General features: G+C 35.2%; 3 protein-coding genes across 4 annotated transcripts; 1 reads left to right on the top strand and 2 right to left on the bottom strand.

Annotated features, from left to right (window-relative positions):
• The first annotated feature begins 35,454 nt into the window (after nt 1-35,454).
• LOC107760972 (tRNA (guanine(26)-N(2))-dimethyltransferase 1) lies at nt 35,455-43,254 on the top strand. Of its 2 annotated transcripts, XM_075234736.1 has the most exons (13): nt 35,455-35,768; nt 38,030-38,317; nt 38,414-38,501; nt 38,933-39,054; nt 39,293-39,432; nt 39,518-39,590; nt 39,886-39,974; nt 40,063-40,168; nt 41,134-41,346; nt 41,552-41,746; nt 41,913-41,990; nt 42,666-42,891; nt 42,995-43,254. In XM_075234736.1, exons 1-13 carry the CDS (start codon nt 35,625-35,627, stop codon nt 42,997-42,999), a joined length of 1,767 nt encoding a protein of 588 aa, XP_075090837.1. In that variant the 5' UTR covers nt 35,455-35,624; the 3' UTR covers nt 43,000-43,254. The 2 variants fall into 2 exon arrangements, with proteins under 2 accessions (XP_075090837.1, XP_016434608.1); XM_016579122.2 differs by having other exon boundaries at nt 42,666-43,254.
• Nucleotides 43,255-43,702: 448 nt separating this feature from the next.
• On the bottom strand, nt 43,703-45,953 carry LOC107760974 (putative UDP-arabinopyranose mutase 1). The gene is made up of 4 exons (XM_016579125.2): nt 45,536-45,953; nt 44,778-45,028; nt 44,408-44,576; nt 43,703-44,279 (listed from the first exon to the last, which is right to left on the bottom strand). Exons 1-4 carry the CDS (start codon nt 45,845-45,847, stop codon nt 43,938-43,940), a joined length of 1,074 nt encoding a protein of 357 aa, XP_016434611.1. The 5' UTR covers nt 45,848-45,953; the 3' UTR covers nt 43,703-43,937.
• Nucleotides 45,954-50,562: 4,609 nt separating this feature from the next.
• Nucleotides 50,563-53,396, bottom strand: LOC107760973 (cytochrome P450 85A1). The gene is made up of 8 exons (XM_016579123.2): nt 53,097-53,396; nt 52,624-52,945; nt 52,375-52,524; nt 52,004-52,249; nt 51,822-51,908; nt 51,517-51,595; nt 51,028-51,134; nt 50,563-50,932 (listed from the first exon to the last, which is right to left on the bottom strand). The coding sequence occupies exons 1-8, from the start codon at nt 53,285-53,287 to the stop codon at nt 50,720-50,722; spliced, it is 1,395 nt and encodes a 464-aa protein (XP_016434609.1). The 5' UTR covers nt 53,288-53,396; the 3' UTR covers nt 50,563-50,719.
• Nucleotides 53,397-72,089: the final 18,693 nt, after the last annotated feature.

Raw genomic sequence — 72,089 nt, 5'->3', positions numbered from 1 at the left:
TGAATACATGGAATGATCACGAGGACCGAACATACAATACTGTTTGATTAAAAATTAACAGTACAATGAAATGAAAAGACTCCAAGGGACTGCGACGACCAAGCAGCTCTACCTTGAATCCTTACGATCCCGCTTTAACTCTGCTCAAGTCCGATATCTCCAATACCTGACTCTGTACAAAAATATGCAGAAGTATAGTATGAGTACACCACGATCGTTACTCAGTAAGTATCAAGACTAACATTAATGGAGTAGAGGCGGGGTACAATCAAGACACTCACTAGTCTAATAGCTTGTGCAATATAATATACAAAATAATAGGAAGCAGATAACGATAAGGGCAAGATGAAACAACCAGTGATATGCACAGCAAGACAAAAAGAATATCATAAATATCGCTCAACAATTAATAAATACATGTACAGCCAATTAATTCAAGTTTTTCAAATAAATATCTTTCATATATAATTCTTCCAAATAACTCTCTTTCAAATATAGTTATCTCAAATAATTATCTTTCAAATATAATTCTTTCAATAAATCTCTTCAAATATAATTTCCTCAAATAAATATCTTTCAAATACAATTCTTTTATATAATACTTTCTAAATAAAAATTCTTCCAAATAAATATTTTGAATATAATTCCTTCAAATTAAAAAGTCACCATGTGACACCTCATTTCATAATCATAAAATATACGGGTCTCAGCCTAATTTCATATTTTTCGTAAACACGGGTCTTAGCCCATTTTCATATTTTCACGGCACTTCGTGCCCATAATTAAATCATCATATTTCTCCGGCACCTCGTGCCCACTTTTCATATCACAGCTGCACGGACAGTTCACATGCCAATACTATTATCATTTAATCATAGCACCTCGTGCCCACATTTCATATCACAACTGCACGGACAATTCACGTGCCAATATCTTCATTATTTACTCACGGCACCACGTGCCCATATTTCATTTTATAATCCATCTGGCAATAGCCACATGCTCCCAATTTCAACATAAATCAAATTATTATCAATTTACCAACAACAAGACAAATTGCGCAAGGTATAAAAATAAACACAAGAAAATCACAACATCACATGAAAATCACCAACACCACAACTCCACATCATCACATATTGTCCCTGACAATAGCCAACCTTATCTCTCCTATAGCCACCCTTATATCTCCTATAGCCACCCTTATCGTTTACGCCCAGACAATATCAATAGCCACCCTTATCGCTCCTATTGCCACCCTTATCGCTCCGATAACCACCATTATTGCTCCGCCCAAACAATATTCCAACAAACATAACAATAATAAAATGCCACCCTTATACCCACATAATATCAACGGTGAAATGCCATCCTTATCTACCCAAAAATAATAACTCATACAACACAATAATTTACACGGAAAATTATCACGGCAACATAACAAAAATCAATTCATATCACAATTTGCCCAATGGCCACAACCAAAATTTTAAAGATACAACCAAATCAATTAATTTCACAACAAATAGCCGAAGGACCCACACAATGTGTATAACACCCCAAAAATAATCAACGGAGATATAAATTACACAGCATAAAGCAAAGCCTTCATAAATCTAAATTCTCAATAATTATATAAACACCTCTTCTTAAGTTCATTTAATTAATTATTTGCAAAGGAAAAATCCATAATGAAATTAAATTCCAATAATTATCAAACCAACAAATTTATGGAATAACATAAATAATCAAGTAACAATCACATCAAATTATCATATAACAACAGATTCAACAACAAGGATTTAGGCACGACAAATAGATGATTAAATATATGCCAATAAATATCCAATTTAATACACAATATGCCTAAGACTTTAACTCAATATATTTTACACATATAAGCCCGAGTACGTACTCGTCACCTCACGTACGCGGCTTTTTATATTTCACAAATGGCACATAAGACTCGATGCCTAAGGGGTAATTCCCCCACTCGAGGTTAAGCAAGACACTTACCTCGACAAAACTAAATCAATGCTTTAAATGATCTTCGTGAGTGAAGCCACCTTCGGACGGCTCAAATCTGAAATTCTTCCCTTAATAGTACTACGATGGTCCACCACACAAAATAAATTTCAATCTACAACAATGCAAAATAATTGCACCAATATTAGTAAATAAGTTTCCAGATTTTTAGTCATTTAGACATTTTATCAAACACCTAGTAGGCAAGAATCTCTACATATCTTAACCATAGAATTAGTTCATCCAACTACTATCATTTACCAATAATTTATCCCACCATCATTCTTAAACAATTCATAACTTCCAACATCACATACATGACCATCCATCCACACCCAACCAACAAAATTCCATCAAATAATCACCTTTCAATCTCTACAATGGTTATGTATTTAAATTGGGAACATATGGCTTCCAATCACCATACCATAAGTTCTAATACTTAAATTCATACTCATATTCCCATAATATATCCATACATGTAAGTCTAAGGGTGTAGGATTACCTTTTTGGAAGAAATCTTGCAAAACCCTCCTTTGAGTTCTTGAAGAAATTTCTTGAAGATCTAAGTATTTTATGTGTAGATTTCATCAATACTAGTGTAGAAATAATGGAATTTCACATCAAGATAATGGGGATTGCTTACCTTGAAGAAGAGAGGAGTTGGTGGTCTTGAGAGAGTGGAGAAGAGCTCCAAAATTCGCCCAAATGAAGTGGGAAAAATGAGCCCCGAAATTGTATCTATAGACCCAGATTTCTGGGTTTCGGATGCTGCCCCGGATACTATTGCAGCACTTCACTACCAGCCCTTCTTTCGGATGCGGCCTCGGATGTTGCGCATCCGCAGTCTCCTCTGCCAGCCTTTGGTAATTTGGTCATAACTTCTTATAGAAATGTCCAAATAACGAACGATTCAAAGTGTTAAAAACTAGACTCGAAGATATTACATTTGATAGGTTGTACATCACATAACTCCTTATATATATGTAGATACTCTCATCTTAAGTTAGGTCTTGTACCGAAACCTAACAAATCGATCCGGAATGACCTCAAATTTTGTACACAAGTCGTAAATGACATAACGAAGCTATTCAAATTTTCGAAATCGAAGTCCAAGTCCGATACATCAAGGTCAACTCCCGGTCGACATTTTTCTTAAAATCTTCCATTTTCCAACTTTCGCCAAAATGCGTCGAATTGTCCTACAGACTTTCAAATCCAAATCCGGACATACGCCTAAGTCCGAAATCACCATACGAAGCTATTGACATTATAAAAATCCCATTCGAGAGTCGTTTGCTCACAAGTCAAACTCCGGTCAACTCTTTTCAACTTAAGGCTTCCAACATAGAATTTATTCTTGCGAACTAATCCCGAAATACCTGAAAATTAAAATCGGCGATTCACACACGTCATATGAAGCTATTCAAGACTTCAAATAGTTGGAAGGAATGTAAATGTTTAAAATAACAAGTCGGGTCATTACAGTAAGAAAAATGGAGTTTTTAATAAATCAATTTTATTGACTAGTTTAGAATATTTTAAATCATGTTCAATAGTCGGAGAATAAATTTCATTTTTTAAAAAATCAATTTGTTTGACTTTTGCAGAAATATTATTATACATCATTTCATTTAAAAATCTTTGGACTAGTTGAGTTATAAACTCAAAAATAATTTTCTTATATTAAAAGTATCTGAAAAACTTCTAGAATCCTAGTTAGTAAAAGGAATTAACTTATGAAAGAAAGGTACTACTAATATTACATCTTGGGAGATATCTTTTACCAAAACAAAACTTTCAGGAATACAAACATCGTTTTGGCAAATATAAGCTTTAGGTAATTTGTAAAAAAATACCCATTTGACCACCACTAGCATTTTTTAATTTATGAGTGGTTTTATAAAAATATCGTGAAGGTATTACTCCTTTTATACAACTCAAATCTGCTCTACTATCAAATAAAACAGTGAATTCTCTTTTAAAATTATAATCGATTAAAAGAGTTATTTTGATTAAAAACTTTTGAGTAGTAAAGTATTGGAGTTTTTGCAAAAATTCATTTTCTTCAAAATCAATGGCTCCTAGGAATTCATCCTTATCAACATATGCTAATGTATTAACATCGTCACCTTTTTCAGTAATATCAATACTGAATCCTTTCTCAGTGTCAGAATTTTCTAATTTGAAAATTCTTTTGTCTAAGGCTACATTGGAAGCCTTTAACTCTGAGATTTCTTTTTTGAGATTATTAATCTCTATTCCTAAATTTTGGACAGTAGCCAGTCTATCAGGCAATGATTTTTCTCTAATCATTTTCTTGATATCCGACATAATATAAGGTCCCTTTCGAGATGGAATCTCTGTAGAAGAAATTTCTTCTATCTTTGTACCTACTTCTGAAGTTGTAGGTATCTTATCTAAGATCTACGATCTTAATTCAGGATCCTTAATAACCCTTAGCAATTCTATAATATTGTCATTAGTTAAGACATTGATATTCATGTCTTTAAATTGGGAATAGATATTATAAAGGTCATCATCAGACAATAATGTTTTGAGCATTGTCCCTCGTTACAGGGTCCTTGCTCATCTTCAGAAGAGGAGATATAATTCTCTTCTTGAAGGACTCGTAAATCTTCATCAGTAGATGATTCTCTATCACTATTCTCAGGACTATTATCCGGAGAGGAATTTAATAAAATCTTATGCAAAGAATCTTTAATGCTATCATCTAAATCAAGACTCATGATTTTATCTTTGACTTTGCAGTCTTTGGCATAATGTCCTACCCTACCACACTTATAACATGCCTGAGGGTTTTTTGCTTTTATAAAATTCTTTTTTGCTTTATGAAAATCTTTTCTTCTTTTAGTTTTTTCAAACCTTTTTTCAGAAGATCCTTTTCTCTTATTATGAAATTCTTTTCTCTTATGAGAATGTTTTTTCTTTGCAGGAATATCAATAGCAAATTGTTCACAAACTTTCCCTAATTGTTGTCTCTCATTGAGACGGTGTCTCTTAATCTCTTGATTTAACTTAATCTCATTACATAAAGCTAAATCTTCTTGAGTGCATACACTAAATAATTTATCGTATGAATACTGATTATAATCAATACTCATTGTTGTTCTTCTAAGGATTTTTCTAACCCTTTCAGCAAAAAGTGAAGGGAGTCCATCGATAAATTTGGACTTCTAATGAGTGCTATTACATTCTGGTAATTCAATGAATCTAGAAAGGAAAACATCTTTATACCATCTAAAAGATGTTAAGGTTTTACACCTAAGATTTTGGAGCATGGTTCTAATGGTTTCACTATTATCTGACCATCTTCCAGAAAAATATTCTATAATATTCATGATTAAAGAATAAACAGTATTCTGGACATCTTGTCCATCTTCCTGTTTAACAGAATTCATAATAATATGTCTCTGGTTAGTAGTAAGATAATTATCCCACCAACCTTTAAGTTGACCAGTGAAATCGGCTACTATCATTTCTGCTATAGCCTTTTCAATATTCTTATTAACTTTACAGATTGTGTTGTACATAAGCATTCTATGTACTATTGTATAAATCTGTCTATCTGTAAGGTCATCTATGTTCCATTCATAGATGTTTGTGCCACTATAACCTTGATGATAGTGGTCACTATCAAGTTCTTCTAGGAGAACATCCTGTGGAGTTGGTCTAGAATAGTAGAACATCCTTTGGACTGGTTTTTCAGCATATTTTTCAGAGATTTTATTAATCTCGTCTGAGACTCTCAGTCTCTTATCTTCATCAGATAAATGCTCTAAATTTAGAGGACTAACTCTAAATTCTTCAAACTTCTTCTCTAATAATTATTCCAGGACTTCAAGATTATTAATCTTAAAGTCTTTGACCTCAGGAGGAGGTTGGATACTAGCAGTAGCAATTTGCTCTTTACCCTTAGTATCCTTTTTAGATATTTTTTGGACTTCAGCTATAAGCTTGTCCAATCTTTCATGTATAGAAGCAATTTGTTCACCTAGAATACTAATATAAATATTAGTATAATTATTCTGTGTGAGCATAGTATTCAAATTTTTAGCAGTTATAACAGCGGTATCATTTTCAAATAATTTCGAAAAAGCAGTGAAATAAACTACTTTATCTTTTTCTCCTATTTGAAAAGACTGTTGTGGTGGAAAAACTAATTTGGTAATTTCTCCACTAGTGAGCTTATAATCTCTTTCTAACATAGAAATATAGTTATGAACATACTTCGACATAAACCATGGGACAAAAGCAAATATTTTATTATGTTTGCTAATATCATTATAAAAATCATCTTGAAAGAAAGTTCTCATATCTTTATTAAAGTTATCAAAGAACCAATTCCTGAAAAGTTCTCATCTGAATTTTTTAAATTCTTCACAAATTAATTTTCTTACCGGTAAACCCGGAATAAAATCTATTTGGTTTTTATCCATTAAAACCATTTGAAAAATCCATTTCGGATGCAGTTGGGTCAGGATCCGAATTAACCTTAACAATATTATCCTGACTGATTTTAATATGATCAATCCTATTATTATCTTTAATTTGTGAAGTAGAGGCTCTAGATGGAAAATCTACCATATAATCAATTGGAGAAATATAAGATGAGTTGGATCTAGTTAGTCTAGATGATGAAATCATATTATCAATTTGAACGGGTTCATTGAACCTGATCTTAACAGTTCTATCTGAGGTTTGTTCGATTTCTGTAACCTCAGAATTACCGGTGTTTTGAGAAGCTATTGCTTCCTCTATGACCCATTCTGTGGGAAAATTAATTTCGTCTCATTTAATAAGTCTTATGGTAGTAACTTTAGATCTACCAAAATTAGTTTCTATTAAAATAGTTTCATTTTTAAAATTCATAATTTTGCACGTAGGATTTAAAGTATATAAAGGTTTATAATAAATCCTATAACATATGCATATAACTTCTGTGCCAGACAGATAATTATAACCATGTAATTTGATACTTAAAATTAAAGCATTTAACGAATTTTCATCATTCAAAAAAATTTGTAGATTCAGATAAGCATTAAAATAAACCGGGCCATAAGCTAAACTGGTCTGTACAGTCCCTATAAGGGATTTCTTCCGGTTCTTGTTTTTGCCATCTCTGAGAGCTGCTATAAAGCTTTCAAGTAAGCCTCTTAAAGTAAGTGGCTTGAAGGCAACTTGTATTAAACTTATATGCATGAATCTATGTGTGTCCCTGTAAGGGGCTAAGTCACTTTCAAATAATAATCTAAAGATAGCATGGTCACTATCTGCGGTGATCGTCTCTTCAGTAGTTTTAACTACTTGTTTTAAACCTAGTTTCTCAAAGGTTCCTAATTGGTATATAACCTTAGGTTGGATTCTAGGAATTGTCCATTTATTAAATAAGTCTAATTGTTGGGGCAATTCATATTCTACTTTCCTACTGTTTTTAACAGTAGTCTTTTTCCTATTGATATTCATTAAGAAAAATAGTGTTAAACTTAGCACCTATTTCTTTGTGTTAACTGGCTCTGATACCAAGGGAGATACAGGATCGCTTCCAATGGGGCTTTAGGAATAAATTACAAGAACACCAACCCTTGCTAGTTACAATCCCAACAGAAAACTCTAAACCACGATCCTCCTTACAACCCTTTCACGCCTCACCCTCGGCTTAACGGGTCAACTGAGGACCACCGGTTATGTTCCCATAACCAGGGTTTACTGTCAAAATTAATAACTGCATGGACTATATAGTTCTTGACCTAGAGCACCATCGGGGTGATACAGTAAAACTCCTAAGAACAAAACATGCCAACAAAGTAGATTAGTATGACTAAGTTTAACAATTAATTATTTAGCCTATCATTTAGGCTAAATGAGTATCTATATTATATTAACTATAAGAACAAATGAAATACATGAGACCGCCGGATTGTGGCCAAGTGACCTTTTTGATTTTTATTTCCAAAATAAAAATATTACAGAAAGAGAGATTTACAAGAGGATTCTTAGAGAGATGGAAGGTTTATGCTAGAGAGAGGGCAGAGTGTTTGGCTAAAACCTGCTTCCCTTAATGAATTCTAACTCCTTATATAATGGAGTTCCTAACTTAAAACAAAATTAAAAAGTTAGATGGCCGACAAAGAAAAAGGAAAAGTAATAAAAACAATTAACTTTTCTAAAGTTGATTCCTTCGGTCCCGCTTCTTTATTAAAGTATTAGGTCCCGCTTGCTTTATTAAAGTCTTTTATTTTATTACCCCAATAATTTTGTTGGTGGGGCCTTTAGTCTTCTTCAAGCTTTTGCTTTCCCTTTATCATTTTTTGTTGTAGAAGATTCTTCTGCTCCTTCCTTCGTCTTCTTCAGGTATTCTTCAATTTCTTCTAAATTGACCGGTTCTTGCTGGCTTGATTGAGCTTCTCCTGCCATGCATGTTTCTTCTTCCGAGGTATTACCCAGAGAGGTTATGGACATATCATCACTTACTTCAATTTCGAAGTTTCTTGCCAAGTCCTTCTTTATTTCTTCAAAGTATGACGCTAGGATCTCTTTCTTGGAAAGGGCTCCTTTCTTCATTTGAAGTTTTCTAGTAACCTTCTGGAATGGACTTAATTCCTCCATTACCACCTCGGTTACCTCTGAATTGACATATTCTTCAATTTTGGCATGGATCTGCTCTATTAAGTCTTGACCATATGCTTTTCTATCTTTTTCGGATAAGAGTAATTTACTCCAGAATTTTGTATAAAAAATTTTGTTTAGGCTGGGAATTTCCTCTGTGGTATAACCAATTTCTACATCTCATTTCATTATCCAAGGGATTAAAAATTCTATAAAAAAATACATGGCTGCTATTCCATCATAAAAGATATTATCTTTTTGTAAAGAAATAATTTTGGGGGATATATCTACCCACTGAGTGTATAAACTCTTAAATAATGGAGGGAGTATTTCTAATGATGGCCCATATAATTTTCACCATTTACAGAACCAATTTGGGATCTGTTGTCCAAACATATTAGGGCATAATTTAATAAACCAAGAATGTTTCCTCTAAGGATTCTCATATAAAAAAGTTTTATTAAAACTTTCGATATAATCCAGTAATTGAATTTTACAACTACTTTCTGTTCAAGATGAGTATATTCTAACCATATAGATCGCTTTAAATATTGCTCTTTTGTACGTTAGTTATAAAGTTATACTTGTGCATATAATTTCGTGTACTATATGCTTGTGGACAAGTCTTAGCTATGTTTCAAAAAAATCAAAATTAGATCGTACTTTCATCTTCCCTTCTTTCTTTCATTTCTCAATTATAGTTTTAGGCTCTATAGTTTGCTTGTGTTTTGCTCTTAATATAGTTGGGCTAAGTTAAGATGGTTAATTATTAGGAATATTCAACAAAAATGAAAATCTAGTAATATGAACATATTTTAATTTAATTAATAAATTGATATTATAACATAAGGATTAAGTTTCATACATTACGAAATATTTGTAGCTCGGCTCCAAAGAAAAATCGATAAAACTTTAATTTTTTGTACACCTCGAAATTTGTTCACCAACCTGGAAACCTTTTTAGGTCCCTTGAAATATAGAGACGCCAGTTTTCACATATTTGGAAGGCTCCCTTTACATGGGCTTTGCATATGTCGTGATTAACATGGAGAAATTCAAAAATAATCGGATTTACAAGCGGTAATTGAAAAATAGTCACAGATTCAAAAGTAATCGAAATTTAGCCATTTTTCATGTAAAGATAAATCTGAACGAAAATACTGGTCAAAATCTGAAAAATATTCCAGCATAATATGCTGGAGTTCCAGTATAATATACCGGTTCAGCATAATATGCTGGAAGTTCATACACAGGTGCTCCAATCTCCAATATATTATGCTGGAACTTTTCGCATGTTGGAGTTCCAGCATAATATGCTGGAAGTTCATACACAAGTGCACAAATCTCCAGTATATTATGTTGGACCGGTCCGTATTGCAGTAAAATAGTGACTATTTTTCAATAACTTTGCAAACGCTTGCTATTTTTTAATTATCAGTCCGAAAACTGGTTAGCCCGTGCTATTTTTACTGATTAACCGGACCTTGATCCAAGTCCTGTCCATCGAGCCCAAAGTTCATATCATAGACTTGCGTACTACTACGAACCCAAAGTCATAGGTTCTTTCCTAGAAACCTTGCAGGTTCAGCATTAGGCACTTTTAAGGCTGTCATTACAAGCATAGCCAGCAGTTTTAATGTATTTAAAATTTAATCACAATTTTTAAAAAGTCATTGTCCTTAAGTTTACTTTTTGCAGTGCAAACGTCAGGGCATTGTGGGTGTGTTTGGTACGAAGAAAAATATTTTTCGTAAAAAATGAATGGTTTTATCACTTATTTTCTATTGTTTGGTTGGTGAGTGAAAAACTTTTTTCGAAAAATATTTTCTAGTGTTTGGTTAGATAGTAAATATTTTTAGGAAAATATTTTTTTATGCTATTCTCCTCTACCCACCTTCCCCAAAATCATCATGTTTCTTATACCTTCTCCCCCCTCCCCAAAATATCATGTTTCAAAGGAACTAAAGTGTTACTTTACTTTTTCACAAAAGAACAGCGTTAAAATTTGAGCTCGATAACTAAAAAGAAAATACTATTTTTTTGTTGTAAAAGAAATTATTCTTTCTACAACAAAAAAAAATACTCATTTTGTTGAAATGAAAGAAAATATTTTTTCTACATCATGAAAGAAAGTACTCATTTTGTTGAAATAAAAGAAATTACTTTTTCTATATTGTGAAAAGAAAGTACTCGTTTTGTTGAAAAAAATACTTTTTCTATTTCAAGAAAAGAAAATACTTTGTTTGTTGAAATGAAAGAAAATATTTCTTCTACGTCATGAAAAGAAAATACGCGTTTTGTTAAAATGAAAGAAAATATTTTTTTTACATCATGACAAAAAGATACTCGTTTTGTTGAAATGAAAGAAAATATATTTTCTACATTTTGAAAAGAATATACTCATTTTGTTGAAATAAAAAAAATACTCTATTTACAACATGAAAAGAAAGTACTCTTAATAATAATTCTATTAGGGTGAGTGATGGGTGAGGTTGGGGTGGGTGGGGTGTGGTGGGGTGTGGTGGGGTAGGGGTTGGGGTGGGTTGGGTAGGGGTGGTTTGGGGGCGGGATAGATGGGGTGGGTGGTTGGGTGGTGGGGATGGGGAATAGGGTGGAGAAGGTTGAAAAAGAGTTTTGAAAAATGTTTTCCCTTTCTTTGGATAGGGAAAATATTTTCCTCCAATTGGAAAGAAATGAGTTCACGAGTAAAATATTTAAGTCAACCAAACATGAAATAATTAAAAATATTTTTTTAAAAATATTTTATTTCGTACCAAACACACCATGTGTTATTACAATTTGAACTTAAGCTATCTTGGAGTTCAGTTCTTGCAGTTCAAACTTCAAGCCATTGTCATGGAGTTCAAACTATGAATTCGTTACTCAATTTCCGCTTGTGATAAAATTTAAATTTTTTTCTGTACCGTTAAAATTTATAGACTAGAGAAGAATAATTTGTTAGTAAGTAAAATAGTAGTTAGCTTGTCAATATTTTAGATTTGTAGCATGTTAAGAAATTAATCAAAGCTATGACATAATCTTTTTAGAAATTGATGACGAGACAATCTAAAAAGATACGCGGAAGAATTAAAGTGGAGAAGAATAAAATTTATAATAGGCTTTAATTTCATTAATGCTATTTAACATAAACGACCATCAACTAATGTCATAAATCACAATTTATATTATTCTCATTCTATTATTATTGTGGTTTGACCTATGCATTTTTTTGTACGCCTCGACTAAACCTCAATTTAATAAAAAGGAAAAAGGGAAAATGATCATTATACAATTTTTTATTTTAACGCCGGTCCAGGCCCAGGTCCGGCCTGGGACCGCGGGCCAAACGGGTCAGGACCGTTTGGCCCGATTTTAGTGGGCTTGGGCCGGTCTCGCGGGCCGATCCTATGATTTTGGCCCGTCAGGCCCGGGACCGTTTAGCCCGCCAGAGCCCGGGACCGGCCCGGTCCCTTAACGGGCCAAACGGTCCCAACGGCTATTTTTTTTTATAAAAAAAAATATAGCCGTTGGGGGTCAAAAATAGCCCGTTGGCTATTTATAAAATAGCCATTTAACCCCCCAACTTTGTTTTAATCCCAAACTTTTTATAATTACACTTTTTCCCTATTTTCAACTATAAATACCCCATCATTCTTTCATTTTTTCTTACAAAATCATCAATCTATCACAATCTCTCTCTAATTTTCTTCTATAATTGCTACTATTGCTTACTTTATTGTTACAATTTGTGAAACAATTGTGAAGTTGGTGAATTGAAGTCTTCAACGATAATCAATTTCCAACAAGTTGTTCGTCAATTCGGTAAACTCGTTCCAACTCTTAAGTTTTAATATTATAATTTTATTTATTTTATTTACTTAGCTTGATTAATTAAGATGGCTTATTCCTTAAAAAATATGTTTAGTAAAAATAATATATATATATATATATATATATATATATATATATATATATATATATATATATATATATATATATATATATATATATATATATATATATATATATATATATATATATATATATATATATATATATATATATATATATATATATATATATATATATATATATATATATATATATATATATATATATATATATACTATATATACATCTTATATCGATATACTATATATACATCTTATATACTATATATATTCGATATTAAATATTGAATATTAAAATTTAGGTCACAATTCTATAATAAAATTTACAAAGCATTGTCTTAGATATTTTTTTTAACATCCTTTTGTCTCTAATATCTATTTAATTTATTTTTTAAAAAAATATATATATGTTGGGCCCACTTAGCCCGTTTAGCCCGCGGGCCGGGACCGTTTAGCCCAGGACCAAATGGTCCCGGGCCGGTCCCTACAAAAAGCCCGTTTAGGCCCGGGACCGTTTGATCCGTTTAATTTGGGACCGATCCGGGACCGTTTGGACCGGCCCACTTGGCCCGTTTAGGTCCGGGACCGGCCCACTTGCCAGCCCTAGTCACACCTCCTTTTTCTGGGTGATTGTGGAAAGGAAGGATTTTTTTCAATATAAGTGGAATTATTGAAAATGGATTGATTTTATTTATTTTTTAAGAGTCGCCACTTGGAATAATTTATTTATGGTGTTCCAAGTCGTGGGTTTATTTTAGAATCCCAATTCAAGAAAAAGTTTGAAAGTCAGCAAAATACATAAAACCGGATAAGGAATTCTGTTAACCCGAGAAAAGGTGCGAGACACTCTCGAATTTTGTGATTTTGACACGGTCGCTTTATTAATTATACTCAGCTTATTACCTTATTATTACGCATTTTAAAACCTATGTGTATTTTTATCCTTTACCGCTTTTAATTGTATGTTTTAAGTAATTATGGAATTTGTTTTAAACAAGTTACTATTCGTACACTTGTCGTTTTGTATACATTGTAAATCGCGCCACGCGAAACGCACCCGCGATTTACAACATGTTTATTGTTAATTTATTTGAAGTTGTAGGGTCAAGCCGCGCGAACGCGCACTTGAGTTTGGGATTACGTGTCATAATTATGCCACGAAAATCATACCCATAACTGCGACAATTCATTTAATAGCGTGCCTAAAGCAACTACGAATGTTCAAGAATTGATTAATTACTAAGTTTAAGATTAATTGTAAAGTCCCTGAGTTATAGGATTTATTATGGTAAAGTATGTCACATATACTTTGCAGGCCATAATCAGGCAATAATTTAACTGAAACAACACTAAAGGAATTCCAAGTTAAGTGACACCATTTCAGTTCTCAAGTTACACTTAAAGCACGGCTAATTAACAATCGACTAAACACATGATCAACAAATGAAATTTTCTCAAAGGAAAAGAGGATTCCAATCTAGATTTTGGCTTAAGCACACAACTTTATCAGCAAGGATAGATGGATATAATAGTTATAACACAATGAACACACATGCTTAGACATAATCATGAAGTCAACATTTCATTCATCAATTTCATATCCAACAGATTGTCACAAGGAAGAAGTCATACAAATCTAGTAGCAGAACCAATGAACTTGACAAAGCAAAAGTGAAAGATGAAAACCCAACCAGCATTGAACAGCAACAGACTTTAAGTTAAACAAAAAGTTTTCATAAATTTGAATACTGCTCGAAATCTCCAAGCTGAACTTCCAGCTTTGTTTTAGGAAAAATCAATGTAGAAAATTAGTGTCAAAGTGAGAAAGAATTCTAGATTTTTGAGGGTTTTTTCCGTGTGTTCTTTTCTGTAGAGAACCCTTCTATTATATAGAGTATATGAGTGCATTCAAATAGAGATGTGGGAGGTTCTAGAAAGGAATATGTCGGCCCTTCCTAAAATACAGGAAAATAGCATCTTTTTGAAACTGAAATGGACAGATGTCTCTTTTAGATATTTTTCTTATTTTTTTTTAAACCTTTAGCTTCTGAAAATCAACTCTTTTACCTCAAACTTGACCTAATTTTTTTGTTTTATTGCATTTTACTCCCTCACCCTATCCCTAGAACCTTCTCAAGCAGCTACATATAATATTCCTTCAGATTTAATTCCTAAAGTGCCCTCTAAATGTCATGTTAATTGTCAATCATCAATACTCTAAGCCTATATCGAATGGCTTTTATTATTAAGCATTAATCTAATCCTAAAGAGAACAGAATCAAAAGACAACAATTAACAAGATCAAGAAAGAAAAAAAACTCAGCCTAAAAGACTGAATTATCGAACACACATTCTGTGACCTAACAAACATACATATTCATTACTGACACAATTAAACTTTATAAGAAGTACTACAGTATTGAGATTAGGAAGCTAATTAATAATAAAACGGATTAATTACTAACAATTATTTTTATTTTTGATAGAGATAAGGTAAAAGGAGGTGAATATGAGGAAACAAACTGAAACTAAAGAGAAACATGATGAGAGTTATACGTGCGGGCACTACATGACTGAAAATAATTTGGAAGAAAAACGGGCCGACCAACAAAACTCGAACGGATTCTGTGGCTTTGAAATGAATCGAAGCTAATGTAGTTCGATTGCTCTCATTAAGAGCAATCGATTCACGTGAGTTTCAAGCCAAAACGCATGGCAAATCATGAAGAATTAGAGAGTAACAAAACTTAATTTTTCTGGAATTTTAGATCTGTAATTTGTTGATTTTGGTGAAGATTTCAGAGAAAATAGTAAGGGGTTTGGATTGAGGAGGAGTTGGAGATTGTGGGATAAAAATTTGGGGTTGTTTGTAGTGGTCGCCACCGGTCAGAGGGGTTTGGGGATTTAGGGCGGCTAGGTTTTGGAATGGGAGATGATAGAGGTGAGAATGAAAGGGTTTTGGGGGTTGGGGGGTGTTCAGTCACTTTTAAAGGGTGTGGGGGTTAGTTCCCAGCCATTGGATCATACTTGATCCAAAGGCTGAAATTAGTAGGCTCAGAAACGACGTTGTTTAGGCGTCTGAAGGGGAATGGGCTAGGTATGGATTGGGCTCAACACGGATCTAAGGTAAAAATTAAATTTGGGCCCCGACCCAAGATGGCACGAACAAAATTAGAAGACCAAATAGCCTACTTCTTTGCTTTTCTTTTTTTTTTTCTTTTGGTTTTAAATTCTAAACAAAAATAATTAAAATCCTAACTTAAATCTAATTTACAAAATTAATCTGCTTACTATTTCTAATATTTAAATAATTAACTAACTTAAAACTAATGAAAGGAAATTACTAATTTAAAACTAAAAGCTAAAAATGTAAAATGACTATGGTATTTTTGTGATTTTTCATTTAATAATGCAACTAATAAACATAATTAAATCCTAAAACTGCAAATAAAACCTAAAATGCTATGCAATGAAGATTTCAGATATTTTTTGGTATTTTCTTATGATTTTAAGACATTAAATATGCAACTAAATGCAAACAACAATTAACAGAAAATTCCTAGAAATTCTATGAAAAATTAAAACAATTAGGAAAAAAAATCTATTTTTGTGGATTTTATAGGAGTATTTTTCGTAGGGAAAATATTACGTGCTCACAGCTGCCCCTCTTTGCTCGAAAACATGAAGAGTTTTCGGGCAAAGATAAAGTGAGCAATTACGAGCAATTTTTGCCCGTTGGATACTCCATGGGAAGCGTTTTTGAAAGAGCTTGACTGAACCTTGCTTCAAAGGTTGCCTACATATCCTTGGCTATAAAGGAATCAGGTTAGTGTAGTTCTGAAAACTTTGGTAGCTGGGACTACCGAAAAGTTATGGCTTCACTGCTGTTACTGCTTGTTGAACCCCTTATTACACCAAAAATAAAAAATAAAAAGAAACTAAACAAGTCTATCAGCTATAAATTACAAGATTCCTATCTATAAGTCTTCTGAAACTTGATCTTGAATCTTCTACAGTCCTATTGTGCCTCTCGAACTATCGACTCGCATTCTTGAGGCGAGCTTCTGCTACTTCTAACTCGAATTCACCCTATTCTTCAGGCGGGCTCCTGCTACTGACTTGAAACTTGAAGTGAATTCTGAAATGACTTCCCTCGTTCTCCGGGTGGGCACCTGCTACTGACATGAAACTTGAAGTGAATTCTGAAATGACTGCCATCGTTCTCCAGGTGGGCGCCTGCCACTGACTTGAACTTGAAATGAATTCCCTCATTCTCCAGGTGGGCGCCTGCTACTGACTTGAACTTGCAATGAATTCTGAAATGAATACCCTCGTTCTCCAAGTGGGCGCCTGCAACTGACTTGAACTTGAAATGAATTCCCTCATTCTCCAGGTGGGCGCCTGCTACTGACTTGAAATTTGAAATAACTCTGAAAGGAATTCCATCGTTCTCCATGTGGGCGCCTGCTATTGATTTGAAATTTGAAATAACTCTGAAAAGAATTCTCTCGTTCTCCAGGCGGGCGCCTGCTATTAACTTGAAAATTGAAATAACTCTGAAATGAATTCCCTCGTTCTCCAGGTGGGCGCCTTCTACTGACTTGAACTTGAAATAGATTTCCTCGTTCTCCAAGTGGGCACATGCTAATGATTTGAACTTTAAATAAATTTCCTGGTTCTCCAGGTAGGTGCCTGCAATCACAACAAAATAGACAAAACAAAATAAATTTTCTGAACTATGCTTTCCTCATGGGGAATCCTCGCGAATGACCAAATCTTCCTGCCCTTGTTTCAATCAAAGGAAATTTTGTGAGTTTGAAAATATGGTGGTTAGTTTGTGGCATCGTTGCTGGAGGTGTCCGCTTTTGCCGCTGCCATGCTTCATTCTGATTAGCTGCTTCGGGCTAACAAGGAATTATTTGACCTTCTGATTGAACCTTGACCACAAAAAACCTCTGGATGACCCGAATCCCTTACAATCACTTGTTGCATTGTGTTTTCATGCTGACAATTGTTGAGCCTTTGTATTTTCTCAAAATTCAAGATTCACTTGATCACTTGAACTTCAGTTATCACCATATTGCTCCTTCTGAATCATCTTATTTATGATGTGCTCAACCAAACTTTGCCTTATACAATCAAGAAGCCGGTAGTAGGCTTTGAAGTCCTTTCTTGCTTGCTTTAACAAAACTTACTTGAAAGAAACACAAAGAAATAGAACCAAAAGAACAAAGTGAAGTGATTTTTGGCAAAAGAAACAAAAAAAGGTATGAATGAAGATGTCTATTCGGATGAGAGAGGAAAAGAGACTTATCTGAGTGAAGCAACTGGCTCCAATAATCATGACATGCATTTCGGATTGATCAGCCTAAATCCGTCCAACCAATCACACTTTCAGTTCATGTCATGTCTCCATAATTCAAAAATCGAGCTTTCAATGATCTAATTTCTCTGTAAACTCACGAACCTCATTCGACTTGTAGTGCCCCGAAGGGTTTTCACTAACAAATCTCTCTCATTTATTCATCTCTCAACTCACTGTCGCCTTACGGTGCCTGCGAGAATTTTCACCAATAAGACTCTCTCGTTTTAAATTTTCTCTCAGCTCACCATCGCCTTACGGTGCCCGCGAGGGTTTTCACCAATAAGACTCTCTCATTTTGTTCATTTTTCCTTGTGCCCATGATCAAAGTGTTACCCATGATGTAAATCATACCACTATCTCGCTTGACTTGGTATCCTCAAAGATTGATCGGAAGGTCTTTCTATGGACCGTATTGTAGGCTTTTGGATAGGGTCAGAAAGAAAGGGTGGCATGAAGGCTCAAGATAATTTAAGATGAAAGGGTTCAAAATTACAACTTTTGGAATCACATCTTTTGCAAAACTAAAACTTCTGCCCCATTTTCTTTGAGTCTTGGGAATTTTGGATTTTTATTTTGATGGGACCGAACCTCATAGTAAGGTTGCCTTCGTATCCTTAAAAGGAATCAGGTCGAACGTAGTTCAAACTAAAAGTTATTTTGTTTTTGTTGCTTTTTTCTCTTTTTTTCTTTTTCTTCTTTTTTCCTTCTTCTTTTTCTTTCTTTTCCTTTTTCTTCTTTCCTTTTTTTTTCTTTTTTTTTCTTTCTTTCTATTTTCTAACTCTACTTCTGATTTCAAAAGAGGGGTATGAAAGAAAATAAATAAGTCTCAAAAGGGATAACAAAGGGTAAAAGTGTTTGGGGTAGCAGAATAAAATGCCTTCGTCATTCCAAATTTGAGCATGCCAAGTACAAAATGCAATTGAAGATAAGCAAAAAAATCAAACATAATATCTCTTGACTGCATCAAAATTGATAGTCATATACACACATTTGCCTTCTATATCTGTTAAATATAAAGCACCACTGGGTAACACTTTTGCCACAACGAACGACCCTTGCTAGTTTGGGGTGAACTTGCCTTTAGCTTCAGCCTGATGTGGAAGGATATGTTTCAATACTAGCTGGCCCACTACAAATTTTCGGGGATGCACCTTCTTGTTGTATGCTCTCGCCATTCTTTTCTAATATAATTGATCATGACATACTGCTGCCAATCTTTTCTCATCAATCAAACTCAACTGCTCTAGCCGGGTTTTGACCCACTCACCATCATCAATTTCAGCTTCCACAACGATCCGAAGGGATGGAATCTCAACTTTCGCAGATATAACTGCCTCAGTTCCATATACTAGCAAATAAGGAGTTGCACCTACTGAAGTGCGAACAATAGTGCGATAACCCAGTAAATCAAAAGGTAACTTTTTATGACATTGCCTGGAACCTTGCACCATCTTACGAAGTATCTTCTTTATGTTCTTGTTAGCAGCCTCAACAACTCTGTTTGCCTTAGGACGATACGGAGTGGAGTTTCGATGCATGATCTTGAACTGTTGGCATACCTATTTCATCAAATGATTGTTGAGATTAACAGCATTGTCTGTGATGATTACCTTGGAAATTCCGAACCGGCAAATGATATTTGAATGAACAAAATCTACCACTGCCTTCTTGGTCACGAACTTGAAAGTTACAGCTTCAACCCACTTGGTAAAGTAATCAATGGCCACCAGAATAAACCTATGCATGTTTGACGCTGCCGGCTCAATTGGTCCAATGACATCCATGCCCCAAGCAACAAAGGGCCAAGGTGAAGACATTGTGTGCAACTCAGATGGCGGGGAATGAATCAAATCGCCGTGCACCTGGCATTGATGGCATTTGCGAACAAAGCTGATGCAATCTTGTTCCATGGTGAGCCAATAATAACCTGCTCGAAGTATCTTCTTTGCCAAGACATACCCATTCATATGCAGCCCGCAGACTCCGGAATGCACTTCGGCCATGATGGTAGAAGCTTGTTTAGCATCTATGCACCTTAGTAGTCCTAGATCTGGAGTCCTCTTGTACAAGATTCCCCCACTTAAGAAATATCCACTAGCCAGACGTCGAATGGTTCTCTTTTAATCACCTGTGGCATGTACCGGATATACCTCCGACTTGATTTATTCCTTGATATCATGGAACCAAGGTTCACCATCAAGTTCCTATTCAACCACATTACAATAAGTGTGCTGATCACGGACTTGGATATGCAGAGGGTCGACGTAAGTCTTATACGGATGGTGTAACATTGACGCCAGAGTAGCCAAGGCATCGGTAATCTCATTATGAATCATGGGAATATGCCTGAATTCTACTGACCTGAATCGTTGACAAAGATCATGCAGACACTGTCGATACGGTATGAGCTTCAAATCCCGAGTCTCCCATTATCTCGGAATCTGGTGAACCAGCAAATTCGAATCTCCCAGAACCAGTATCTCCTGGACTCCCATATCTACAGCTAACCTCAAACCCAGAATGCATGCTTCGTACTCGGACATGTTAATGGTGCAATAAAAACAAAGTTGGGTCGTCACGGGGGTAGTGACGCCCTGTTTGAGAAATGAGTACAGCTCTTATTCCGACACCTTTCATGTTAGCAGCTCCATCAAAGAAGAGTTTCCAACCTGGCTTTTCATTATGATCAACCTCGTCAACATACATCACTTCTTCATCAGGAAAATAAGTCTTCAGTGGCTCATATTCTTCATCCATCGGATTCTCGGCCAAGTGATCGGCCAAGGCTTGGGCTTTCATCGCGGTCCGAGTCACATAGATGATGTCAAACTCCGTGAGTAAAATCTGCCACTTTGCAAGTCTTCCTATGGGCATAGGCTTCTGAAAGATATACTTTAGAGGATCCATGCGAGAAATGAGGTAAATAGTGTAGGACGATAAATAATATTTCAACTTTTGTTCCACCCAAGTCAGGGCGCAACATGTCCTCTCAAGAAGAGTATACTTAACCTCATAAGGAGTGAACTTCTTGCTTAGATAATAAATAGCTTGCTCCTTCTTTCCCGTGATGTCGTGTTGACCCAACACACAACTAAAAGAATTATCCGGGACTGTCAAATATAGAATTAAATGTCTCCCAGGCTCCGGCGGGACCAGCACAGGTGGGTTTGACAGGTACCTCTTGATCTTATCAAATGCTTCCTGACACCCGTCAGTCCACTTAACTGCAGCATTCTTCTTCAGCAACTTAAAGATGGGCTCACAAGTTGTCGTGAGTTGAGAAATAAACCTGCTGATGTAGTTTAACCTTCCGAGCAGGCTCATCACCTCGGTTTTATTCTTTGGCGGTGGTAATTCTTGGATGGATTTGATCTTTGACGGATCCAACTCAATACCGCGTCGACTGACTATGAATCCCAATAGTTTCCCGGACGGGACACCAAATGCATATTTTGCCGGATTGAGCTTGAGGTTGTACCTGCGGAGCCTTTGGAAAAACTTTCTCAAGTCCTTGACATGGTCGGACTGCTTCTTTGACTTTATGATCACATCATCTACATAAACCTCAATCTCTGTGTGTATCATGTCATGAAATATGGTAGTCATCACCCTCATGTAAGTTGCCCCAGCATTCTTCAAACCAAATGGCATTACCCGGTAGCAATATGTTCCCCATGGCATGATGAACGCTGTTTTTTCCGCATCCTCCTCGTTCATCAGGATCTAATGATATCCCGCGTAGCAATCCATAAAAGACGCGATCTCATGCTTGGCACAATTATCAATCAGAATGTGGATGTTCGGCAATGGAAAGTCATCCTTTGGGCTTGCCTTGTTAAGATCACAATAATCAACATATACCCTGGTCTTACCATCCTTCTTTGGTACTGGCACAACATTAGCTAACCAAGTGGGATATTGAGTGACCTAAATGACCTTTGCCTCAAGTTGCTTTATGATTTCTTTTTTAATCTTCACACTCATGTCAGTCTTGAACTTTCTTAGCTTCTGCTTGACAAGAGGGAATGCAGGATCAGTTAGCAGTTTATGAACTACCAGATCAGTACTTAAGCCTGGCATATCGTCATACGACCATGCAAAGACATCTTTGTACTCAAACAGGGTTTTGATTATTTCTTCCTTGACTTGTGATTCCAAATGCACACTTATCCTAGTCTCCCTAACATTATGTTGATCTCCTAAATTGATTGCTTCAGTTTCATTCAAATTAGGTTTTGGTTTTTCTTCAAAATGTTTTAATTCTTTACTTATTTCCTCAAATGCTGCTTCTTCATCATATTCTGCTTCTTCATCATACTCTACCTCTTGGATTATTATTTCAGAATTAGATTGGCTTTTAAGACTTGGCTGAAAATTCCTCATGCATGTCATGTCATTGAAACCAACATAAAAAGCATTGTACAAAAGAAAAACAAAAATGAAACGCTATCAGGAATAATGGAAAACGGGAAATTGTATTTCATTGAAAATAAAAGGATAGAAGGGTTTGAACATCAAAATAAGCAAAAAATAAAAATCTGGATTACAACCTTGAAATAATTCAGATAACAGAAAGGAAAACAAAGAAAACTACCAAAACTCCTTCCGGATGGGGAGAGGAGTAGCTTCCCAATTGCTAAGCTTCACATTTGGCCCAACGAGCTGCACATCTACGTTACTGGAGCCTTCCCCAATTTCTACCATATTAACCTCATCAAACAGACTCTGGAACCTCTTGATCAGCTCTTCATCAACGTCGACCACAAGTTTCGGGACTGATAATATTGGATGTTTTGCGGCCCCTGTCTTAACAAAAGACTTGGAGATGTGCGGAACAGGCTTAGGGAGTGACCATACTTTCTGTTTCATATTTTTAGCCTTTTTCACGTCCTTCTCTGTGGGCGTGAATCCCAAACCAGATGTACCAAGATTTTCACGTGGACACACTGGATGTACAATACCCTGTAAAGATAAACCCAGACTTTTACCTGGCACAAAACCATTTTTCAACATTTCATTTGCCACTATTACAGATGCGGAGGATAGCTTCGGACCTGGAATGCGCTCTCCCTCAGGAAACTTCTCAGCAGACACCGTTTCGAAAGTTTGGTAGACCAAAGGCCCTTTATCATATTCCGCTTCAATAAATGGAACAGTTGTGTCATTGTAAGCAGATAAGTTCTCATCACCGTGCACAACTATTTCCTGCCTGTCCCATTCGAACTTTACCATTTGATGCAGAGCAGATGGGACCGCCTTAGCAGTATGTATCCAGGGCTTGCCCAACAACAAGTAGTAGGAGATAGCCACATCTAGCACTTGGAACTCCATAGTAAACTCAACTAGCCCTATCGACAATTCGAGCATTATATCACCAACAGAATCTTTCCCTCCTCCATCAAAGCCTCGAACACATACACTGTTCATGTGGATTCTTTCAGTGCTGATCTTCAATTTTTACAAAGTGGACATGGGGCAAATATTTACACTAGAGCCGTTATCAACCAGTACCCTTGAGACAACGGAATCCTCACACTTCACCGTGAGATAAAGAGCTCGGTTGTGTTCTGTACCTTCCATGGGGAGTTCATTATCTGAAAAAGTGATCATGCTTGCTTCGAAGATCTTGTTAGCAATCTTTTCCAAGTGATTCACCATGATCTTATCAGGAACATGTGCCTCATTCAAAATCTTCATCAGGGCTCTGCGGTGTTCATCTGAATGTAACAGCAAAGACAAAAGAGAGATCTGAGCCGGTGTTTTCCTTAACTGCTCCATAATGGAATAGTCTTGCAATTTCATCTTTTTCAGGAACTCTTCAGCCTCTTTTTCGGTGACCGGCTTCTTTACTGGGATTTGGCTATCCATGAATGGCTTGGCTTTCCTCAATTCCTTTGGAGTAAAATATCTCCCAGAACGAGGCAGTCCTCCGGTTTCATTGACTTCTTCCTCTACTTATTTCCCTTTATATGTCACTATCACATGTTTGTAATTCCACGGGACAACCTTTGTATCAACCATTGGCAACTGGGTCACTGGCTTAATAACAACATGGGTAATACGAGCCTCTTCCATGACTACGACATGCTTGTTCGGGATCCCTTGCACGACCACTTTCGGCTTTTCATGACTTGCTCCAACATCATCCGGAGGCCCTTTCACAACCAACACAGGTGGCTTCATGTTGAGCATGCTTAGCTTCTCCGTCATCCCTTCAACTGTCAAGGGCATTGCTTTTGTAGAATCTGGAGCCTTAACCGAATTACTTTCACTAGCACGAATCATCATGACGGACTTGGAAGAATTCTTGCGCTCCCCATCCTTACGAACTATTTCAATCATGTGTATCTATGCATGGGCTGGCAAAGGATTTTGGTTGATGTTTGGCGCACCCGGGCTCTGGACTACAATTTTATTTGTATCAATGAGCTCTTGGATTGCCCTCTTCAAATGCCAACACTTCTCTGTGTCGTGCCTTAGGGAATCAGAACAATATGCGCACCTTAGAGAATAATCAAGGTTCTTTGGGGGTGGATTTGGTATCTTTGCCTCAATCAGCCTCAACATGTCCAATTGACTCAACCTTTGAAACAAACTGGCATAGGACTCTCCAAGAGGGGTGAAGGTTTCTTTCCGCTGCTGCCTTTCTCTCCTATAATCCGACCTTGGTCGAAAGTTTGGACCAATAAGGTTTCAGTAGGTTTGTGGGGGTGGATAAGGATTTTGTGGAGTTGGAGCATGCCATTGCGGGTAATAAGGGGGATTGAGCATATGACTGTGCATGGTGAACATGGTATTGGGGTGGTCTGACTGAGTATTGAGGGTCTTGTGATGGGAAATAATGTCGGGATGGATTATATGGAGCTTGGGAGTAGGCTTGGGGTTGGGGTCAAGGCTGGGTGTACTAGTGAGGTGAACCCCTCGGGTCACGCCCTGATCCAGAGACAACCATAGTGACATCATCCTTCTTCTTTTTGCCTAACAAGCTTCCTGTGCCACTTTGAATTGCCTGTGTGGTTGCTTTTATGGAGGAGTATCTCATGATCTTGCTTGACTTGAGTCCCTCTTCCACCATTCCTCCCATCTTTACCACATCATTGAAGGGCTTATCTATGGTTGAGATCAAATGGCCAAAGTAAGTAGGATCTAGGGCTTGAAGAAAGTACTCGACCATCTCGTCTTCTTCCATCGGAGGATTGACCCATGCAGCTTGCTCTCTCCATCTGAACCCGTATTCCCTAAAGCTTCCACTGGGCTTCTTTTCTACCTTAGTAGGGATAGGCTATCCGGAACAATGTCTATGTTGTACTGAAAGTGCCGAGCAAAGGCCTGAGCCAAATCGCACCATATGTACCACCTGCTAGCGTCTTGGTGAGTGTACCATTCGAGAGCCGCCCCACTCAGACTCTAACTAAAATATGCCATCAATAATTCGCCCTTCCCACCGACACCTCTCATCTTACTACAAAAGCCTCTCAAATGGGCCACGGGATCTCCATGTCCATCGTACAGGTCAAACTTGGGCTTCTTGAACCCGGCGGGCAGTTGGACGTCAGGGAAAAAGCACAAGTCTTTGTAGGCCACACATACTTGGATTCCTATTCCTTGCATGTTCCTCAAAGATTGCTCTAAACTCTTCACTTTCCTGAATATCTCATCTTGCTCCACGTTCTTAGATGGTTTCTCGGTTTCAACATGAGGCTCAAAGTGTGAGGTGTAACAATAAGGATCTGGGACCTTGAAGGTTGGTTCTAGAGCATACTATTGGGCATCTAGAGCTTTGAACGTGGGTTCACTAGAAGATCGGTAGAGGGTAGCTTATGGAGGGGCTACAAAAACAGGAGTAGATGTCGGAGCAAGGTATGAGGTTATTTTGGCTGGTGGAGCATGGAAAGTTTGGGACGAGGTGCCAGGGTAGTTGTGGTAAGGGGTAAAGCCTGGTGCATGTTGAGGGGAAAGATCAACGGTACTGGGAATCTGGGCTTGTGATAGTGGTGGGATGGAGGCAGGGTTTTCTGTATAGTTAGTAGGAAATAAAGGTGGAGGATGTCCCCTGATCCAAGCCTGATACATTTTTGCCATTTGATGTTTCAACCTTTGGACCTCCTCTTTCAGTTCAGATTCCGACTCCACAATCTCTTTTGATGGGTCAACAACTCATGTGTCCGATTCTTTTCTAGTCATGACTGCCTTGCGCTTTGACCTGGTGTTGTATGGATGACTTGCCAAAATGCCAAACTAACCACCTAAACAGAACCTGGCTAAATTGCACATCCAACAACCTTGTTAGTTTTGAGACGCTTAACAGATAGGAAATCGCACATTGGGATGCAATGCACCTAAACAGTTAAACGCTTCTACCATGTGTTTGAATGGTTGCATGTTTCATCCTGGCCTTAACTAACCCTTTTTTCACTCGTACCTCTTCTCTTTCATTTCTGCCTCCCTTTAATCACTCTTGATTTTCTCATTTTGCTTCTGTTGCTCTTTTATTTTTAGCACTCTCTTTTTCTCTTTTTGTTTTTGTCATTTCTTCTTTCTTTTTCACTCAATTTTTTCTCTTTTTTTATTTTTTATTTTCACTCAATTAATTTTACGGCTATGATTGAATCATATAGAGATTGCCTACGTATCATGACGCCGCATGAATCAGATCATTACGTAGTTCAGGAAATAAATGCAAAATGAAAGAAAAGAGAATTTTTTTTTGGGTTTTTCGATATTTCATTAATAATAATATAAAAACTCTTTTTGGGTTTTTCTATTACAAATACTCGAAAATACTGATGACTAAAAAGAAACTTACAGACTTGACAAAGACGGACATACTCGAGAAAAAGTAAAATACAGACTCAAAAACCGAAAAATCAAGAATACATAAGAGCCTCCAATGTTATTCCGGGGGCCCGAGGGACATCAGCCGGTCTCGACGTGGGCCTACGTGCAATCTCTTCATGAAGGTGGTCTAGATCAACCATCACCTAGCGAACAAAGGTCATCACGGAAGCAAAACACATAGATCTAGTCATATCTTCACATTCATGGCATTTCATTGCAACATAATCAGCTATTTCTTTGATTCTCATTCTAATGACACCCTTTTCTTGAAGCAAGCGTCCAATTTATTGTGCACGGGCTTCCAGTACCTGTGTGGCTGTGTTGTCTTGGTCTTGCAACTTCTGCACGCTCTCTTCTAATTGGTAAATCAAGGCATATCAGTGTTCTCTTTCTGTTTTGAAGTCCTTTATCTGCTGAACCATTTCATTTTAGAGGGTAGTCTGCCTTTTCCTTAAGATTGTGACTTCTCTATCATACTTTTGCCTTAACTGGTGAGCAAACCTTGTCTGTTCTTCTGCACTTTTTGCCAACTTTGCTCGATCTTTTGCCAAGTCTTCCTCGGCCTTTGTCAAATCAGCCCCATAATCATGCACTTTTCGCCTCAGGTTAGTTATAATTCTTTCATCTTTCTCTTTTCTTACCGGCGTTTCGGCGACTATTTTTATTTTCCGGATCTGAGCTCGGAGGGCTTCGTTTTCCCGGGTCAACCTTTTCTTTTCTCTTTCATCCTCGGCAGCATGCAAACTACTATCAAATTTGATGCTTATGATTTGATCTTCTAGTTTGCTTATGGTGGTCCGGTATTCCTTCTCTTTAGCTAACCAAACCCATTGTTCTTGCGCTCCGTCAGTGAATTGTTGGACAAGGGGCCTTTTGGCGGGTTGTTCTGGATCTTGATCGACCCGGGATCTCTTACCATACCATGTCGTGTAATTAGACTCGACTTCACCAGAAGACAAATCCCGCACCTAAGTCTATGGCTCCAAAAACCTACATTGGTGCCAAAACATGGCGAACCCTTTCTTCTGGGAATGCAGCCCTTGGGCATAGCTCAATGACTTGTACACTCAGATCTTCATCATGAGGGGTTGTTTGATATCTTCACAATTGGCGGAGGACCCGATGCAGAGCATATGGCTGAATACTCCGAAGACCCATCAATAAGAGAAAGCACACTTCGGCAGACATGTAGATAACCTCATTAACCATGAGCCAACTGAAAGTCCACTCAATTTGCTTTGCGGTCAGAGAACCCAGATACACAAACCACGCTTCAGTACCCTCCGACAACTCATAGCCGTTTACCCTATTTTCGTACTCTTCAATGCAATTGAGTCCGGTCAATCCGTAGTTCATGTACCTCAGGCGACGACAAAGTTGTTCCACCAGCCACATTTGCAAAAGCAGACTGCAACCCTCAAAGAACTTTGCACCAGCTCGGCAGGCAGTTAAAGCTCGATAGATTTCTGCGAGAATCATCGGTATAAGAGTACCATTGGCCTTCTTGATCATAAAGTCATCCATTCCTGCAAGTCCCAGTTCTATGTGTCCATCACTCCTTGAGCATATCATTGTGCCTAAGAATGCAACCACGAAGGCTAAAACCCTATGGGCTTCCCACTTGTCTTTCTTTCCCTGGTGACTTAAACTAGTGTCTGGAGCCTCAAATTCGTGGGGGTTTCCATACCGGCTATATAAGAAGTGGAATGTGCAGAATTCTTCGGCCAAATTTTCATCTTTAACCTGCCGGTTAATGCTCAAAAGGTCCAAAAACTTATGGGGGGTTACAGTTCTAGGTGCTACTGGATATTGGTGCCTGAGATTCCCATCAAAACCAGCGTAACCTACCATTTCCTCCAGCGTAGGGGTCAATTCAAAGTCAGAGAAGTGAAAAATATCGTGTGGCGGTCCCAAAATGGTATCAAAGCTTCAATTATATCGACCCTGGCTTAATCTTCAGAAGATCGGTGAGCCCACCTAAAGCTTTAGTCACAGAACGGTTGCTGACCTCCCCCAGGTCATTCCACCAGATGTGGAGTCTTAGTGGAATCTCATATACGACCCAAAAAGGTACATTCTCAACGATGCTCATTCTACACATTTTAAAACTAGGGTGACTCGTTAAAACATGTGAATTTTGTTTAAAAACTGACCATGAAAAGATTATATTATTTTTCAAAATCCAACTGAAAACAAATCATGGCTGCTTTTGCAAATACGACCCTTCAGCACTTCGGAACGGAAAATTTTAGGGTTGTGTTTGCTAAGTGGCCAAAAAATTAGAAAAAGGACCATAGGCGGCTATTCTTGCCAAAACGGCCTTCCGGCATCCCGTCGAGATATTTCTGGCTATTTAGACAAAAACGACATCAACTAACTTTATTTATGACAAAATGACGGCATTTTTATATTTTTGGTTATTTTTGTAAAAGCGAGGCTGGACCCGATGAAGGTTGCCTACATACCTCACATCCGGCGAGAATCAAATCTGCGTAGTTCGATGAGTTTTGACGCAACATGAAAATATGGCTTATCTTGAAGTGACTTTTTCTTTTACTTCTTTTTTTAAAAAATATTCGGCAGAGTTTCGAGATATTTTGGATATCGGGATTTTCAAAAACGGACGATTTTCTCTCCTACCTCATTCTTGGTTTTCTTGATTTTCTTTCCCTATTCTAGAAATCGGTCAACATGCAAACCGAAGCAAATAAATGTACAAGTAGCACGTAAAATGTATCAGGTTGGTCTTTTAATTTTGGCTACACCTGTCCTAGACGGACCCAACCCCTGTGTTGAGTCCCAAAAGTCAAATGCACGTGATACAAACAAACGTATCTACTAGGGATCCGGCATGAGGCTATATCATTCTAAGTTTAAAACCTGAGTGTATTATTCTAGACCTGGCTTACCTGAGCGGACAACTCGAGCCGGGGAGGGGGGGGGGAGCGTACCGGGAATACAGAAGCTTCACCTGCTTTGCAACTTGTCCGAACCTCGTTCTAAAATTACGATATGTCTCTAATAGAAAAGAAGCCATGCGAAGCGTACGCTTCCCGGAAGATTTAGAAGACTCAGAGAGAAGAAGGGTTTCGTAACAGTTTTATATACAATTCAAACAATATCAAAGCGGTAAAAAGTGGCAAGTAGTACATTAGGCTTATTAGGCTCAAACACGTAAAAATCAGACAATCGTTAAAGCCAATCATAACAGCTATTCTAAGCTCGAATTCTGAACCCTGAACCAGAGATTCTGGGTTCGATCCCCAACAGAGTCGCCAGAGCTGTCACACCTCCTTTTTTCCTGCCATAATCAGGCAATAACTTAACTGAAACAACACTAAAGGAATTCCAAGTTAAGTGGCAACATTTCAGTTCTCAAGTTACACTTAAAGCAAGGCTAATTAACAGTCGACTAAACAAAGGATCAGCAAATGGAATTTTCTCAAAGGAAAAGAGGATTTCAGTCTAGATTTTGGCTTAAGCACACAACTTTATCAGCAAGGATAGATGGATCTAATAGTTATAACGCAATGAACACACATGATTAAACATAGTCATGAAGTCAACATTTCATTCACCAATTTCATATCCAACAGATTGTCACAAGGAAGAATTCATACATACCTAGTAGCAAACCAATGAACTTGACAAAGCAAAAGTGAAAGATGAAAACCCAACCAACAATGAACAACAGCAGACTTTAAGTTAAACAAAAAGTTTTCATAAATTTGAATACTGCTTGAAATCTCCAAGTTGAACTTCCAGCTTTGTTTTAGGAAAAATCAATGTAGAAAATCAGTGTCAAAGTGAGAAAGAATTCTGGATTTTTGAGGGTTTTTCCGCGTGTTCTTTTATGTAGAGAACCCCTCTATTATATAGAGTATATGAGTGCATTCAAATAGAGATGAGGGAGGTTCTAGAAAGGAATATGTCAGCCCTTCCTAAAATTCAGAAAAATAATATCTTTTTACAACTGAAATGGACAGTTGTCCCTTTTAGATATTTTTCTTATTTTTTTTTAAACCTTTAGCTTATGAAAATCAACTCTTTTATCCCAAACTTGACCTAATTCTTTTGTTTTATTGCATTTTAGTCCCTCACCCTATCTCTAGAACCTTCTCAAGCAGCTACAGATAATATTCCTTCAGATTTAATTCCTAAAGTGCCCTCTAAATGTCCTGTTAATTGCCAATCATCAATACTCTAAGCCTATATCGAATGACTTTTATTATTAAGCATTAATCTAATCCTAAAGAGAACAGAATCAAAAGACAACAATTAGCAAGATCAGGAAAGAAAAAAAACTCAGCCTAAAAGACTGAACTATCGAACACACATTCTGTGACCTAACAAACATACATATTCATTACCGACATAATTAAACTCTATAAGAAGTCCTACAGTATTGAGATTAGGAAGCTAATTAATAATCAAACGGATTAGTTACTAATAATTATTTCTATTTTTGACAGAGATAAGGTAAAAGGAGGTGAATATGAGGAAACAACCTGAAACTAAAGAGATAAACATGATGAGAGTTATACGTGTGGGCACTACATGACTGAAAACGATTTGAATAAAAAACGGGCCGACCAACAAAACTCGAACGGATTCTGTGGCTCCGAAATGAATCGAAGCTAACGTAGATCGATTGCTCTCGTTAAGAGCAATCGATTCACGTGAGTTTCGAGCCAAAACGCATGGTAAATCATGAAGAATCAGAGAGTGGAAAAAACTCAATTTTCTGGAATTTTAGATCTTTAATTTGCTGATTTTGGTGAAGATTTCGGAGAAAATGGTAAGGGGTTTAGATTGAGGAGGAGTTGGAGATTGTGGGGTGGAATTTTGGGGTTGTTTGTAGTGGTCGCCACCGGTTAGAGGGGTTTGGGGATTTAGGGCGGCTAGGGTTTGGAATGGGAGATGAGAGAGGTGAGAATGAAAGGGATTTTTTTTTGGGGGGGGGAGGGGAGAGTGTTCAGACACTTTTAAGGGGTGTGTGGGTTAGTTCCCAGCCATTGGATCATACTTGATCCAAAGGCTGTAATTAGTAGGCTAAAAAATGATGTTGTTTAGGTGTCTCAAGGGGAATGGGTTGGGTATGGCTTGGGCTCAACACGGATCTAAGGCAAAAATTAAATTTGAGCCCCGACCCAAGCTGGCCCGAACGAAATTAGAAGACCAAATTGCCTACTTCTTTGCTTTTTTTTTTCTTTTTTTTCTTTTGGTTTTAAATTCTAAACAAAATTAATTAAAATCCTAATTAAATCCTAACTTAAATCTAATTTGCAAAATTAACCTACTTACTATTTTTAATATTTAAATAAATAATTAATTTAAAACTAATGAAAGGAAATTACTAATTTAAAACTAAAAGCTAAAAATGTAAAATGACTATGGTTTTTTTGTGATTTTTCATTTAACAATGCAACTAATAAACGTAATTAAATCCTAAAAATGTAAATAAAATTTAAAATGCTATGCAATGAAGATTTCAGATATTTTTTGGTGTTTTCTTATGATTTTAAGACATTAAATATGCAACTAAATGCAAACAACAATTAACAGGAAATTCCTAGAAATTCTATGAAAAATTAAAACAATTAGGAAAAAAAAATCTATTTTTGTGAATTTTATAGGAGTATTTTCTGTAGGGTAAAATTTACGTGCTCACAAAGTATATACCTAATTGATGCATGTGATCCTGTGAAACGTTAAAACTTATTTGAAGTTATTTACTGTAGGATTTGAAAGAAGATGCTTCACAAGTAAAGTAGATTTGCTTTTGAATTTTTAAAAAGAGACGGTGTGAGATATATTGATTGTTACTGAAAATCATGCTTGTGTTTAGTTCATACCTACTCAATAGTTGATTAGTGGTGTTATAGACGGTATGCGATTAAAAGCCCATGTTAAGACCTCTATCAGGTCAAGAGCAGGCATCCACAAGCTTAGCACAAAGCCCAGGACTCCTTGGCCTTCGCGTTTTGGGCCGGTTTAAGGCTAGTTTCAGAGTCCATGTGAGCTCCCATTTCATGCATAGGTTCGGCTGAGCCAATTATCAGGCTCAGTACTCCCAAAGATATAGAGGCCCATTAGCTCATATTCAACCAACACGAATTTTAAATCCAACTTCTTATAAACGTACTCACAGATGAATGTCATTACATGATCCATACATAATCAGGTGAATTTTAAAATCATGAAAGCAATTACATAAATAATTATTTCTAACACTAACAATCACTTCATGCCTGCCAAATCTAGAGCAAATTATCATATGAATTACAGGAGTTTGATTCTACATGAACACTAAACAAAAAAAAACCTTCAAACTAAATATTCTTCTAATCCTTACCTCTTCTTTCTTCACCGTTCAATAAGTCAATTTCAAATCCTCCTTTGGGAAACTCCAATATCATAACAGTTTCAGAATCAGCTTCTCGTAAACTTACTAAAAATAAATAGAATTGATGAGAACATAGAACCATCATAGATGTACACGTGATTTCTGAAACTATCAACATGCTCACTAATTAAACAAAGAATATCCAACAATATGATACTAATTATCACTTGGATCTAATGAACAATTTATCTAATGAAATGCACTTGGATCTAATGAACAATTTATCAAGAAAAATAATCACATGACAGAAAACGCACAGTAAATCACAACTCACCAAGAACTCAACATTTCATTTAAATAACAAATACAGATTCATGAGCAGTGTACCTAGTGCTTGAAATGAACTCGAAATAGCCGAATAAAGATATAATTTGAAATGTATGGAGATCAGCTACCATTTTCCAGCAAAAATCAACAAGCGAACAACATTTCTAATGTTCAACCAGTCTTTGAAAACTCCAGAAAATATAAGGCAGATGAGTAGATGTTGAAATAGCTTTGAAATCCTTTCTTTTTGTTTTCGTTTTGTTTTGGCGTCTTTTGAATTTTAGAATTCATAATTTCTCAACTACTTATGAATGTTATCAATTATATTTTATATGCATCATATGCGGTGACCCTCTTGTGAATTTAATGTGTACTAGGGTTTTTGCCTTAGTATATTATACCATTATCTTTCATAAATACAAAAAATATGTTTTTGTTTGGCAAATAACCCAGAGGAACTGTTGATAATGGGAGATGAAAAAAAGCAGTAGAAGGGAATTAGCATATCCTTTTATCTCCAATAGTAAGATAAAGAAAAATATGATTCTCTAGAAGGACAGTTCAATAAAATTAATAATTTAAAATTAATTTTTAATAAGAGGTCTTAAGTTAGTGTTGTTTTTTTCTTTCTTCGGCATACTTATTGTTTATAACATAGTATTCTTAAAATATGTCTTTGGCCTCGCATAGTAATAATATTATATATATTGATAAGGGTGAATTCTAGTTAATAAAACATTAGCCACGTATTTGCAGTACATTATATGGATATAGTTGTAACAAAAATTATTTACTAATATAAGGATTTTACTGGTATAATTCAAAGTTCTGAAATATTTATACTATTAAAAAATAGACAGTTTTTAATTAAAATTTTATACATTTTCCCTTGTTCTATAAATTTTAATATTGTGTATGTAAAAATAAAATTTACTAGTTTTTTTTTAGATCACAAATTAAGGGGCCTATGACAAAGCCTTTATTAGCCTCCCAGTGACCTTGATTCACCAAACTGTAAAATGAAAAGATTAGAAGAAGTTTATGCAGTAACTTTGGGCCATACAATATCTGTTACAATCATCATCATGCTATATTATAAGCATGAAGATCAAAAAGTTGAATGTAAAAGACTAAATAATCCTATAATACTATTGGACTTTAATGCCCTTAAAAGTTATATTAATAATACCTTCAATATAAATAAACGAAACATATGATAACTACAAAAGATAGTTTTGCAACGTTATATTTGACTTGGGATTGTCAGAATTTATTAAGGTACATGTATCTAAATTCTTCACGTTATAAAATTAAACTCTTTAGCTTCACATGCGTATAATAATTTCTTGAGCTAATATTTACAATGTTATATTTTATCTTCTTCTTCTATATTTCTTAGCTTAAATATCCATATTATTTCTTAGTGCAATCTTTTTCTTATAAATACAATCATGATTCAAAGCGTTTTATCATTCATGTACAAAACAATATAACTTTTTCAATTTTGTACTAATTATATGAGTACATGTGCAACGCACGTGTCGAGAGACGAGTGTTTGAAAATGCATAATTTCTCTTTGAAGATTCAGTTGTTATTGTTGTTTAATTATAATTAGTATAATTGAAATATGAATATATAATATTTATTTAAAAACACGTAAAATCGTATCTTGGCTTATATTGTAGACAGCAAAGCACATTTAATTTTCTTAATCTAAAAGATTGGACAGTGTCATGGGGCAATCTAAAAAGATAAGTAAAGAAGATTAGTTTGAAAAAGAAGAATACAATCTATAATATGATTTAATTTCATTAGTGGACAATTTTCATACTGAAAAATGAATAATCAATTTAATAATTGTAGTTTTTTTTGGGTACGCCTTAGATATCTAGACTCTTGCAAACCTTAATTTGACAAAAAGTTCCGTTCAAAAGCAAATAAAAAGAGAAAAAAAAGGAAAAAAAATCCCTTGTACAAAAAATATTTAAAAATCCGCACGGCAACTGCCCAACACACAAATTCAGGAGCACTAGGGTTTTTGCTCTTACTAAGCGTGGTGTATTCGCATATTTAAGTCTGCAGTTTTTATTCACTATTTCCCAAAAAATCCTTAAACTGTTCACCTTTATTTGCCCATTATCGGCGTTTGTTTGGCCATTATCCCACAGGAAACCGTCGACAATGGGGGCTGAGAACAAAACTGATGAAGAGAAGCAGAACGGAGACGGCACATTATTTGATCTCAATGATTACACCATCATCAAAGAAGGAGATGCTGAGATTCTTATGCATGCTAAAAATGAAGTCTTTTACAACAAAACTCAGGTCCTCCTTTTTTTTTTTCCCTCTATGTATTGTGTAACTTAGTTTCACTGTGTTACTTTTCAAGAAAAAAACTGTTTCCATGGTTCAAAGATTTTCTTTATGTAATTACCTTGACTTATAGTGCCATATATTTTCAAGTTTTAAGCTTTGTAAAAGTGCTTCATTAATTCTTGCTATTTGGCTAAGCCTTGATGAGCAGAGTAGAGTTACCAGATACTTGTGATGATGGGAGTTAGCACTTACGTTCGGTGGAATCATAGCAAGTTGCCCGGGCACGACTGTTATCAAAATAGAAGAGTGCTTCACTAACAATAGTTCCCTAATTAAGTTGATCGATCACCGTTGGCTTGCCTGACGGCGGCGTTAGGCGCCATCACGACCTATCGTGGATTTTGATTGCAATAAGACATGTTTTTAATTACAAAATAATTTTTTTGGGAAAATTTCACAAAACACAATGATTCGCTAATTTGAGTGTAATAGTTGCGTTGTCAAAAACAAAAAATTCCACAGAGGTCAATAGTTTATTTTGTCTGCCACTTGACCGGCTATAACTGTGTTGTGCTTATTGTATTCACCACGATAGTCTTTATCGCCCTTGACCTCCATGGGGGGTTCAGCTAGTAATTGAAATGGACAGAAATATGGGTGTAGGATCTCTGTTAGATACTTTGGGACAGACTTAAATACAGCATGCAGGGATGGGAGAGGGATAAGGATCAACTCTACTTTAGCACTCTCTTGAGAACCAACCATTTGTTCATTAGGAAGTTTTACTATCCCTCTATAGCACTGTCTTAAAGAGAGTACATTGAGAAGTTTTCACTAAGTACTACTATCTCTAGAATTTGCAATGTCTAGAATGTAGGTGCTTCTTGAGTCAGTGCTCTTGCCGCTTGTAATGTGTGTGTGAGAGGGAGAACAACATTGTCAAAACTCAAAAGTGAAAAGTGTAGAAAAGCATTAAGGTCAAGTTCTGTTAGGAATTTAAGCACAAAATAGAGTTAAGGTGCAATCTTTGGTGAAAAATCTGTAGATGAAGGAAATTTTTTAAAAATTATATGTTACTAATTTTCTTCTAGAATTAATAGAAAACATCTACTGATACATAGGGCGATTATATGGAGCATGAAAAAAAAAATATTGTGCCCGGGGGCTTTACCAGGACTAACAAATAAAAAGCCTATGACTGGAAGTGATATTAGAGACCAATTGCATTCTGGAAAATAAGGTCAATATCAGATTCATCTAGAATGGACCTTGTTATGCACTTGGCCGACTCTGACGGAAAGGTCAATTCGTTTATATGCCAAAAGCCAAGGGTTCAACAAGACAAGTTTTACTACAATTACTTGAATGGCTTTTGGATAACATCCTTTTACGAAGTGTCTTCCTTTTATAAAGCATCCTTTTCTCATTGTGTTTGGCTTCAACTATTCCCGCAGCCCATCAATTAGTTAATTATCGACATATTTTAGCTAATGGTCATATAGTAAATATATTGGTTATCGCTATAAACCTTGAGATACTATTACGGCAAAGGATGAATATAAACATCCAGAGTTTTGATTCGAAAATCTCGTGATCATCCCTTCATGAGGAATTACCAAACCATTTGACCTTTGCTCAACTCTATGTTGCATTTGGCAAAAAATAATTGCGTCAAGACAACCTCTTCTTATTACTTTTTTTGTTAACTTTCTTCCTGATGAAGAGGAGGTAGTTGGGAACTATATTACATTAACTCTATGTTGGTGATATGTGTCTACCATTTGCGAGTAATTATCCAACATGGGCACGCTCGTTTAGTAAATTTCTTGTGTTTTACAAAGTATCTCTGCACATGTCATACTTGTTACATGTCTACATCTTCATGTAACATGGTTCGGAATGTAATTACTATCATATTTTAGGATAACAGGGGATGTGGACATTTCCTTTCTTTTTGACTTTGTGACAGCTCTGTTCATGTTAAATTCCAACCATTAAATATTTAGGAGAGGGTAATTTAGTCTTTTCAAGATGTCTATTGCAACTTGTACTAAAAAATCTAGTACTCGATGGTCCCTGGCATGCCAAGCTTAACAGTTTTTGCTTGTACAACACTTTGTGGTTTATTGATAGCAGTCAAGTTACATCCTTTTATACTTTGCTCTCTATGGTAACATTTGAGACAGTGTAGCCACCTTATTATAGCTCATCTTTGTTATTTTGGTGTACAAAAGATTCAAAATCTAACAGTTTAAAACTATATCCACCAGGTGAATAACAGAGATATGTCTATAGCTGTTTTGAGGACCTTTATATCACAACGAAAGCAGGAGCATGAAGCAATGTTGGCCAGGCGACGAACCAAGGCTGGAAATAAGGTACCTGATGCTAAAGCGGAAATCCCAGATGATTCAGTGCAGCATAATGGTGAATCCAAGGATGGATCTGAAGTCTTGGAAGACACATCCCATAATGAATCATGTAGCAAACCAGAGGAAGAGACTAAAAACCTATGGGGAAAAGGCCGAGAAGAACTAAAGCCTCCACGAGTTCTCGAGGTTTCTTGCCATTTTTCTGTTGATTATTATAGGTTTATCAGAAATGAGGTATTTTCTGTGGTTGATTAACTGTTTTATTTCAATGTGACTTAACAGGCTCTCTCAGCTTCTGGGTTGAGGGCTTTAAGGTATGCGCGTGAAGTAGAAGGAATTAGTCAGGTTGTGGCCCTTGACAATGATAAAGGTAATTCTGTCTCAGTTAGGTGTTGCAGTCCAAAGTCTCTAGTACTGTTGCAACTCTAACCCTCACTGCCAACCATGGTAAAAGAAAAAGGATAGCATCTTTTGGGTTAAGAGTTCACTTACAAAAAAAAGTAAGAATGTCTGATGGAATACTAAAACCATCTACCTTAGAGCGCGTAATATGTTTCATTCAGGGACTGACTTTACTGTCTAGGTATTAAAGCTGCTAAATTAATGCAAGGATTAAAGTGAATTCCTTGTAGTCGTGACTCGTGATAATATGAGATAAAACCTGTGAAAAAATTCAGAGGAATGTATGTAGCTTTAACTGACACATTTGCCTGTCTTGTTTCAATAGACCTTAGAGTTTTTTTTTTGCGCTTTTCGCCTTTGATAACACTGGTATTTGACTGGTATTCTCTCTGATTGCAGCCTCTGTGGAAGCTTGCAGGAGAAACATAAAATTTAATGGTTCAGTAGCATGCTCTAAGGTGGAGTCTCACCTTGCTGATGCAAGAGTTTATATGCTTACCCACCCAAAAGAATTTGATGTGGTATGAATATACAATATTTCATCATATTTATGTTCTTCTGCACAGGGGTTGTCTAGTAACCACCTGTAATGAGTAAAAACTGTTCTTTGGTGTTGAATTAATAAGGCAAACACGTGCAGGATACTTACTTTACACGTTTAAGTTCCTTATCCTAGTTAATTGTATGTTTAAATAATTTTGTTAATATCTATTCTAAGCTGAGCTATCATTCATACATTTTTGGTTAGTGTTGTTTCAGGTTGATCTTGATCCTTATGGAGCACCTTCTGTGTTCCTGGACTCAGCAGTTCAATCTGTTGCTGATGGAGGGATGTTGATGTGTACCGCTACTGATATGGCAGTGTTATGTGGAGGAAATGGAGAAGTTTGCCATTCCAAGTAACCAAATTAATCCCTTTGCTTCTAGCATTACATAACTCTATTTGTCATTATATCCTGCTTACGTGATATCATCTGCAACTAGATATGGCTCCTATCCTTTGAGAGGAAAATATTGCCATGAAATGGCTTTGCGCATCCTTCTTGCGTCTATTGAGGTACTTCATCTGTGAACTTTTTGTTTTTAGTTTTTTAAGCAGTGAGATAATGATTTCTGGCTATATTCATGCACTTTCTTTCTTTACATTCTTTTAGCATTATTCTAAAATTAGCAGCTACCCTTAGCATATTGAAGTTCCACCAACAGACTGGAAAAATGTCACTTATAATTTAATAATGTAGAAATTAGGAGCATCATTATCTTCTTTTTGTTGATCCTATACCCTAAACAACAGGGTGCTTCTTTAACTTTTCTTAGCTTGTAACTTTTTTTTATTTATTATTTTGTTTCAGAGCCATGCAAATCGATATAAAAGATATATAGTTCCGGTATTATCTGTTCAGATGGATTTCTATGTTCGTGTTTTTGTTCGTATATACACGTAAGTGTTTGTCTTTTCTACAACCTAGCCAATTTTGCTTAGGTTATTTTCTCTCTGTAGATTTGAGCTTTCGAATAATTGCTTGCAGTTCTGCAAGTGATATGAAAAGCACTCCTTTGAAGCTCTCATATGTCTATCAGTGCACTGGCTGTGACTCCTTCCATCTTCAGCCAGTTGGGAGGACTGTCTCAAAGGTATTTCTTCCTTCACAATCTTTGAGTATCTTAATTGTAGAAGATGGTATGTGCTGGATTGAACAGCTTATACTCTAATCTAGAAATCTTGGTAGATGGAAGAAGTGCCTAAAGATGCAGATACATGTTACTTGATAATATTCTTCATCAGCCACTAATCTCACAAGCTTTATCAAGCTAGATGTGGTTGAGACGTATTTGGCATAATTATCACAAAATGAGGAAGAGTTAATTTAAAAGATGGGGCTTTTCTATACCACAAAATGGGGAAAAGTTAATTTAAAAGATGGGGCTTTTGAACAAAAGAAAAGAACCCTAAACCGTACTGGTTAGACGATATCGTGTCTATAGGTGTTGTCTAGTACTAATTTTTTGCTAATATGCACCAATTGCAAGAATGGTTTGTTGTCCCTCATCATTGGAGGAGGAACACCAACTACCTGTACTTGTGCATACCGCTAGATTTCACTCTTGTTGTGGTGAAAATTTTAACTGTCCTACTGCAGCTTAAATAGTGATAACATGCTGCACTTTGTTTTCTGAATTCACGGTATTTATCTTTTGGAGCACTGAACTGACAGTCTCACTCACTCGTTTTGGGGTTTATTTTCCTATATTAATGAAGAAGATAAGGTCAAGAAAATAGAACATTTTAATCGACTTTAACAGGCACCAATATCAGCTGTTCTGTTACTGCAAGTGTAACAGGATGTAAATCATACTTGCATGCTTGTTTCTTCAATTGTGGTTTCTTTCATGTTGCCAGAATGATTACATGTTCATTGGTTGCTAGGAAATTGGAGGAATCCCTTTGGACTCTTGTATGTTCAATGGGGAAATTTCTCCTCTTTGCTATAGATCATGGATTCAGTTCATTGTACTTTTAGATCCTTACTTGATACTGTTTTAACACATATTTTCAAGTATGGCCCATTTATATGTTTTAACTTTTTCTGCATCTTTAGAACAACAGTGTCAGATACCTCCCTGGATTTGGCCCTGCCATTTCTCAAGAGTGCAGTGATTGTGGTAAAAAATTCAACATGGGTGGACCCATCTGGTCTGCCCCCATCCATGATCAAGAATGGGTAGCTGCCATTCTCGCAGATGTGAAGTCAATGAAGGATCGCTATCCTGCTTATGAGCGAATCTCTGCTGTGTTGACAACTGTCTCGGAGGTGTGGTTTGCCTTAAAATTGATATTATGCTCATTTTTCTTTTGTCCGTACGACTCTTTCTTTCCTTTTTTTTTTGTATCCAGAAGCTATTTAGGTAACCTAGACCACGTTACTTATTCAGTCCAGATCATATTGTTGAGAATCATTTCCACTTATTTTCAGAGGACATTCTCTAAATGCCTGACCGATGAGTGTGCTTTTGCAGGAATTACCTGATATTCCTCTGTTTCTGAGTCTGCACAATCTCTGTGCGACGCTGAAATGCACGTCTCCCTCAGCAGTAATATTTCGCTCTGCTGTGATCAATGCAGGATATCGCATATCAGGGACTCATGTGAATCCTTTGGGGTTGAAAACAGATGCTCCTATGGATGTCATTTGGGATATCATGCGTTGCTGGGTAAGTTTATCCTGTGCTTGTTTCTGGCAGCTCTTGCTTGATTTTCTTCGCGTTAAAAGGTAGAGCTGTACAAGTTGGCTAAAAACCATGCTTTTGCTTATTCCATATGCTGAGAATAACGGCCCCTTCACATCCACCATCTGAGTTGATAACGTTGTATATGCAGATTAAAAATCATCCTGTGAAAGCTCAACCATCTGACCAAGCTGGAAGTGTGATTCTTGCTAAGGAACCTGTACTGCAGGTGAACTTTGATCTTCTGAAGTGTGACCTTGTTTTACTAAATCTTTATCACTGGCATAGAAGGGTAGTCCTTTGTCCAAAGGAAGTTAAATCTAAACCTAACTATAAAATGAAGATAAATTATAAATGTTCTCAGCGTCCATTCTTTACTAGACATGTCTAGTATGAAATGCGAGATTCTGGTTTTCATTCTTTAGTCCTGTCTCTTTTGACTATTGTCCCCTTGACTTCAAATGTCTGGGAATCATTTTATTACAAGATATCACCAAAAGTCTGAGGCACATGGTCTGCTTCTGCGTGTCAATCTGTTGCACTTGTTACAAAACTACAAATGCTTTATTTTTAAGCTTGTAAATTCTTCCGCTCTTTGAAAAAAAAGCTAGATTTACCACCCTATGCTCCTTCCGCTGAGGTCAATGGTTTTCGGGTAACAGCTTACATACGACAGTCATGAAAAATTTAGTTATCTGCACACATTCAAGTTATCTGCATGTGTTTATTTGTACGATAACTCACTCTTTCTTTTCAATCAAGAATAAGATCTTTCAAAACTTTATCAAAAAAAAAAAGATCTTTGAATTCTTACATAAGACAACACCTGACTTCTAGTATGTGGTATGTCTTTTTTCGTAGTCTTTTATCTGGAATTTTGATCTCGGGGTCATACTTATTTCAGGCTAATTTTTCTCGGGCTGTTGCATCCCTTAGCAAGGCACAGGCGAAGAAGGTTGCTCGTTTCCTCCCTAATCCGGAAAGGCATTGGGGTCCAAAACTAAGGGCAGGCCGACAGATCACCAGCAAGCACGTGTCTCTTTTGGGTCCCAAAGCTTTGAATGGAATTAACAACCATGAGAATGGTGATGGTAGCAACCATGAGGATGATGAGGAGCCTGCAGCCAAGCGTAAGAAGACCGAAGAATCTGATTCATAACTTGTATCTTGGCCAAATATGTCTGCCGTTTATATCCCATCATAATCTATCTCTTCTGCTGCATTTTCTTGCAGAGTGAGATCCATCCTCTTTCTGATAATTGTCAAAATGCCTATCGGTAATGGGGAGGATGTAATCCTGTTTATCTGTCAGTTTTTTTTATTCTTAAAGGAGGTAGGGCTATTTATATTTGTTTTGTTTTTGACATTTTAAACTTTATTTAAATCTTAGTCCCAGTTGCTGTATTAAATTTTGTTTTCATTTGTCAGAAAACTACTACTATGTAACATGGCTTGCCTATTTGGTCTAAAATGTCCACAAATATTTGTTGTTATGCTCGACTCTGGACAGTCTCAGCTATTAATGGGGTAAATTTTGGGTTAATTTTTCTTCTGGCGCCTGACGTTTAAGGTAAACGTTCTGCATTATTGACGAAAAAACAATACTAAAAGCTGGGATTTTGCAGCGTATCCAGCCTGATCAAAGTCTCTAGTGTTCCTGGTACTAACCGTTTGTGTGTTCAAAGTTGGTGATTCATGAGAATTCTTAATTATTATAACTGAATATTGATTAAGGATTACTAATTCCTTAGCATGCATAAAGGGGGTTTATTTACAATTGTTGCTAGATTATTTGCTCATCAAATATTTAAAAGCGAGATGCTGGAAAGTAGTAGTCTACTTCTAACAGGTTTTGCATGAAAATGATACCAGTAGCTCTACTTGACGACAAGGTTTTTATTTAGGTTAATTAAACAAAAAAGAAAAGAAAAGGAATTAAAAGATAAGTAAACACAATTATTTCATCTGATTCTCGGATCAGAGTTATGACCAAATGGCTTATTACAGTTTACGAGAATTTAATGGAAGTTCTACATCCACTGCTTCCAAATTTTGGCTACATCTACAACTCAAGTAAAAAAGTAAATGTAAAAGGATATAGATGACAGAATTACATAAAAGCAAAGCTATAAATACTGCAAATAAACTAAAAAGTCACAAATAAATATGAAATATTTTATTTGGAAGCGCCATTGGGAATCTTGGCAGAGTCTTTAGTAGCAGGATTGAGTTCATCCCAAGCTTCAATCCAAGTGACCATAGCATCAGCAAGCTTCACAAAATAAGGATCAATTTTGCCAAGTTTTTCATTAACCTGTTTGGCCATTTCCACATAGCACTTCTGGACAGTAGTAGATTCTTTGGAGAGGTTCAAATTCTGGAAAAATGGAATGATTTCTTCTTGCCAGAATATCCCATTGTACTCTTTCTTCAAGTTTACAAATGGATTGCTAGCCTTGCTGTGGTAAATGTAGGGTAATCCAGTCTTGATTCCCAATCCCATGTGATCACATATAACCTGCCAATTGGTTTAGGAGTTTAAGTTATACAACACTGATGAGATAAAACAATTACACGTTGTTAGTTTATATAACTTAAATCCATTGACCAGTGAACTTAAAGAACTTGAACAAGAGAGTGACAAACCTTGCAGCACCAACCAGCCCACATATCATCGTAGCGTCCAATAGGCTGGCCATCTCCCATGAGTCCAAAGTACATAGCTGGACCAATAAGATCACGATCAAATGCCAGATTCATACCACACATTGGGAAGAGAGTACCCTTTGGGATGGTCAACACCATATCAACATACCTGTCAAACCAACAACGCTAAAGAGTTTATCGAAATTTTAACAACTACTAGGAATGGTCCATAAAAGTGAAATAAGTAACCTGATTTCTATAGACTAAAATATATTGTTAGTGCAAACAAGTTAAATCCAATAAAAATGAGTTTGACTTTACATTTTTGTAATAATTTTCAAGATATTTAAAAGGTAAGTATATAAGAGACCTAGTGTTCCTCTCGAGAGGCTTGACAAGTTGGGTAGGTGCATCATAATCAGGGATATTGAGCCAGAGGCCATGTGAGACTGCTGTTGGCACGCCCTCACGTAGGCTGAAAGGGTAACCACGCACAAAATCTGCGCCATCTCTGAAGGGATCATACAGAGTGTTGAAGAAATAAGGAGTTGATGGGCAAAGAAGGTTCTTTATATGCTGTTCCAGCGCGTTGATGTCTTTCCCACTTGGGTCCTTAGCAACCTACACCCAGGGTCAGATTGACCATTAAAAGCAAATATACAAACTATTCAATGAGCAGCAAATCAACATTTCGTTCTCTTGGTTTTCTCCATTCTATTTTTAGCTTTATACTTGTAAGAATACTTAATATCTGCTGCCGCTAAGTCCACATGAATTCAGTGATACACATATATTGAGATCCATATGTCAAATAACACTAGCATAGACATAAATTTAAAGGATTTAACTTATACATATGGGTAGAGTAAATTTATTTTACATTGTTTGTCTAATTTAACTTGTAGCAACAGGTCACTCCCTTATTTTTCAGGTAACTACTTCCACTTATTATGAGAAGTTAGTGCAAAAATTCTGAGTATTCACACACATGAAATCACTTTTAACACAAATAAAGTCCATACTCTAACTCTGTCATTTAAGTAATACGCTAACACTTATAGACTTTTACCAATAAAGAAACGAAACAAAAAAATAGTGAAATTATATTAAGGAGAAATGCGATCTCACGAAGCAATCATCGTCAATGGTGTAGATATACTTCTTCTTGGAGACCATGTAACCAAAGCAGCGACAAGCAGAGTCCTTGAATGAAATGCAAGAGGCCCTAGGACCTAAGATCTTGTTAATGTCATTTCGATTATAGAGCTCATAATCAAAACCATCAGGGACCTTAATGGTCTTAGAAGGGTCACCATCTTGGACAATAATAAGATGGTATTGCTCAAAAAAAGGCCTCCACATTTCAAGAAAATCAAGGTTTCTAATTGTGGGAATCACAATGTCTAGCTCATCTTTCAGTGGGGGTGCAGTTGCAGCCATGTTAGGGAGTTGAGAGTTTATACAATCAAACGTTACGAGTGTTTTTTGCTTTGCAATGGAAACAATTTAGTGGAGATAGACAAAGGGGAAGAACTTTTTATACAGTAGAGTTCGAGTAAAGGTGGTGACAAGTGTGGGGTGTGGAAAAGGGTGTTAATATGGTTAAGGACTTTGTCAAAAGGTGCAATATTTGCCCGTCCCCGGCGTTGTTGGGAACATGGCCGTATGCATATTCATCGCATTGGGTGCGGGTACACCTATTATCGTTTGTTGTGGTATTAAAGCAAATAATCTAACATAACATTTCGTACAAGATAATATACTCTTGGTTGACCGTAGAAGAAAAATATAATAGCAATATTGCAATATTAAATAATAACTATATTAAGTTATCAGTGAATCGATGTATTATTTATGCGGGATAAAATATTAAATAAGAATATATGTATTAACAATACAAAGATTAAATTATTTAACGAGAAATATGACCATTAAATGTAGGTAGTTCAACAATATCTTCATTATTAATCACTGCAGAGATACCTCTTCATTATTAATCACCGCCTAAATAATCTTGCATTATAATCCCGAACCAAACCACACCTTAAAATACAGTCAGATCTCTTTATAACGGTATCTCTATATAATAACTATTTACTATAAAAATCAAGTTTTTCTCAGAACCGATTTTTTAAGTTATATTTTACCTATCTATAACAACAACAACAACAACAACAACAACAACAACAACAACAACAACCATATTTATAACAGAACGCTCTTTATAAAATTACCCCTCTATAACAGCCATAAAGAATTGTTAAAATTAATAATAATAATTTTAAAAATATGCACACAATATTTTTCATTAAACAAAGTTTCTATCTTGCATAAGATATAAGATTTAAAAATTTGCACATGATATATTTTTTATTGGACAAATTTCAAAAAATAGTTAGATAGAAAATTTAACTGTTAAGCTCTTAGATTGTCTTCAAGGGGAGCTATTGGATATTTTTTTGCTGAAAATTTGGACACGAATCTTTGTCAATTCAAGCTTTGTATCTGTCACAACCCAACTGGAGGGTCATGACTAGCACCCGGGCCATACTTGTCGAGCACCAACGTACATTTTATCTAACCTTCCTTATTATCTTTAAGGGCCGACAAGATCAATATAAATGGTAGACATAGATCATGAACATCCAACAATGAAAGATAATGACATGAACATACATAACATGGTACGACAAGATTGTCAAGAAACTATATATAAGGTACGAGCTACCATGCTGCCATGAAAGACTATACAACAAAAATCAGCCGACAAGGCATTCCAAACCATACATGAGTCGACACCTGTCTATGAGCCTTTAAAGGAACATAAGTGCTGCAACATTGCCGAAACAGGGCCCCGACATACCCATAATATCTATAACAAAAACGCATACCAAGACCACAGCAAGTCCGAAGAAGGGATCTCGCCAATAACCGCTGAACTGGACAACCTACTGTGGTGGGGGAGCTGCATCTACCTGTCTATCAGGACCTGCAGCACGACATGCAGCGTCCACAAATAAAAAGGACGTCAGTACGAATAAAGTACTGAGTATGTAAGGCAGGAAAGCATAAGTAAGAACAGTAATGTAAACAGGGATAGAGAATATACAACTTGTGACATCTGGGTACCTCTGAGGGCTATTGACATGAAATACATGATACATACTTATATATACATAAACTTTTAAAACATACGCCTCTGTGGGCATCACTATCATCATATCGTACCCGGCCTTAATAGGCTCGGTAAAACGTACCCGGCCATCATAGGGCTCGGTAGAATCGTACCCGGCCACGTGAAGCTCGGTAAAACTCAACTGATCAGTGGTTGCACAATAGGTGTCGTAACCGGCCGACTATAGCGCGGCTCGGTAGAGTAAAATAGATACATATATATGATGCATGCTGGACTCATTAGAATCACATTTTGAACCTTTCAGAGTGACGTAAGGTCGGTATCCTTCGTACACATTATTAGGATTAACTATTCATGAAGAATCTTATAAGAATCAGGAAGTACCAACAACGTTGATAACATAAGGATAAGAGAAGTAACATCAACATCAATCGTTCCATAAGAAGGGCAGCAGTGTAAGTACTGCTAGCTTCTAAGAGTAGAGTATCTTTGGAAGCTCGTTCATTACATTATGTACAATCGGAATCTTGCAAAAGAATGAAGGGGATAGCCTCACATACCTTGTATATACTGCCCAACCTCAAGCTATGCAAATGTCACGACTCCTTAGTCTACAATAAGAGAAATGACACTATCATTATCGTTTAAGCGTCGTAACTATTATATATCGACCGCAACCTATTTTACGATGAAACGGACAGCACCTCCCCTATTTATATGACTTCCCACAAGTCAAGACAATCACCAAACAGCCCAAACAACATCAACAATAATCATATTGAGCCTCCCAAAATAGTCCACCAACCAACAACATTACTACCAAGCCTTTCGATATATATTTTACAAGTTCTAGCTTCAACGACTTAGCCGCAACTTGAATAATCTTAAATACATGTAGAGTAAGAGGTTCCTTACCTTTAAATGGAAAGAACAACTCCAATTTGACCTTAATTATCCACGAAATTTTCCTCCAATTCTGCCATAAGAACAAGGAAGCGAAACTAGCAATCGATTCGGATTTTTCGGCACTAGAATTACTTTAGAAGACTTGAAATCACCTAGAGTTGATATTAAAAACTTGAGGGAGTATTTACAGAACATAAAACACTTAAAACAACCTCCCATATGAGCTGGAACAATACAAAAATCAGCAACAACAAGAAGAACAAGAAACTTACTAGCGCCACGGGATTCCCGACACTTGATTTATGTTGTTTGCCCTTTGTTTGGGTCTTGGATCATGAGAGAACCTTGAGAGAGTGTTTTTAGGGTTCTAAGGTCTGAATATACTGAAAAAGAATGACTTAAAACGGGGTTGAGGCATCTTTTATATATCCATATGTCTTAAACCGCCTATGTGAGCCCCATAGAGAGTTGCTTGGCGCAGTCTCGCAAAAACGCGAATATCTCTCTATTCCGAGATCGTATCGACAAATGGTTTAATGCGTTGGAAACTAGACTCATAGATCTTCAATTTGGTGGGTAGATCACCCCATAATTCCAAGTACATTGGGAGAAAAATGTAGTAACATTTGACCTAAAGTTTAAGTAAAATTATAAATGTAAGTTGCGACAACTTTTATCGACTTTTGTTTCATAACTCGCTTGACTTCAAGACTTATGATACGGATATTATATTATTCAAATACATTAAAACATGACCTCTTGGGACAATTAAAAACCTCTAGTTTTACCCGAAAATACGGGTTACAATATCCTTGATTCGTTTAACTTCTAATACTTGTTAACCACTCTTATACACCCTTGTATCGTTTAAGATCAATAGGATTAACTTATCATCTCAAAGATAATCTCTTCTTGGATTTATGTCGACTAACTTACGGCGTGATCTAAGGTACGTGAATTTGGGTTGTAACAGTATCACTAGTAAGAGAATGAAATTTACGAAAAAAACTACAATTACAAAGTTCTTCTATCAATCTTGAAAGAATTTAGCTTTAAAATGTTTGCCTTAGAGTTTAAATCTTTATACGTTTAGTTATGAATTTATTAATAATGTATTAGCTTTTTCTTTAATATTTAACTAATGAAGTATGCATATATTTTGAGATTTTAAATTTGAATAACTTTTTTTTAATCTTTTATATGTAACATTAAAAGAGAAAAAAATTAATTTTTGGATAATTTTTATCTATAACAGCTAAAAAAATATTTAAACGGCAAAATATGTTATATGTGTATAACAACAATACAGAGAGGGTTGACTGTATATACACGTATATGTACAGTTGATTTTTCTTTTCGAATAGTTGTTTTTACGATTTTGCATCTATTATGCCTACGGAGTACTATCGCAAAGTCTCTTTTCTCACGAGTATGGCTCTTTTGCCATCTTAAGATACTAATTAAAGAGAAGTATTCTACGTAATAAAAAGTTGGAGCTTTTGGCTACACATTTACGAAAGGGAAACGTAATGTTTAATGCTTTTTAAACTAAGAGTTGAGATTAAGGAAAGGTGCAAAAGTGCGTTGAAATTGAGCTTTTGAAGTTCTTTAGTCTGATTTAAGTCCCAAAAGTAACATCCAGAGCTACTTTAGCTGCAGTCTACAATTTCTGGGAGCGTATATAATAAATTTAGAACACATAATCATACATTATTTATATATACAACAAACGTGAAAATTTGTTTTCTTTAACTGCAACTAAATTTGGAAGATCCACCGTTACCGATTACACGAAAGAAAACAGCAGTTGTTAATGGGCATTGAATCCAAATGGACCGGCCCACATTTTGCAATGTAGAAAAAGTTCAGTTCAGCCCATTATCTATGGGCTCTCCTGACTGTAAAACATGGGTAAAATTCACAAATAGCCACCTTTTAAGCTTTATAACAGTGACTATTTTTCAATTACAAGGCCGAAAAGTGACAAGTGGGTGCTTTCTCTACGTTTAACATTGATTCTTACTGAATTTCACTTTCATTTTATTTATTTATTTGCATATTTTTGTGCTATATGAAAGTTGTTTTGAAGTAATTGATCTTGACTGCACAGTGATTTCTCTGCAAAAAAATGTATTTAATTCGTCATCGTGTTAGCGGGAACAATAAGATATACATCCCAGTTACTCTCAGATTACTGCCTAAAAATTTGTTGGGGGGCGATTTTTTTTTTCTTTTGTTTTTTTTGCCTCTGTACATTCAGGAAATGATGATTAGTAAGTGGAAACTCTAATCCGTAGACCATTTGGTGCTTCAACTCTTGGAAATTTCATCAGTTTATCTCCTCCTACTTCTTCCCATTTGTATTTTGTAACGAAGTAATGAAGAAATGTAGAAATTTCTGCTACTCCAAGTTCCTTCCCAGGACATTGTCTAGTACCTCCACCAAATACCAAGAACGAATTTTTGTTTTCCAGGCTCTTATCCTGCAATTAGCAACAAAAATATTTGTTAATTCCAATTAAAATTAATTTAAACACAATTCTTTTTTTTTTTTGTCGCGCAATTAATGTATACTTACCAGCCATCTCCATGGATTGAATGCAAAAGGATCAGGATAAAGCCTTGGATCATAATTCAACTCCCTCGTGTATACGTATATTCTCCATCCTTTAGGAATAATGTATCCTAAAAAAATACACATTAAAATTAGAAAATAAGACCAACTATTTTATTTTTAGAATATTTTTTATGATAGGAAATAATAGTGGAGGAATTATACTATTTTCTTTTTCATAAAAAGTTTACAGATTAGAACTACTCATTAAGACGACATATGGGTCATGAGGGGAACTGTATAGGCTGGAATGGTAGGTGTGCCATGTGGATCGTGGTATTATAGGGTCCATAACAAAAAGATGATCATATTGTATACATCCACCGTTATTTTAATGAGTCTATAAATTAGAAGAATATTTAGTCTTGCACCTGATGCCCATAATTAAAGCAAACACTCAAAAAATAATACTACAAATAATAATATGCATGAGATTTTACTTAGAATTCTTACCATTTATTTCCATGTCTTGAGTTGTTTTCCTTAGAACCCCATTTACGATTGTTGCTAATCTGGAGGTTTCAAGGATCACCTGCACCACCAAAAAACGTATAGATTCAATATGCTGATATTCAGTTGACAAACTCTCTCATCTAAATTAAAATTTTATTTTATATACAGTAACAATGCCGTAATATTTATTTATGTGCAAACTTGTTCCAACTATTACTAACAACTTCTTTTAAGTGATCTGATCGTGTAAAAATTCTTGTTCACGATTAATGTAAAGAAGGAATCAAAATAACGTAGACACTTACAGCTCGAGTGAACCGCATTGCCTTGTAATCGTTGTAATCAATAGGATCCTCCGGTTTTTTCTTTTCTCTAATTGCCAAGTGTTCTTTCTGTAGAATTAAAAATTAAGGTAATTAATAAATATAAAAAAAACAGTAAATGTAGAAAATTAAGTGCTAATTAAATCTCTGCTTTTGGGACTTACTCTTAGTTCTTCAAGAACTTTGGGATGATCATGAAGATATTTAACAGCCATCATTGAAGTAGTGGAAACAGTTTCATATCCAGAGTACAAAATGGTTATGATTAAATCAATCATCTCATCATCTGTTAATTTGTATCTATTTGCTTCTTCATTCATAAGGTAACCAAGCATATCGTGTTGGATTTCTTTTGAAGCTCTTCTCTCTTCTATTAGTGTCCTTAGTAGGCTGACAATAATTTTCCTTGCCTGAGGAAACACAATTTATAATTTAGATTCCTTCCGAACTTTTCATAATTACAAAGTATAGTTATAAAGTTTTAATACAATAAAATAGTTCCGTGACTTTACTGTTATATAATAAGTAAATTTACCTGCAATCCACGACCGTAGTTGGTGTTGGGAAGGTTGATAGGAAGTGAAAGAGTCCCTAGAACTAGCTTGAAGAATTCAGGCATGAATTCTTGAGCTAAAGAGGTAGATTCAATCCCAGCAATTTGCTTCAACGATGAAAGAAATGCCATCTGAGGAGAAAAAAAAAGGAGAAAGTATTAGCAAAAGTTAGATTCAAAGCAGAGAAAAAACAGAGATTTTTCTTTAGATAGTAATTTATTTAGACTGACCTTATTGGTTTTTTCTTGAATGTCAATGACTTTGTTATCCCAATTGGTCAAGTGGGATCTCATAAACTCATCAATTTTAGGCAAAAGTTGGTCTCTGATCATAGTAGGGCTAATAAGAGATAACAATGCACCCCTCATGTACTTGTGAGCAGAACCATGTACAGCTGCAATATTGCATTTTCCTAATATGTCTAACATCGACTGTGGATATCCTGGGACCAGTCCTTTTGCCTCGTTCACCAATATGTATCTATTTAACTCTGAATCCATTGATACTATTGTTGGACACCCAAGTATGTGTGATTTGAAAAAACTCCCAAATCTGGTACCAAAAAAGCAAATTCAAATAAATAAAACTCATATAGAAATTTGACAAGAAGTCATGTTCATGTACAAGGTCCGTGTTAGATAGCTACTTAATTTTTCATTTTTTTATACTTAGTGAATTAAAGTGGAAGGTAAAAAAGTTGTACCTGGCTCTTTGGTTTTTCATGAAGCTTGGGCCTAGCTTAAGAAATTCTGTAGTCTCACCAAAAAGTGGCCAACCCATAGTACCAGGAGGCAAGCTTTTGTTGTTATATTTGACCTGATTCCATCTCAATAAAGCAGTACTAAAAATGCACAGCCCAAAAAAGAAAGCAAGAAAAACTAAGAAGAAAGCCATTGATGCAGCTACCAATGAAGTTCCAACCACCTCACAGACAAAGTCTAAATGGTATGGACTTCCTTTAGTTCTGAGAATTTTAAGTCATAATAGCTGGCCAAGCGTGTGCTGTGTTTATATAGACTGTCGTAGATGAGGAGGAGATGGGTTTTGGAGTTAAAAAGGACCGAGGGACCACCAAAGGTTGTGGTGCCATGGTTATTTTCGTCGTCTTTAATTAGAAGTCTCGCATTCAAAAATTTTAAAAGAAAATACTTTTTTATAAGGAGTGTATACCCTTTTATGGACGTAGATAGAGGCGGAATCAGAATTTGAGGCATATTGATTCATGGTTCAAGTCCTTTTAAATTACTAGGTTCTAACTTAATAATTTGTGCATATTTAATGAATTTATTAAGATAAATATAAGGTTTGAACCAAAACTATCGTGTTCGGCCAAATGAAGGGCCGGCTCCGCCCCTGCTCGTAGAGACGGATTCAATATTTTAATTTAATGAATTTAATCTTTAACTTCTTATCATTGAACTCATTATATCTTTAAAATTATGAATTTATATTTATTATTTATTAAAATTTTAAATATTTTTATATAAATTTTACAATGCTTAGGTTCTCCTTCCACCCCTGCTTACACGTTGCAAATTTTGATTAATCGGGCAAATAAGCTTTGTGCAACGAATGCCAAACTTGAAAGAAAAAAAAATATGATGAGGGAGTTGAGCCCCGAAATAGAGAACTTATTGATAAGAAATGTTTTATCCTTACCGTCCGACGCGAATTCTAATTTGTTAAATCGAAATCTTTGTATAAAGGATAGCTAAATTAAAAAAAAAAAAAAAAAAAGGAAAAAGACGGGGGAAGTTGTGGGGGTGGTGGCCTAATACGCCAAAACCCCACGCCCTACACTGTAAAGTGGTCTCTGTTCGCAGCCTCGGGTAACAAAAACTTCATAAATGGCAATGTCTTTTACTGCAGAGTAACTTTTAGTACTTCTGTTTCATGCAAACATATTGACTTTTAGGTGGCTAGTCAAGATCTGAAGAGCTCCTTGTTTGCAACTTTTTTTTATTTCATCTATGACCACCGACTCCTTTTTGGTTATTAGCCATTTGTTTAACAAGAAAGAATTTGCCTGGCCTGGCAATAGTTTTTGTTTTTATCCCTTGAGTGGTGTGGATGTTGATTGTTAAAACGGATGAAAACAAAGTAACTATATTCAGCTGCACTACTTAGAATGATCCTTTTTTCCCTAATCATTAGGGTATTGATGTATATTTTTCAATGAAGAAAATGACTTTAAACTAATGAAGAATTATAAATACTTAAGTGAAGAAAGCACATGCATTCCACCCTATTGGAGGTAGAAGGAAAAAGAGGCACTCAAAAACTAAGTGGTTCACATGTCCATCAAATAGATCTGCTGCCTAAGGGAATTACTTAAGTCGCTACAGGACACATTCTTGGTTACCATGTGAATAAGTGGACACTGGACACACAGAGGCTAGGGCTAAGAAAATATACATGAAACACGTTCGGCTGAATCTAGCATTTTTTGTACAAAAATATTATGTGTAAAAAGGACAAAATTCCTATAAATGTTAAGTGATAAACTCTTAATTGCAGAAGTGTTATCGGTTAAGTTGTGTGAACATAAACGTTAAACTCATCAAGTTTAAACGTTAGATCAAGAATCCGCCTCTGGACACAGAAGGACGAAAGGCATGGGTGGGTATGGGGTGGGCTAGCAGTTTTCGTTGCATCCTTACTGCAAGTTTGAAATTCCTAGACTGAATACTGTAGTAGTGTCTGAACCTCTTGACTGTAATAACTAGAAGACTTTCTTGTGACATTTGAACTTTGGTACTCCTGTTTTCTCATTTAAACTTACTGATTTCTTATCTTGATAATATCTTAAATTTGAAGAACTTTTTGGACATTTCAGTATGGAGGCAAGCAATTATGAAAGGGAAAAGGAAAGAAAAGTAATGCCTACTGTTACTTTCTTTCTAATTAGTGTTAATTCACTAATAACACGATAAGATTGGATGCTTGCTATTGAATGAGATAAACTCCCACCCTAATCACATCAAGTGACTTGGAAATAACACAAATTCCGACCATTACGTTCATGTCAAATCTGAATGCATTTAAGGATGTTCCATATGCAATGATTTAGAAATAATTACTAATGCTTCTCCTGTATAAATGCACCAAATCTCATATTCAAAGAAAAAAAACTAGTTATGAAAACAACAGTTTAACAAACCTTCAACAGGACACAGCCAAAACTATCAATGTGAGATACTGAGATTTATATTCACAGTCCAAGATTTGTTATTTATGAATAGTTAAGGGAAAACGAGTTCCGAGCTGACGAGGCCAAGCAATAGCAGCATTGCACTTTCTGTATTTTATGTCAAATCCAGTTACCTATGTGATTAAATGTTTTGTCACATTGCTCGATGAATCTTTTAACTTTGACTGAAACTCACAGCACACGTGCGTCTGGATTGTTGGACAATGGGTTTGAATTTTGGAAACCAAAAAGAAGAAATTATGTACTCCTATAATAAAGATTCTACCTACACCCTCGAGCTATTTAGGGTTGGGAGTATCTCAAATCCCCAACGAAAAACATTTGGCTGTGAGCTGGGTTAGTAGAGACCTACAGAATCCTTGACTAACCTATTTTTTTTTTAAATCCGATATTTAAAATTTTCTGAACTGGATTAATTCAAAGTCACAGTGTGTAAGTGATTATTAGTAGAGGAAACATTAATTTCTTATCACAGGTTTTTCAATTGCTACGACTCATACCCGAGACAATTCTATTTTGAAGTGTAGAAATCCATCCCACTATACTCTTTTGGGCTAATGGTCACTAGATTTTAGTTTCACTAAACTATTTTTTTATAACGAAAAAAATACTCAACTTTATATAAGTATAAGGAAAGTCATTAGACGATTTTTGTTTAAAAAAAACGTCACTCAATTATTGTAACCATCGCAGAATATTATTAGGAGAAAACAAATGAGACATATTTTATGATATTTAGGCAAAGTTGAATGAATTTTCGATAATAAAAAGATTATTTAATAACTGTAGGCAAAGTAGAATAATTTTGATGCAAATAAATTAAAAGTTGAAAAATCTCTCTTTTGGTGGTGGCCATATATTCAAAAGCACGTTATGATTTTCAATCAGTGAACATAGAGTATCATTATTTGATTTGTTTTGTTATACGCATTCACTGTCTAAAGTGTGCATCAACCCCTGCGTGTACGATTAATAAAACTAAAACTAACTTAGCTCCTTGTATTTGAAACTTCGTTATCTTACAGCTAGTGGCACCATTTGTAGAAACAAAGTTTGTGATTCAAATTAGTTATTCATATCGAATGTAGTCTTAAAAAGACCAAACAGCTTACTACGTCTGTTACATGTCATTATCGTAAAACTATGTATCTTCAAATCGTTACACGTCATTAGTGATTCAAAAAAAGGAAAAAAAAATGGATGATAAGGATATGATAATGATAATTTAATCACTTATATGTTGCTCCAAATTAATTGCAATGTCCAAAACAAAGCTGCAAGCGTGGAGAGTTGCTATCCAATAAAACATAAAGCTAATTAAATGGAAACCATACAAATGAAAATCAATATAGGTGAGAGACCGTACACAAAGTGCGTACATGAACGACTAGTCTAATCAATAGGTGAGAGTGAGATTATTATGGATTGCAAAAGAGAGATGGATATGTATTTTTGTGAAATTTTTTCTAAATTAATATTGATTCTCTACTACTCCTATCATTTTGTTTATTGACTTTGTGCTGAAATTGATGGATTGTCTTGGTGTGGCACAAAAGGCTGATTGGGATTGTGACTTGAAGAAAAATGTAGATCCTTAGAGAGATCCTTGGATAGGGATTTGACAATATGATGCGATTTCCCCCAACCCCTCCTCTCCCTAATCTTTTCTGCAAATTTTTGAAAGTAATTTCAAAGGTACTATTTGCTTATTTCAACTGGCCCATTATTCTGTTTTCCCTCTTTTCTCATATAATTTTTGAGAAGCGGTGGACCTGCAATTTAATAGGTGGAAATAGAAAATTAGAGAGAGAATATTGATATTAGTAACAACGCAGACACTCTTCTACAAATGTATCATCAAACATACACACCCATTTTTTTAAAATTGACGATGAATTTGGAATAAAAAATAAAGTTTTAGAACCATTGCAGTCCCAATTTAAACTACATATAAGCCGAGTTGTAATAACAAATCCATATCATTTGGACAGATAGAATCCCATTTAATCACACTACTTATTTCACTAAAATACAAGGGGTGTCAATGGATATTTAAACACCGATTAAATCGATCGAACCGAACCGAACCGTACCGTACCAATTTTTTGGTTTCCTTTAATAAAATCATAGGTTTTTATATAAATTTATAACCGGACCGATAATTAGGGTAAAATACCGAACCGTACCGAATAAATTTACATGTGAAAATTATATTTACATATTAAATTTAAAAATAATAAAGCATTAAATTTTTCCTTGGGCATTGGAATTATGAAACGGTTACAAGCCAACATGTAATTAAACTCAAAATCCTAATTCCCAAACTATTATGCTACTCTTATTGAAACTAAATTATTTTCAGCATATTCACTAGCAAGACACAAGGTATTCCGGCAATTATAAGTGGCAAAGTACAATGTATTGAATATGTTTCCATTTTGAATATTTAATCTTCTATAGACTTTATTCTTGAGTCTATAGAAGTATTGCTTATGCTTTCTTGAGCCGATAGTCTATTGGAAACAGTCTCTCTATCCTCACAAGGTAGGGGTAAGGTCTACGTACACACTACCCTCCCCAGACCCCACGTTGTTGTTGTAGACTTTATTCTTGAGTCTCAGTTTGGTTAATATCTTTCCACTCGTTGATTTATATTTTTTTTTATCTTTGCTTAGTTTCTAGGCTGCTATAAAATAGTTGATGAATATATACTCTGGTCATCTTTCATGTTTTCTTATTTCTTCACCATTTAAACATAAAAATATCTTGAAAATTTTGCTAAGTCCCATAAAAATACGTATGTTATTGCATTTTACTTCTACTAGTGATTTTTACATGACATTCAAAAAAAAAATACCGAAAATTAACCGAACCGTACCAATACCAACGAGGAACTGACACGATTGAGACGATTTTGTAAAGTCTAATTTTGATTATACATAATATAATACCAAAAAATTAGTATGACACAACTTTTATAAAATAGTAGACGGAACAGACCCATTGAAACCCCTATTGAATACAATGTAAAATTGCAATCAGTTAGCTGCAACTTGAATTAATCTCAGTATCTCACCCTAAACGAATACTTACAATTTAAAAATGCGTACACTCTCTTTATCACTTATACTACCATTTTTCAGAAAAGTCAAGTTTTAATCCAAATTTGCTTCTTGTGTTAGTTTTGTCATGCTATTGGAGCAACTTGTCAGCGTCGTTGTTTCGACGAAACGGCACGGGGAAAAACCTCTTATTCCTTTGCTGGTCATTTGTTTTTATTCTCTTCCTTTCTCTTTTCCTGTAGTGGCAACGGCGATATTTACCTTATTTTCCATACTTAGCACTAGTGATGCAAAATAGTTTTAATTTTTTTTATCCATCTATATTATTCATCAAAAAATTAGTTGGATAATAAATTTTTTAAAAATGAGTCAAATGTGGATAATTCATATATTTTTCACTTAAAAAATAAATACTTAATAGATAACCAATGAATTTAACTTTAATATTTGCAAAGACTCTAATTGTGGGCTACTCAAAGTTGGGAGACTAAAACTTATTCCAAAAGTGATCACATATAAGAAGTCATAGATAATATGAATATTCATATTATTTACCGATAAATTCATTCTATCAGTATTAAATATGCACGGGTCGAATATTTTCTTTAAGATTACTTTACTCCTGATATTGTGTTAGGCACCAATTTGTTTCATCGTTTGTGATAACTTATGTAGCAATTTACTTTAACGTATGTAGTTTCTTCAATTTATTTCTTTACCCGTTTTCTTTCTCATAATTAAATATGGATGAATGTCCAACGAGATAATAGGAGTAGTAACTAAGAGATCACTAAAATCCGAACTTGGTTGTGACTTGCATACTTTCTTTTTTCTGTTGACTACAACAATCTAATAAAAAATAATACGAACGGAATTTTGAAGGAACTGCTTCTAAGCATTATTGTCTAGACTGAGCCCATATCTCAGTTTTAGTTTCATTTTAATTTGCTGTCAACTGGGGTGCGTGTCGGCCAATAATAAAAGAAAAAATTGCCGACAGAGGATAAGAGGTGAAAAAAGAGAGAAAAAAATATGAAAATAGATAAGTTATAGAAGGGGAAGGGGAGTCTTGGCGTAACTGGTAAAGTTGTTGTCATGTGATCAGGAAGTCACGAGTTTGGTTGTGAAAATACCCTCTTGCAAAAATGAAAGGTAAGATTGGGTATAATAGATCCTTGTAGTTAGTTCGTTTCGCGAACATCACACATAGTAAGAATTTAGTACACCGAATTACCCATTTGATAAGTTATAGAAGGTCGGGGCCAAATGAATAGAAGATAGGGATGTGTGAAGGAGATAGGGGAAGAGAAAAAAAGTAAAGTGCAGAAAAGATGGCATTCATTTGCCTGCAAAAGGTTGATACTGAGCGAAACGGACCCTCCGCACGGTTGGATTTATTTTTAATTTTTGTTTTTTGGGGTGTTGACTGTGGAGTTGAGGGGAAGAATTAATGTCTACCCACACACACGCACACATTTATTTATCTTGGAATTAGAGGAGTCTTTTATTTATTTTTTTCTCTTCTGTTTTGTGCTCACTTTTCATTAAATGAGTGATGGTACATTGATTGGAACTCCAGAGTTGCACGCACGGGGCTCTCTCTTTTGTTCTTTTGTGCTTTTTGCTTCACTCACTTGGTTCCCATCTCTCCCCCAATATCTCTCCCTACCATTATTTGACTTGTCAATTATAGCATTTTTGTTCCAACCAAAAGTTTAATGATCAAAGAATGACATAGCAAAACTAGCAATAGTATGAATATAGTTTTTATGTGGTGATTCATTTGATTCCTTTGATCACGCTCTAAAACATAATTAACTCAAGCTACAAGAATCTCAATCAAACGAACATCAATAAGTCAAACATCAAATTGCAGTCAACTAATTAACATCTGAAGCTCTGAAGCAGTCGATAAGTCATCAACAACTTTTTATATGTCTGTTCTGTACAGAAGAAAGAACAAGAAAACGTTATTGTAAGTGGCACAAGAAACAGATTAACTCTATAAATAATTGTTTAAATTTCAAAAATCTAATTCAAGATTATTCGGACAAAAGGTATGTTTCATATTGCAGACTGATCAATGAGAATCGGAACATCACTATATATTTGCGTGCAAGGATAAATATTGCATATTCACAAATATCGTGCGCGAGTTCAATTCTCAGCGTGGATCGTGAATGCAAAAACTGTGTTTTTCTTACTCTTTTTACCTATGTTAAAGAACAAGAATATTAGTACAAATAAAATACACATACTCCCCAGCCAAAAAGAACTGATAGTAACATATATATAATAATATACTTCACATTTATTTATAACTATTTCAATGATCAATAATCTGTTTCAATTATTAGAGAGGAAGGTGCTTAGCTTCTAGATAAAATCCTAGTAAGAACAGGTCATCAACATTTCAAGTCCCACAACGCTTTCCATCCTGTACAGCTTTCTCATCTGATTCTCTTTCTCCCCCTTTTTTTTCCTTAATAAAAATGGATGGGGAATAGCTTAGGACAAGACGTGGGAAATGAGGTTGAGATGATATGGGCATCTCAATATGAGAAGCATAGATATTCCAGTGAGAAGGTGCGAGAGATTGGTCATGTTAGGTCTAAGAAGAGGTAGAAGCTAAAACGAGGAAGAATTGAGAAGATGTGATTAGACAGGATATGATACATCTTCCGCTCACTCTAGATATACAGGAGAGCATGAAGGTCGACGATTAGAATAGAAGGTTAATAAATAGTCGAGCGATTTCTCTATTTTCTATGGGAATGTGTGGTTCTAGGTTAAAACATCTTATTTGCTCCCTCTTCTCCTTATCAATATTATTATTATTATTATTATTATTATTATTATGATTATACTATTGTTATCTTATTCTTCAATTTATTATTACAATTTTTTGTTTTACTTTAATTTTTTTCTATTTTAATTTTAAATACTTCTCTTTTTTGAGTATTTTTATTATATAGTTTTTACTTTTATGTTTTTTTAAATCTGTTTTGAAAATATTTTTCTTGTGTGGAAGATCTATATCGGAAACTATATTTCTATCTCAACGCATGGGCTTCTAACACAATAACAACTTGCACTTCCAAAACCCACTAGTGGGATCACACATTCACATTGTTGTAATATAAATTGAAGGGGAGAGGGTTTTTGGTCATTTGAGATTTGGATAGTTTTGTCTTTTAACCAAGAAGGAATTTGGCCGTGCTCGATGCACAGTACCTTTACCTCGTTGGTTATGACATGCTGATGATTTTGGATTGACTTTTAAGCTGATAAAATTATCCGTTAAGTTCTTTTTAGTTTTAATCAGTATTTGGCAAAGTTAAAAAATATATAAAATAAATTAATTTTTTTAAAAATAAACTAAAAGTAATAAGTTGGGCAACCTTAACTTATTATTTTTTAGTTTAAAAGTTATTTTCGCTGAAAAAATCACTTATTTTAATCCAATCCAAATAGGCTCATGGTTTTGTCAAACATCTTAATCAAGGAACACTTTTTCACAATCCTTGCGTCGTTAATTTCGCCGAGTTAATTTTTGTGAGCCCAGTTAATTTTTGTGAGCCCAAAAGGGAAAAGGAAGAAAAAAGAGAACTATTCAATTAATGATTTTCACTCTTAATATATATTTTTAAAGGTTATCAGTTGTGAAATACTTTTTTCTGAATACTAGTATTCATACTCGCGCGTTGCGTGGAGAATTTTAGGACTAAATATCAAAAAGAGTGACACCATAACTATCCAAATTCTACTATTTTTCTTGAATTACAATTTTGTTATTTAAGTAATTGAATAAATTGAAAAACAAATCAAGATAAATTTTGTATTTAAAATATTTAAAAATATTTTTCATCTTTTTATTTTCTTCATGAAATAGTAGATAATATTATTATATAAACCCGTCAACTGATAAATATTGCCGCAACATTATGAAAACATATGAGTAATAATATAATTAATAAGTCAAAAAAGTTTTCTAATTTGATAGATACCGACCAAAAAACCATGCTATGGTACACAATTCCATTTATATATTGTTCGTAACAATCATCACAATTTGTGAGAATATTGAAATCTGCTGGCATAATTGGATCAAATAGAAATTTAGAGAATAATAGGTTTTCAATTAAGAAGATGTTGGTGATGGAGTTAATGAAAGTATATATTTTTTTTAAAGAGATGTGGGTTTGGATTTAGGTGTTTTCTAGAAATTGTCTAAATTTATCAATTTTTTTTTTTAAAGACGTGAGTTTGGGTTTAGGTGTTTTCTAGGAATTGTCTAAATTTATCAATTTCCCAATATTATATTTATTCCCTCTTTTCGTATATTTTTTTCTACTCTTGTATTTAATTAGTTTTTCCACTTAGTGTTTTAATTATAATTTAAATATCCTTATTTTTCATTAAATTATAATTTTGAATTCGTTAAAATTATAAAAAGAGAAGTCTTTTTTGAGGGATTCCTAACACCTTCTTCTCGAGTTAACTTGAACCCTTACTCAGAATGTCAACTGTTTCGCAGACTACAATCAAATGTACATTATATAGTGTAGAATAGGTATCCTGGTGACGAGCGCAAAATACATACTTAAATTGTGCTCGCTAGTCAAAGATAGTATATCGTGTCCACGGGGATTGGATTTAAACAGTATTATCATAGTTCGTAGCTAGATTGCTATCAAGGAGGATCAACAATTGAGGTTTATATAGTTAATAATCTAAAATCTACAGCTATTGACTAATGACAATCTCAACAAAGGTAAGCAAGAGAATTATCAATGGGAGAAAATATGGGTTGATAGGATAGGTGCAAGATAATTATTCGGGATATAAATCTAGATAATTCACTTATAATGTTCAAGTGAGTCTCTCGAATTCACTTAATTATCAGTAAAAATATTTAGTAGAAACTCCTCTCGCGATTAAGTCTCAACCTCACAATATAAACCAATTTAATCTCGGTGAAGATATGCAAGGATTCGTAATGGATTGGTCTTTAGGAGAACCTATTTCGATTATCCTCTTAACTAGGTTTAATCAAGGATTCAACTAGCCTCTTTCGATTACTTAGAAGAATCTATGAACTCAACCAATAACATAGTGCAAATACATCATAAGTTATGCCTCTTTCGATTATAAGAACAAGTGAACATAGATGCAACAATTAAATCCTCCAAAAATAATTCGAATACATAAACATAGAGTTATAATCCACAAACAACCATCAATACACCAAATCCATCAAAACCCAAATGGTTCTACTCCATAGACATGGAGGAGTTCTTCACAAATGAAACAAAAATAGAGGAAAATATAAATACAATCCAAACTCGGATCTTGAGTGAGGAATGAAGGATGAAATCCTTGTGCTCTTGCTTCTCCTTCTTCTCCTTAGCTTCCCTAGGTCTAAGGTATGTCAAAAGTCTATCAAAAATAGTGTTTTGGGGTGTTTAATCTGCCTCCAAAACAAATCTCGGACGAAACTACCTTTTTCTTAGAGAAATAAGACTTTTCCCGGATAGGACATGCGCGGTCGCGCACCTGGAGACCTGCTCGCGCACTTGATCGCGCATTTTGCACATTGTTCTGCCCAAGTACGCGCTCAGGTGCGCGATCGCGCATTCGGGTAGTAAGTTGCGAATTTGGAAAAACGTAAAGCATAAGAGTTGTAGCCCTTTTAAATAGCTTTCCAACGATATATTGTGGAGCCCAAACGGAGTTTCGAGCGAAAATATATGTGCATTGTACTGGACAATGCGCAATATGCCTGCTCGATTCTTTGTTTCGTTCTTAAAGTGCATTATCATCCGTTGATCCCCGAACACGATCCCAACTTAACCCTTGGACTTTTACTCAAACTTCAAAACTCCAAAATAGCAGGAATTCATGCCACAATATCTACATAGCTCGGAATCACTCCTACGGGGTATAAAACACACAATATATGCAAAACACGTCTAATTAAAGCTCAACGTAAGTACAGTGCAGTGAATTAGAGTGCAATAAGCGACTAAAATACGGGATTATAGCCTACCATCAATAACATAGATAATATAGATTTCTTACTTCGTCCAAAATATATGTTCTTTTATTATTTAGTATAAAAGGTATCAATATTTGTTTTTTACATTATATAGAGTAAGCAATTAGACTTTTCTTCTATTTTTTTCAACGTGAAGTTTTGATTTTTACATTTTGGACTTCATCCAAAATATATGTTCTTTTATTATTTTGTATAAAATGTATCAATATTTTTTGAATATTTTTTCTACATTATATAGAATAAGCAATTAGACTTTTCTTCTATTTTATTTTCAATATAAACTTTTATTTTTATATTTTTTACTATGTTGCTTGTAATTGTTTCAAATTCGAATTAGACTTTTCTTCTATGTTTAAATTCAAATTCAAAAATAGTAACTAATTATTAATAACACATAGTGCATAATTTAGTTTTTTTTAAAATTTAAATTCAAAAAGAAACTAATTATTATCTAACTTAACTAATTTTGTCCTAACATTGCCAAGTGGCTTTTTATGCCATAATTTAGTAGATTTTTGAATGAACAATTTTTTAAATTACAGGAAGTATCCAAACACATTTTTTAATAAAAAGTCGTCTCCATTTTTGCCAAGAAACGCATACAGTAAATTGTCCCAAAAATTATAGACTGAATATAATTGTATTCCATTTTCATAAATTCTTCAAAACAATTTATACATTAAGCGGCTTGAGCTTAATTCATGTGATAATTTTCAGACTAAAATTTTAAACTTTAGTTTCACTTTATGTTTTATGAGTGATTTGTTTAATCCAAGCAGCAGATGATGCCAATACCGGAAGGCACAAATTTGTTTTTTGTTTTAGTTAGACGACCTTGACTTGATTCCAGCACATAGATTGCATCTCTTGTTTATTTTTATTTTTTTGGATTGATTGACAGATAATTAACTAATTGGATTATTCATCAATTAGATTTCTCTTTCAACAATTTTTTTTTAAAAAAAATGGAGCTGTTGTTGGTCGGGTCTCTATCATAAGAAGGAAATGGGAGAAATGGAGGGTGGCAGTAGATTGATGATTGACCACACGAGTGGGGAGGTCAAGTCCACGTGCACTTGGTTTTATTCGTTGATTTGATTGATTTTGTCCTCTTTACATTCCTTGTAAGATTATTGTATAGCAGTATTGTTTAATCTTACTATCCTTTCGATATTTTTCGTTCGTTTGCTGCCTCAAAGTCGCCTTCACGTATAAAATTGATGAATTCATTCACGGTGGCGAGAGGGGTGTACAAAACTAACACGAAAATTGTATCAAATCAAAAATCAAATCGATTAGATTAAAAAATTTGATTAGATTTGATATTGAGCAATAAAAAATTTAAATCAAATCGACATATAAATATTTGATTTTTATATATATTTTTAAGACTTTATATTAAATTTTCTTTAAAAAATATCTAAAAATATTTGGAATCCTCTCATGAGATATAATATTTAATAAAACTATGAAGTACATTTATTTTATTTTACTTTAACTAATGGGTTGTAACACTTTCTTATCAAGTATTATTGAAATGCATGAATCATCTCTTTGTTCTTCTTATATTCACATGTCAAGATTTCTTTTATCTTTTTCGAATTTAAAATGATATTTTGATAATTTAAAATTAAAAAGAAAAAATCGTTATTTAGATATCATATTGATTTTTATATTTAATTATTAAGTTCGGTTAACCTTGAAAACGTACATAAACCAAAAATTATTGTTAGACGACTAAAAAAATAACTATCATGCGGTACTACAAAAATTCTCTCATTAAAATATTTTAATAGATCATATGTTTGTTAATTTTTTTAATTTTTACTAAACATATATTCACTTATCAAAACTTTAACAAAGTAAGATTGAAATCTATTCATGTAACAAAAAACCCGAGAAACCCGAAAAATCCGACAAAACAGAACCAATCAAAACCGATATAGTTGGTTTGATTTGGTTTTGATAAAAAACGAACCAACCGATCCATGTACACCCGTAGTGTTGAGGAATGGATATCTATTTTCTCTCCAATTTCAAGTTAGTTGTAAATTTAGAAACATGAATATATTTGAAAATATTTATTCTTGAATTAATAAATCATTATTATTTGTTTTTTAAATTAATTCTTAAATCCCGTTTAGATTAGCGATTGAAAATATTTGATGAGCATTAAGTGCTAAAAATCAACTCTTGATTTTGAAACTGATTTCTTAAATAATCTGTTAAAGCTAAAATGATATTAAACAACTAAGATGTTTAGTACAAAAATATTGATACCGTTATAAATAGAATTATATTTAAGGTGAATGTCTATATTTTAGAAAGGTTTTTGGGTTTGTTACTTGATGGCTAAGTCACATTTTCCCTATAAATAGAGTGGTTCTCTTCCATTATAAATCATCCCAAATCAATAAGAATTTAATCTTCCTACTTTTCTATGTAATACTCTTTTTCTTCTTTTATTGTTTTATAACACGTTATCAACACGAGACTCTAACCAATTAAGTAGAGGCACCTGCTTTGGTCACTAGGCTTTGGGATACGTGCGTGGTGCTCAACTTGTACATAATATTGAGCATAATGATTGTCAATTGATCCATGAACTTCCTTCAAAAATAAATGCTGGATTTAAGGTAAGTATTTTACCTTATTTTTTTCTTTTAAATTCCCGAAATTCTATAATTTGATTTTAAATACAAGTAAAGATAATAAATTTTGATTATTACTCTAATAGAGTTTGTGAGAAATTATAACCACTCGAAGTGGTAAAATTTCTATGTCTTGCTATGATCAAATTCATGTATGATTATGAGCATAAAAAGTGAAAATCCGTCCCATTGAATTTGCTTTATTCTCATTTCCTTAAGAGAATGTGATATCAATATGTGATAAGTCTGAAAGAAGGCAAAATTATTACCGTGAAGGTAACAATGAATGTGGATGTGGCAATAGATGAAATTAAATCGTCATCATTGTGATTATGAGAACAATAAGAATTCACAAAATAATCATTCACTCTGTGAAAGTAATATTTATCATCAATTTGACATGAGATTTTGTAAAACACATATAGATGATTATGGTCCAATCATGATGTGAATGTGACAATATGTGATTTATGAATACATATTTATTCTTGGAAGTATATGAACGGGCTAGTGGTAGTGAATATACCACACTCACCTCTAGAAAAAGGTTTGAGATGAAATAAGAAAATAATATCATTATTATGACATGAATGATCATTGGTCACGTACCTATTATACGCCAAAATATTTAGTCAATGTGATTATTAAAGGACGACAGTAATGCAATAAACATATCTTGCATATAATTTTGACCATGACCATAATGGTTGGACTTTCTCTTTAAAAGATATTCACCATATACATGTTGATGAATATATGGTAGTACAAAATTAAGTGAGAGCTCTAAAAGAGCCAATTATTACTATTTTTGAGGAATTAAATTAATTATCAATAAGGCATTGTGTTGTAGTAAGTCTCAAAAAAACTTGTTGAGTTTCTAAAGTATTCGCGAAAACGGTTCGTTATATTGAGACTATAAATAATAAAAAATTTTAATATATTTATATTACTACAACTGTAGCAGCGTAATATGTATATAAAAATTACCCGCTTTATTGTCTGATTTGTACTACATAAATAAAGCATGATGAGCTTGTCCATTCGTTCATTCCCAGTCCTCTGATCAATGATCATCTGCTCTCTTAGGTCCTCTACCTGTTTCCTCAATCTTTTATTCTCACCCTTCAACTGAGCATTCTATTTTGCCACCGAACCAGGGATACCCGGTTCTCTACTTCTCTTGGCGAGCTAAACCATCAGTCGAAACACCATGAATCAAACCAAGCTTCTCCTCATCAAGAACAAAACCAGTCCCATTCATATACAACATCAGAGTATCATCGTCAGTAATAGACAAATTTGCATAGAAGTTTTTACTTCATCTTCATAAACTTTGGGACTTGGAGGAACAAAGAGGTAATTCTATTTTTGAAACTCAACACTGTCAAGACGTTTCTCCATTATTCAGCAATATCAGAGTCAAACACTCTGCCCAACAACACATTTTGAGACTTCAGAGTGTCCTTCCCGATAACTCAACCTTTTGCTCCTTTAAGGAACCAGGCTCCTCACTGACACTTTTCATTCTTTTCCTGACGGTCGGGTCTCCCTCTTCTTCTTCTCAATCTGTTCACTTTATCATTTATTGCATCTTTCTCATCCGACTTTATTTTCTCCATTTTGCTGTCACGACCCCAAATTCCCCCCGTATATTATTAGGCTTACCTACTTCAGAGCAGTTGGATCAGGTTTACATTCGCGAGAATGTCAAGCTTCATGGCGTGTCGGTATCTATAATCTCGGACTGGGGTACACAGTTTACTTCGCGGTTCTGGGAAGCCATACAGCATGAGTTAGGTACTCGGGTGGAGTTGAGTACAATACTTCACCCTCAGATAGACGGACATTGTGAGTGGACTATTAAAATATTGGAGGATATGCTTCGTGTGTGTGTGATAGAGTTTGGGGATTCTTAGGATCAGTTCTTGCCTCTTGCGGAGTTTGCCTACAAAAACAGTTATCAATCGAGCATTCATATGGCCCCGTATGAGGCTTTCTATGGTAGGCGGTGCCGGCCTCCGGTGGGTTGGTTTGAGCCGGGTAAGGCTAGGCTATTGGGTACAGACTTGGTTCAAGATGCTTTGGAAAAGGTTAAATTGATTCAGGATCGACTTCCTACATCCCAATCCAGACAGAAGAGTTATGCATATCGAAAGGTTTGCGACGTTGCTTTCTTGGTTGGGGTGCGGATCTTGCTTCGGGTTTCGCCCATGAAGGGTGTTATGAGATTCGGGAAGAAAGGCAAGCTGATCTCTAGGTATATCAGACCTTTTGATATTCTTGAGAGGGTTGGAGAGGTGGCCTACTGACTTGCACTACCACCTAATCTAGCTGTAGTTCATCTAGTATTTCATGTTTCTATGCTTTAGAAGTATCATGGCGATACGTCCCGTGTGTTAGACTTCACCACAGTCCAGTTGGACAAGGATCTATATTATGTTGAGGAGTCGGTGAACATTTTGGACAAGCAGGTTTGAAATTTAAGGTCGAAGAATATTGCTTCAGTTAAGGTCCAGTCGAGGGGTCAGCCAGTCGAGGAAGCAGCTTGGGAGACCGAGCATGATATGTATTGCCGTTATCCTTATCTTTTCACCACTTCAGGTATGTCTCTATACTCATTCGAGGATAAACGTTTGTTTTAAGAGGGGGAGGATGTAATGACCCGGGCGGTTATTTTGAGTGTATTAGTCCCGATCTCCTAATTATTTCTCCCTCTATTTCATTTTGTGATTACGTGACTTACCATGATGTTTGGTTTCTGTTTCGGGTGAGTTTCGAAGTGGAATGAGACACATAGTCCCTAAATTAGAAGTTTAAGTCGTTGGAGTTGACCGTAGTTTGACTTGTGCGACTCCGAAATAGAGTTGTGACTGTTCCAATAGCTCCGTGTGATAATTTTGGTCTTAGGAGCGTGTCCGAACGTTGATTTGGAGGTTTGTAGGTTGTTTCGATGGATTTTGGCGAAAGTTAGAAATTGGTTGCACTCAAATCCTGATTTCGGAAGTTGGAATAGGTTAGTAATGTCAATTACGATTGGTGTGCAAAATTTGGTGTCAATTGGAGTTGTTTTGGTATGAATCAACGTCTGTTTCGGAATGTGAAAGTTTATAAGTTCATTAGGCTTGAAATATGGTGCGATTCGTATTTTTGATGCTGTTGGATATGATTTAAGGCCTCGACTAAGTTTGTATCGTATTTTAAGACTTGTTGGTATATTCAGACAGGGTCCCGGGGGCCCCAGATATGAATCAGATCATTTTTGGACATAGAGAATTTGCTGATGCTGGGCTGGTTCTGGTGTCTTCGCACCTGCGGAGGGATTGGCCGCAGGTGCGGGCTCGTAAATGCGAGCCATTGGTCGCAGAAGCAGATTTGGTCTAGCCTAGCTGGGATTGTTGGTGTGATCATGTGTCCGCAGGAGCGGACTTACGGATGCGGAAGTTGATGAGTGCGTTCACGGGCTCCTATATCACATAATTTGTGATATATGAAAGCCGTGTACGCGGGTTGACGAGTGCGTACACGGGCTAAATATTGAAATTCCGAGTTTTCCTGCGTAGTTTCCTTTTCATGCCTTTATTGAGTTACTTTAGCACGTTATAGTCATCACGTTTAGCCTAATTTCACATGTTTACTTGTCTTAACTCCTATTTACAACTTGTATAACATGTTTAGTTGAATTACTTGCTTTTCTTGATTTCCGTATTCATTACTTAACTGTGGAAATTCTTTACTTGAAATTGCTATCCTTAAAATATCATTTATTTAGTTGTTGTGTCTTGCTTTTGTGTTATTGTTAAGGTGATTGTTTGGTTGTTTGCATGAGATTTCTACCGTGATGTTATTATTGTTGCACGAGGTTTTTGCCGTGCCGTTGTGATTATTGATACGCATGCGGTGGTATAAGGTCTGAATGTTAAAACGCATACGGTGAGATAAGGTGGACTTGATACGCGTGGGTAGTAGGGGAACTACTAGAAGCCATGCGTTGTGATAAGGTGGCTAAAACGCGGGATGCTATTTCGAAAAAAGAATAATTCAAAACCAAATATAAAGGCTCTCGCGGTGATATAAGGAAAGATTGTGATTTGTTTTTACGATATGGGACTACGAGGCGGTACCTCGGGAATGCTCCTGTTGTTATTCTTTATTGGCTGTATTGTTTGGTTCTTGTTTTCCTTTCGTGTTGTATTAGCTTTCCTTGGTTCCGTGTTGTTACTTCCCGTAAATTCTTTATTGTTCACTTTCATGTAATTTCCATTATATCATTATATCTTCTATCTTGTTTCTTATCATCTCCAGTAGGGCCTTGCCCCGATCTCGTCACTACTCTAGCGAGGTTAGGCTTGGTACTTACTGGGTATCATTGTTGTGTACTCATATTACGCTTTTTCACATGTTTTTGTGCATATCCAGGTATATCTTATCAGCCTCGGTATTAGTGCATTATGTTGCTGCTTGGAGACTTCAAGGGACACCTGGCCGCGTCTGCAGGTCTTGGAGTCCCCTTCTACCCTGTTTTCCTATTTCTTTATTTTTTTTATAGACAATGATGTATAGGATTGTTCAGCATTGTATCCAAGCTTGTGAATTATATCTCACCGGGCTTTGAAAAATTACACGTATTGAGCTTATAGTCTATTGATGAAATTGCTGAAGTTTTGAAATTTTAAGTTTTTGTTTGATGTTTTCGCATATTGTTAGGCTTACCTAG

The sequence above is a fragment of the Nicotiana tabacum genome, chromosome 17, assembly GCF_000715075.1.
Source record: "Nicotiana tabacum cultivar K326 chromosome 17, ASM71507v2, whole genome shotgun sequence".
NCBI lineage: Eukaryota > Viridiplantae > Streptophyta > Magnoliopsida > Solanales > Solanaceae > Nicotiana > Nicotiana tabacum.
The sequence above is the reverse complement of the archived record's forward strand: the minus strand, read 5'-3'. Positions and strand labels throughout refer to the sequence as shown.

Bases quoted from the DNA above. Each gene is read 5' to 3' on its own strand.
- LOC107760974 (XM_016579125.2), bottom strand. From the start codon at position 45,847: ATGGCTGCAACTGCACCCCCACTGAAAGATGAGCTAGACATTGTGATT. The intron at 44,577-44,777 runs GTCTCTTATATA...TTGGTTTGACAG, and splicing joins CCTCTCGAGAGGAACACTAG to GTATGTTGATATGGTGTTGA. The intron at 44,280-44,407 runs GTTTGTCACTCT...ACCAATTGGCAG, and splicing joins GGGCTGGTTGGTGCTGCAAG to GTTATATGTGATCACATGGG.
- LOC107760973 (XM_016579123.2), bottom strand. From the start codon at position 53,287: ATGGCTTTCTTCTTAGTTTTTCTTGCTTTCTTTTTTGGGCTGTGCATT. The intron at 51,909-52,003 runs GTAAGTCCCAAA...TTAATTCTACAG, and splicing joins AAGTTCTTGAAGAACTAAGA to AAAGAACACTTGGCAATTAG. The intron at 51,135-51,516 runs GTAAGAATTCTA...GTATTTTTTTAG, and splicing joins TCAAGACATGGAAATAAATG to GATACATTATTCCTAAAGGA.
- LOC107760972 (XM_016579122.2), top strand. From the start codon at position 35,625: ATGGGGGCTGAGAACAAAACTGATGAAGAGAAGCAGAACGGAGACGGC. The intron at 39,055-39,292 runs GTATGAATATAC...GTGTTGTTTCAG, and splicing joins ACCCAAAAGAATTTGATGTG to GTTGATCTTGATCCTTATGG. The intron at 39,975-40,062 runs GTAAGTGTTTGT...AATTGCTTGCAG, and splicing joins GTTTTTGTTCGTATATACAC to TTCTGCAAGTGATATGAAAA.